The 69,390-nt window shown below is 52.1% G+C and overlaps 2 protein-coding genes across 7 annotated transcripts; one reads left to right on the plus strand and one right to left on the minus strand.

Annotated features, from left to right (window-relative positions):
• Positions 1-2,890: 2,890 nt before the first annotated feature.
• DDX39A (DExD-box helicase 39A) lies at positions 2,891-10,923 on the plus strand. Of its 2 annotated transcripts, none has more exons than XM_037145827.2 (11): positions 2,891-3,020; positions 6,954-7,165; positions 7,304-7,431; positions 8,036-8,128; positions 8,523-8,706; positions 9,385-9,503; positions 9,839-9,970; positions 10,064-10,173; positions 10,273-10,417; positions 10,544-10,691; positions 10,773-10,923. In XM_037145827.2, the coding sequence occupies exons 2-11, from the start codon at positions 6,958-6,960 to the stop codon at positions 10,787-10,789; spliced, it is 1,284 nt and encodes a 427-aa protein (XP_037001722.1). In that variant the 5' UTR covers positions 2,891-3,020; positions 6,954-6,957; the 3' UTR covers positions 10,790-10,923. The 2 variants fall into 2 exon arrangements, with proteins under 2 accessions (XP_037001722.1, XP_037001723.1); XM_037145828.2 differs by lacking the exon at positions 2,891-3,020 and adding an exon at positions 3,029-3,074.
• Positions 10,924-11,022: 99 nt separating this feature from the next.
• On the minus strand, positions 11,023-26,533 carry ADGRE5 (adhesion G protein-coupled receptor E5). Of its 5 annotated transcripts, XM_037145826.2 has the most exons (20): positions 26,410-26,533; positions 23,125-23,175; positions 22,804-22,938; positions 22,147-22,302; positions 18,906-19,037; positions 18,233-18,379; positions 17,515-17,661; positions 16,765-16,811; positions 16,602-16,679; positions 15,517-15,694; positions 15,328-15,435; positions 14,942-15,165; positions 13,967-14,146; positions 12,972-13,163; positions 12,559-12,785; positions 12,363-12,429; positions 12,144-12,235; positions 11,894-12,068; positions 11,694-11,792; positions 11,023-11,607 (listed from the first exon to the last, which is right to left on the minus strand). In XM_037145826.2, the coding sequence occupies exons 1-20, from the start codon at positions 26,447-26,449 to the stop codon at positions 11,578-11,580; spliced, it is 2,505 nt and encodes an 834-aa protein (XP_037001721.2). In that variant the 5' UTR covers positions 26,450-26,533; the 3' UTR covers positions 11,023-11,577. The 5 variants fall into 5 exon arrangements, with proteins under 5 accessions (XP_037001721.2, XP_037001717.2, XP_037001719.2 ...); XM_037145822.2 differs by lacking the exon at positions 18,906-19,037; XM_037145824.2 differs by lacking the exons at positions 18,233-18,379; positions 18,906-19,037.
• Between the last annotated feature and the right edge of the window lie 42,857 nt (positions 26,534-69,390).

The following is a 69,390-nucleotide window of genomic DNA, read 5'->3' on the forward strand; positions in this document are numbered from 1 at the left end:
GATTTCTTAGGACAAAGCTGAGCACTAGCACAGGACCTAAGGTAAGGAGAGTGAGGCAATTGCCTCAGATACAAAATTTAAGAGGGTGCCAGAAAACTCAAGATACACAATGCTTTAATGTGATAATTTTTTAAAAATTAATGTAAAAATCCAAATAAAGACAGGATCGGTAATCTTAATATTTTTCTTTTGCCTCAGGTATCACCATGGATTGGTATCATGAAGCATGGTTACTGATTCCTGTCTTTACTCAAAAGTTTGATATTTTGTTTATCGTAGATTTAAAACATTAGTTTTGAATTTAAAATAGTACATTCATATATTATTTATCTTAATGACTGGAAAAGATATCATTTATCTTGTTTTTGTTTAGTTTTTGGTGCCCCCTTAAATTTTGCATGCCTTACCCTCATCCTGGCCCTGCGGGGCACACAGCAGGTGCTGTAAGTGTTATGGTATAATTGCGAGAATTACATACAGTATCGACCTTACAATATGACTAACTGATGTCAGTCTCCCTCTGGATTGACCGATTTCCCTTCATTGGGCATTTGGGCTGAAACTATACCTCTACTGACATCAGCTTTATGTTGGTTGTCTAGAGCACAGACCCCAAGAAAGCCTACACTAACTGAAATTGAAATGCTAGAACTTTTTTGAAAAACGGTGGTAGAAAGATTAACTGTGTTAGGGGATTAGGGAGACTGGAATTCTAGAGCAGGCTTATCTCACCTCCTCAATCTCTTCCATATTCACAGATAAAAATATAACTGAGAAAAGATTATACCAAGTGTGGTATTATAATCTGTGACTATACTAAGTGTGAACAAGGACTGAGAGTGTTATATCCACCGGATGCGAGAATAATTTTCGAAGACCTTTCAGGGTTTTGATCTTATTTTATTGGCCGAGCTTAACCTGCACAGGGGCGAACTCTCGGGGTGTCCAGAGACATGGAGCCCAAAAGGGCTGCAGATGAGAGTCGCACCGAGTGCTTACAGCTAAGTCCTTATATAGGGACGAGCAAGCAAGCGTTGAACAGAAGCAGACGTGGCAGTTAGCTATTTGCTGACAGAGACCTCGAGCGGGAACAGGGTGGGGTTTCAAAATTCAAAACTAAACAGATTACAATCAGCCTGTTTTGCTGTGGTCAGGCTGTGTTCTCAATTTCCCAGGTCTCAACAAGAGCAACTGGAACTTTCACAGGGTGCTAGTGGGACTGTGAGGTGGAGCTACCACTTTGGAAAACTCAGAATCCACCTGAAACTAATATAAAATAATACTAAATGTAAACTGTACCAAGAAAAAAAACTCAACTCAGTAGGTACTAAAGTTACACACATGACCTAGGGCCCACCATTCTACTTCCAGGTATTTACCATGGAGAAGTCAACTGAAGTTCACAAGAATACCTGTACAAGCTTTATTCATAGTGGCCAAACACTGGAAGAAAGCCCAAATATCCAACAATAAGTGAATGGAAAGTTTATATTGGCTATATTGTGGCATAACCACATGGTGGAATATTATGCAGCAATAGAAAAGAATGAAGTATTGGTGTGTGCAGCAACATGGCCAAATCTCAAAACATCTTGTCAAACGACAACAAAAAAAAAACCAGACACAAAAGATAATGTATTGAATGATTCTGATAGGGGACTAAAGACTTAGAAAATTTAGGTTAAAGTAAAAAGTTATAAGCCTAGCAAGTAATGTATATGTTAAAGCTTTTGCTTCAGAAACTACAGGTAGATAAGGCCCATCCTGGCTCCTGGGAAAAGCTGACCTCCTGGGGCACTGCTAAAGATTACTGCCTGTGGACAACTGGAGGCATCTGGACCTTAGTGTTCCAGGGAGAGACAGAGGACCACCACCCCTGGGAACAGCTAACTGTTGCAGCTTCTATCACCTAAACTTCCCTGAATCTCAAAGCCCTCAAAGCACCTTGTTTATTACCTGTTATAAAAAATCTGGCCTAGAAAGAGAAGGCAAGATGGTCTATTAGGGAGGGTATAAACCCACCATCTTCTCAGATTGCTGGCCATCTGAATAAAGCACTCATAAAGATTCAATCACTGTCATTGCTTATTGGGTTTGGTAGTGACAGGCAGCCCAAACACCGGTGTCTTTCCTGGTTACAATTCTATTCATTTGAAATTCAAAAATGACAAAACTACAGTGATAGAAATCCACGTAGCAGTTGCCTAGCAATGAGGAGGGTAGGGTGGTAAGGGGAATGGCTGAGGAGAGAGGGGCACAACGGAACTTACTGAAAATGTGCCATATCTTCACTTGGCAAGTCACTTTGGTAACAATCTTTACTACCAACTTTACCTCAGTAATGTTATTGGGGGAAAACATCCTGATTATGGGTTTTGCGGGCTCAACTTGTATGTCCACTAGCACAGCGTCTGACTCGGGACACAACTCTCAGCAAACAGGAACTGTTACTATGACCATTTCTCTCACTCCCGGCTCTGAGGGGCCCCTTTCCCAATGGAGGAGCAAAATGTCCTCTCCACGCTGGAGTCATTCTAAGCTCCCAATCTTCCTTAGAGCTCCCCCACTGGAGGACCAGGAGGTCGTCGCAATTAATGCCCTAAATCCCGTGCGCCGCATAGAGACCCTATTTCACGTGTAACACAGTAGCTACAGCTGAATCATTCCTGATTCGCTTGCAGTGTCAAATATGGCGGCGCCCACCAAGTCGTAAACTCTGGTCACCTGACACTACGCAAACAGACGCCGACCCAACCCCAGGAGTCTATTTTTAGATTGACCAATGAACGCGAGGTAAGAGACACGCCCTCTTTCGTCTCTCCACCAATAGCCTTCCGAATCTTTCAGCAGACTCCAATCATCGTTTCCTCTTAGCTTGACTGAGAAGCCAGCAGCCCAGTGAGCAGACACTCAGTCAGACGGTGGAAGCCGGAAGCACTGTAGATCTAGTTGGGGCGCGGGACCGGTAACTGGGTTTGGTCGGCTCGTCTTGGAGCACGCGGAGGCGAGCGGGAAATCAGGTGAGCGGCAGGTCGGGTGCGCGGGGTCCCAGTGCGGGGACGTTGGGCCTGCAGGTGAGCGGGAGAGAGGAGACGCAGGGGGTTAAGGGGAGAAGGAATGGGGGGGGCGAGACATGGAGGGGCGGGGCGGTTGGGGCGCTTGAGCGCGCGGCTGTGACCGTTGGGCGCCGGGGAGCATACGCCGGGGCGGGACGGCAGTTGGCGCGCGGGACTCGGACTCTCTTCTGGGTTGTGCTGTCATGGCGCCCCACGGGGAGATCCAGACTTAGGGCGAGAACCTGCTTGTCCGAGGAGGTCTCGAGGCGTCTCGAGACTGTATGGGAAGGTGTTTGGAGGGCGACCCCGTATCTGGTGCCGCGATGGGAGAAGCTGGAGCTTCAAGACGTGACGGGCTTCTCCCAGCGGGAGGGACTCAACTCAGTTGTTGCTCTGCGTTAGGGGGAGTTCGTGGTTTCAGAGATTTAGAGCAAAAAACATGCTTTAGGGAGTAAACTTCGAGTGGATATTCTTCCTAGAATTTGAGGGTGAAGGGGAGTACACGTGCGTGTATGAGTTGTCACTTGTGGTATCAGCTTCCAAGTTAATCCGCTGCTGGGTCCTCAACAGTCTGTCACCCGCCCTGGGCGGGACAAATCTCGCCAAATTGTCTCCTGATGTAACTGGTTTTGAGGTTTAGATCCTGGCTAGCCACTTCTAGAAAATTTTGCTCCCCAAACTCTGTATGTTCCCAAATGTATCAAAACAAAACGACTTTTTTTGACTTTTAAATACCGTCTTTTGTTCAGCTAGGTTTGAAGCCTAGCGTATCATCGCTGGCTCTCATGCCCGCACATCACCCAGGGCGTTGTTCCCACCTTGTAGAGTGTTCCACTCTTTTTCCTACTTAACATGGCCCTTCCCTTGGTTAATCCTCTTTACCTTGGTGACTGGTTTTCCCTGATGCCTGTCTCATCCTCCATTGCTTTTCCTAGTAACTCGCTCTTGGGCAAATGAAGGGCAAGTACTGATTGAGTGATTCAAATCTAAAGCCTAATCAGAGATTCCCTAGTACAAACACCCTGGACCTGCCCATCTCCTTTACCTTTGTCTTCTGCCTCTCTGTCAGCCAGCCAGCCCTGTTCTTCGTTCCTAGAAAGGGTCTGGTGCTTTCGGGACTGACCCATTTCTTTCCCGTTCTGCCTGCTGTCTGGGAAATGACTCCTTCTTGTCTTGTTGGAATCCTCAGGGCTTGTATCAGATGACTTCTTTCAAGAAGCAGATAGTATATGCTCACTTTAGCTTCTAACCTGCCTTGAGGCCTTGATTTTAGTTTCATTTACTCACCATTACTGTTGAGTGCTTACCTGGTATATATATATATATACCAAGTCCTCTTTTAGGCTCTTGCCTGGTGGGCTGGCATGACTTGAGGGGTGCTTTTTAGATTGGAGCCAGCAGTAACTGCCTTTCTAGAGCAACATGCCTAAAGAAAGTGGATGACCTTTCTGGGCAGCAGGAGCAATGTGTGTAAAGGAGCTGAGGGTGTTGGAGGCTCAACAGTTAAGACCAGTGAGGGAGGGCAATGGGAGAAATGAGGTCTGACCTTAGAGGGGACCTTATAGGGCCTGGTAGGATGGTGAGAACTCTTGAGTTTTATTCTGAGCACAGTGGGAGCCTGTGGAGGGTTTTGAGCAAGACTGACACTCTCTTAACTTAGCTTCTATAAGTTCCTTCTGGTTGCTATGGGGAGAGTGGATGGAGGGTCATGGGGGATGGAAAACAGGGAGGCCAGTGAAGGGGCTGTTGGCATAATCCAGTCAAGAGATGATGGTACCCAGATTCCCATCACCTGGCAGTGAATGAACTGGTACTATGTTCTGTACAGTGGAATATTCAGCCATGAAAAGGAATGAAGTACTATTTATCCATGCTACAGCATGGATAAATTTGAAAACATGCTGTGTGAAAGAAGCCAGAAACAAAGGACCACATATTGTGTGATTCCGTTATATTAAATGTCCGATGTAAGCATATTCATAGAAAAGAAAGTAGATTAATGGTTCCCAATGGGTTTGGGAGGATATGATAATTAAAGAGTAGTTTGAGGTGGTGAGATGTTCTAAAACTGACTGTGATGATGATTGTATATATCTATGATTATGCTAAAAGCCATTGAATTGTACACTGTACAGGATGTAGTGTGTGAATATTTTAATGAACTTAAAAAAGAAGGGGCACCCTGGCTGGTGCGGTTCAGTGGATTGAGTGCAGGCCTGCAAACCAAAAGGTTACCAGTTCGATTCCCAGTCAGGACACATGCCTGGGTTGCAGGCCAGGCCCCCAGTTGGGGGCACGCAAGAGGCAACTGATTGATGTATTTCATACATTGGTGTTTTTTTCCCTTTATTTCTCCCTCCTTTCTCCTCTCTAAATAAATAAGTAAAATATTTTTTAAAAAGAAAAAGAAAGGGCCATGGCTACGTAGCTCAGTTGGTTAGAGCATCGTCTGCACACGCTGAAGTTGATGGTTTGAGCCTCAGTCGAGGCACATACAAAAATCAACCAATTGAATGCATAAACACGTGAAACAACAAATCGATGTTTCTGTCTCTCTCTGACCACCCTGCCCCCCACCCAGCCCCTCTCCCTCACCCTCTCTCTAAAATCAATAAATAAAAATTTAAAAGGAAAGAAAAGTAATTGATACCTGCAAGGTAGCAGGGGTGAGAACTTGCCAATCTCTTGTGGAATTTGTTAGCTGATGGACAGGACTGTGAGAAAGAAAATACAGAGCCATTGAAAGAATGGAATTGCCATTTCCAAGATGGGTGAGCAGGCCTATGGGAAGCAATGAAGGGTTTGCGCTGGGCATTTTGAACTGAATTTCCAAAAGGAAATATAAAAGAGGTGGCTGGAAATTTAGCCTGGAGTTGAGGGGAGTGCTGTTAGAGACACAAGTTTGATAGGACTCAGCACAGAGGTGGCTGAAGCCCTGGGACCAAATGAAGTAGCATAGAGCATGAGTGACAGGAGGGCCATAAGCTGGACCCAGGGCCCTCTGTGCCCAGCTCAGGAAGAGGGGCTCTTTCAGCCACTAGTTTGGAGGCTGGGTTGGGGCAGGAGTGACAAAGACAATATTGTCACATGTGGATCCCTGTAACACCTGTAGCACCTTTTGCACCCAGAAGGTGCTCCGTGTGTATCGGATTAAGTAGAGCCAGAAGGTGAGCTTTGTATTAATTCCATTTACCGTCTTGGCTTCGTTTTTATTGACCCACACCTATTGGGAGTCCTTTTCACGAGAGCACTTAATTCCCCAGTGCAGACCACAGAGAGTAAGGTAGGTGGTCTCAGGTGGTTTATTAGAACTGAAACCAGAATGGTGAGGAGGCATTTGTGTGAAAACCTGGAAGCAGTTCATTTTGGTGGCATCAGTGGGCTGTATAAACTTGGGGTAGGGGCTTGATGAATCTGAGCAACCAAACATGGCTGGGGGTGATTTGAAAGGGGTGGTATGGAATGAGGCAGGCAGGGACCAAGGAGATGGGTTGTGAGGGCTGTGGAGAGGAATTGGGATATCGCTCTGAAAGCAAGTGTGTGTACATGTGGGTGTAGCTGGCAGGGTGTAGGGAGAGCTGAGGGGACTTGGAGGAGAGCGGAAGAAATATGGCTACAACAGGCTGACGTTGGGAGGTGCTGCATGGAGGGAGCTGATGGGATGTGCTACTGGAGTTAATATGGGGGTGAGGGAAGGAAGGGCCACCAAATGATGTTCTGTTTCAGCTTTATCAACTGGGTGGCTTTCCAGGCCAGCCTCTAAGAATGACCTCAGTGCATAGCCCCTTTGGACCTGTGTCAGCAGCCTGTAGTCGCTCGGTAGCCTTCTCCCTTGCCTGGTGGGTTTTCTGCATCTCAGTTGCTTCTCTGAGCCCTTCTTCTCTCCTCTGTCCTCAGCATTATGGCAGAACAGGATGTGGAAAATGAGCTTCTGGATTACGAGGAAGATGAAGAGCCCCAGGCTCCTGCAGAAAGCACCCCAGCGCCCCCTAAGAAAGATGTTAAGGGATCATACGTTTCCATCCACAGCTCTGGCTTCCGGGACTTTCTGCTGAAGCCTGAGCTCCTGAGGGCCATAGTGGACTGTGGCTTTGAGCATCCATCTGAGGGTACGCTTCCCTGGTCCTCCCCACCACACCCCTCCTCTGACTGTCCTCACTGTGATTCCCTCAGCCGCCTGATGAGGGGCCCACACAGAGGGAGCATCTGGTTTCCAATCACTCAGGCTCTCTCTCTCTCTCTCTCAGTTCAGCACGAGTGTATTCCCCAAGCCATCTTGGGCATGGACGTCCTGTGCCAGGCCAAGTCTGGAATGGGCAAGACAGCGGTCTTTGTGTTGGCCACTCTGCAGCAAATTGAGCCCGTCAATGGACAGGTGGGTGGGCACCCTCCCTCCCAGGCCTAACCTGCCTGAGCTAGCAGACCCTAACAGCCCCTCTGTTAAAAATTTCTGTTCCTACATTCTGTTTGTGGCCCTTTAAAATGAAGTACAGTACTTACTTGTAACAAAATCCTCCCGCCTAGTTGTAACAAAATTTCTCTCCAAAATAATAAAGCAAGAGAAAAAACTGGAAAGTGCCCATCGATTTGCCATAGTTTTCGCTGTATATTTTCTAAACTGTCCCTATTTCTGAAGGGGGGTTATATTGCACACGGTTTTGTTACTGCTCTTGCTGCCGAGATACCATAGCTGTCTTCTCATGTTCTCATGTCATGAAAATTGTGTGCCACTCTCTTAGGGGATAATTGAGGTGAATACCAGTGTTATGTTCTTGTCCTGCTGGGGCAGCATCCTTGGGCTGCGTAGGGGTGCACGAGCTTTGGTTTTCTTAGGGTGTGTGGTGAAGGAGGGAGGTTGTATGGTTGCAGAAGGCCAGGTCAGTTGGGGCCTGTCACTGGCCAGAGAGCAGTAGCGTGGGCTCTGGTCAGGGAGGATTTAGGACACTTCCTTGGGTGAGTCTTTCCTGCCCACCCCACAGGTGACAGTCCTGGTCATGTGCCACACTCGGGAACTGGCCTTTCAGATCAGCAAGGAGTATGAGCGCTTCTCCAAGTACATGCCCAGTGTCAAGGTGAGCCTCCTTGGGTCAGGCTGGGCGTCATGTGGTTATCTGCAGCCTGGCTGGCCTCAGCTCTGGCCTCGGCTCTGGCCTCAGCTCTGGCCCAGCCAGCATTTACCAAACTTGGCTGCAGCAGCTGCCTTTGAGGTTTGCGGTGGTTTATACTCCTTAAAAGTCTGGTGAATTATGCATGGCCCCAGAGGCCTGTGCCAGTCTCCGCCCTGGGCTGCTTTTCATTGGAGCTGTGCCCAAGCTCTCAGGCCTCTCTAGGCTGGAGTATTGGGGCCTGCTGCATGCCCTCAGCCTGAGGTGGCAGGACCACCGGCTGAGTGGCTGTTATTATGGAGTGGAGTGAGAGGCATCAGCCCCTAGATGGGCAGAAGTGACTTCCTCTACACCTTCATAGGTGTCCGTGTTCTTTGGGGGCCTTTCTATCAAGAAGGACGAAGAGGTGTTGAAGAAGAACTGTCCCCACGTTGTGGTGGGGACTCCAGGACGCATCTTGGCACTTGTGCGGAACAGGAGCCTCAACTTGAGGAACGTGAAGCACTTTGTACTGGACGAGTGTGACAAGATGCTGGAGCAACTGGGTGAGTGTCCCTGACTGGGTTTGTGGGGGCTGCCAGAGACCCATCAGCTTCACCCTCCTCCCTCTTAGCCCCACAGACTCCAGGTGGGCTCTGACAGACAGACCAAGGACTTCCCCACATTGGGGTCGTGTGGGTGGCTGGCACACAGGTCTCCTGTAAATGATTTTAGGGCAAGTTCTTCTTGTTTTAGTCTGATGCGACCTGCTACTTCTGACTCCCAAGCTGAGTAGGACCACAGGGCCCGAATGAGCCCTCATACATGTCTGCCCTGGGCTTGCCATGGCCTCCTCTCCTGTTGGGTTAGTTCTAGGCCCCCTGCCTGCCCTCAGTGAGCCCTGACGGGGCAAGTCAGAGGTGGGGCTTGTGTCCTGGGAGGCAGCTGCAGCTCTCACCCCAGTGGCTGTCTCTGCTTCAGGCTCCCCTCCCTGAAGCGCGGCTCCAGGTGCGCTGGCACGGCTGCTTCGCTCTGGCAGCGTGTAAGTGGATTGCAGCTCCTCCTGGGCCTGCGCTCACCCTGAGTCCAACCCCACAGGCACTGGGGACTCGCCCCTCCCTCTACTCCTTGTGCACACCACCCCCATCTTGGTGCTAGGTTGGGAGGTGCTGGGACTGGTCTCGGGTGGGGGTTGAGGTCTGGCAGGAGCTCAGGCCCACCTGTTTCTTGTCTTCCCCACCCAGACATGCGGCGGGATGTGCAGGAGATTTTCCGCCTGACACCTCATGAGAAGCAGTGCATGATGTTCAGTGCCACCCTGAGCAAGGAGATCCGGCCCGTCTGCAGGAAGTTCATGCAAGATGTGAGTAGGACAGTGGCCAACACCGCAGTGCAGCAGCTTTGGCCCTTCTGGGTCATGGGGCCCAAGCTGACTCTGCTGCATGACACCCACAGCACAATGCTGAGAGGCTGTGGAGCCTGCCCTCCCTCCTCTGTCTTGTCATTTTGGGAACTGAGCTTGGTCCAGACCTGAGCCAGACCAGAGCTTAGATCCAGCTGTTGGGAGAGATGTGGTTACTGGGTGCAGCAGCCTCTCTGGGAAGCATCTCAGCATGGAGTCACTTCTGGAAGGTTCTGGGCAGACAGTGTGCCCAGAAGTAAAGCCTTGCCCACCCCTTCCTGCCCCACTCTCCTCAGCCTATGGAGGTGTTTGTGGACGATGAGACCAAGCTCACACTGCACGGACTGCAGCAATACTATGTCAAGCTCAAAGACAGTGAAAAGAACCGTAAACTCTTTGACTTGTTGGATGTGCTGGAGTTCAACCAGGTGACACTGCTCTTGCCTGTGGAGGGGCTCTGGGCCTTTGGGAGGACGGTGCATGGGGACTCTGGCCCTGACTCCGCTGCCTTCCTCTGGCAGGTGGTGATCTTCGTGAAGTCGGTGCAGCGCTGCATGGCCTTGGCCCAGCTGCTCGTGGAGCAGAACTTCCCAGCCATCGCCATCCACAGGGGCATGGCGCAGGAAGAGCGGTGAGTACGCGCTGCCATGAAGGCCCAAGGCAGGACCCTGGGAGGCAGTGCTACTCAGGAACCCGGTACCTGATGGCTGCCTCTTCCTCCTGTGCCCAGCCTGTCGCGCTATCAGCAGTTCAAGGACTTCCAGCGGCGGATCCTCGTGGCCACCAATCTCTTTGGCCGAGGAATGGACATTGAACGAGTCAACATCGTCTTCAACTATGACATGCCTGAGGACTCAGACACCTACCTCCACCGGGTGAGTGGCCCCACAGAGGTGTCACCTCCTTGATGATCCCTTTTGGGGTGGGAACCAGGCTCGGCTTGTCTTTAGATCTCCAGGTTGTGTTTTTGTGGCCTGACCTATGTTCTTATGTCCCTGCAGGTGGCCCGTGCAGGTCGCTTTGGCACCAAAGGCCTAGCTATCACTTTTGTGTCAGATGAGAATGATGCCAAAATCCTCAATGATGTTCAGGACAGGTTTGAAGTGAATGTGGCAGAGCTTCCTGAAGAAATTGACATCTCTACATACAGTAAGTGGCTTGGACAGGAGGGGTGGGCTGGGGTCCAGGGGCCTCTCCTTTCTTAGCGGCGGCCTCATGTGTGTCTTACAGTTGAGCAGAGCCGGTAACCACGTGCCCGACATCCTGGAGCCACCCTGCTTCCCACGTGCTGCTTCAAGTCCTCTTTCTAGGCCACAGCAGGCCTTTCTTTTTACTGTTTAAAAGCTGTAGATTTGTGTAAGAATAAATTTTTATTATGAAAGCCCGGCTTTCGCCCATCTGTTTCTTACTGGTCTCTGCATTTCACAGACACAGTGAGTCTGGCCAGGGAGCCCCCAGCCAGCCAGCAAAGCCACCTTCTGTATCAATGTGAGATTTAAGTGTCAACATTGAAAATTTATACAGATAATAAGAAACATTACACAATATCCACCACCTTCAAAACAGTGAGACCCTTCTGCCAAAGAGGCAGACTGGCCTCTGTACCGTGAGCCACCGGGCCAGTAATGCCCTTCTCCCATCCTTGACCTCAGTCTTAGCTTAATAGGAAAAGTTGAATCCCAGCACACTGGCCTCTTGATTTGTAGCAGACAGATGAGTGGGGGGCCAGGTGGGCACAGGAGCCTTGTCTGTCCAGGCATTGTGTACCAGGACAAGAGGCTGTCGCCGTGGTCCAGCCCCTGCCCGCCCGGAGTCCCAGCTGGGGTGCAGCAGAGGCAGCCACAAGCAGGCCCATCAGGTCCAATTTCACCCTGGCTGTGTGTTCCTAGGTTTGGTGCCAAAGAACAACTATCAGCTTCCCCTCTCCAAGGAGGGTGGAGGGAGCAGGGTGGTGGGAGAGGAGGGGATGGTCTTCAGCAGGTGGAAAAGCTGCTGAGGAGGCCACAGGAGCTGCCAGCCTGGCCAAAACCTGTGGTCACATGCCAGACTCGGATGTCCTGAGGACCTGGAGAGAGAGGAGCCCAGTGAGGACCAGGTCCAGCCCAAGGCTGCCTTCTGGCCCAGCACCTCTGCACCAGGGTTGGCCCTTACCTTAGTCTGGTTGTGGCTGGAGCTTGATGTGGACGTGGTGAAGTCTGAATACTTGTTCCCAGTGACCATGTAAGCCCACTTCCAGTACTCCTCCCTCACCTGCAGGGCCCAAGATGCCAGGTCAGGGGAGGAGCAGCCCCGAGAAGTAGGGGAAGGGAGAGGGTACCGGTCTCCCCTCCAAATGGGGACCCAAAGCTCACCTTCTTGTTTAGCAGGCAGTGCAGCAGGAAGAGGAAGAGGCCTTGAAAGCAGTTGAGGATGGTGAAGATGTAGGCCAGCACATGGCTATAGCCACCTTCTCTGAAGAGGAATAGGCCGGAGGCCCACGTGCAGCCCAGCACAAAGAGCTGTGCAATGGCTGTGATGGTCAGCACCCTGGGGGGAAGACGGCAGCTGCAGCAGGGGGCCAGCCCCAACATCCCACCTCTCCCTGTCAGCCCCTGCCCTCACCTGGCCTTCTTTAATTTATTCATGTCTGGGTTGATCTCAGAGAACTTCTGAGTGAGCTTCCAGATAGTTATCACAAAGATGACAGTATTGCACTGGGCGGGGAGCAGAGAGTTTATATTAGGGGTTGTCCTTAGAATTTGCAGGGAGAGCTGATCTGTTGGGCTCAGTGAGGGACCAGGTGGCTCAGGCTTTGAGGATGGAGTATGAGGGTATAGTTACCAAAATGATGAAGGCCACAGGTCCATTGAAGCTCCAGACGAAGCCGTGGTCACTTGTTAGCCAGCAGCTGGGCGAGAAGGGAGGAATCTGGTCAGGAGCCTGAGGGGAGTTGGGGGAGTGGAGCGCTGTGTGTGGTGCAGCCCCATGTCCCTGGATGATGCCTGACCCTCTTGTGGCCCCACCACTCCGCACTCACAAGTGATTGCGGCCATAGCCATTGTGATAGGCCGCTGCTGAGATGGCCACCACGAGCCCAGGAACACCGTAGCCAATCAGGTAGAGCCAGCGCTTGCTCAGGCCCTGGCCCTGGAACACACGCACCACAAGGAAATAGAGCTCCAGGCCCTCCAGGCTCATCCAGCAGAAGGCGGCCAGGAAGCAGTAGTGCAGCAGCCCGGCCACTAGGCGGCAGCTTGGCCCCACCTGCAGGGGCAGAGGGGGAACCCCCATGTCAGCAAAGGGCTAGGGCACCCACCACCAGGTGCTGGCACCCAGTCTCCCACTCTTACAGGGGATGGGGTTCAGGGAGTGGGAGAGCTCCCCTTACCCAAGGCCTTGCTGGCCTAGTGCCCTGGTGCGAGTGGGGCACTCCACGGGGCCTGGCCTCACCTCGCTGCCTTTGTTCTCGATGCCTGCTAGAAATATGGCGGAGCCCAGGAAGAGGCATATGCAGAGGTGCAGGTGCACTGTGGTGCGCGAGCCCTGGATGGGCCGCACTAGCAGGAAGGTGAGGATGCACAGCAGCAGGCAGACCAGCGACAGTGCCAGTCCCAGTTTGGTGATCAGGGTCAGCTTCGGGTCCTAGATGTCGAATGGGGTGGGCGGGGCTTGATCGGCACCGTGAAGGTCTTCCTTGTGGGCCCCACAGCCCAGACCCACCTGAGGCCTGACCGGCCTGCAGGACTCAAATTAGGCTGATCACCACCCCCACCTCTCTGCCTTCAACAACAGAGCAAGTCTGATGTATCTTTGTCATCCTAAATGCCACCACACACACACACACACACACACACACACACACACACATACACACACACGTGCAACAAGGTTCCCACTATGCACCCAGACTGTTCTCCCAAAAAGCTCCCCAGTAAAGTCCACATCTTTTTCCCCCGCACTGATGGGTCCCCTTCTCAGACGTCACCTGCTTCTCCCCTACCTTGCCACACTTATCAGCTCACAGACCCCAGTTTAGTATTTCCTGGGTCTTTGTCATGCACCACCAACCTTCCCTACTCTGCCTGGCCGATTCCAATTATCCACAGGGCCATATATTTATGGATCACCTGAGACCACATTCAGAAAGTTGTGTTTCAGCTTTTAGTGATATTTAACAACTAGACCCACTGGAGTGGGGTGGGTAGTTGGGGGCCCACTAGCTGAAGCAGGGGCTCCAGTGTCAGCTCAGACTGTTTAGTTGCCAGGTCATGGGGAGGTAGTCTGTGGGTCCCAGAGAGAACTGGGTGGGGAGGATGCAGCATGGGCCCACCTGGGCTGTGCAACCATCCAGAACCAGTTGGGCCATATCATCAAGAACCAGCTGCTTGTCTCAGCTGAGCTGGCCTTTTATCTGTGGGCTTTGAGGGCGGCCCTGGGCTGCTCACCTCCACATCATAGTGGGCCATGAGGATGGCAAAACTGCTCAGGTGGCTGCATCGGCAGGTGGTACTGCCGTTCCTGCTGCCCACCTTCCAGCAGCCTGTGGTGGCCCAGTACCCACCACTGTCGTTGTCACCCTTCCAGAAGGCACAGATTAGCTCCTGCCGTGACTGGGGCTCCTCCTCCTGTGGGCAGGTGGGGGTGGTCAGAGATGTTAGCTTAGAGCTCCCTCCTGGGTTCTGAGCTTGGGCTGGGTCTGAGAAAGGGTGTTTTGCATTGACAAGTATTTACTGAGCCCCTACTGTGTGTGCCAGCTAGGGGCGCAGCACAGAAAAGAGCAGACACAAGTCCCTGCCCTTGTGTAGCTGTTATGCTCATGGGGAGACAGGCAGTATATAGTAAACCTAATAAATAAGGAACTAGATAGTGTGGTAGAAGGTGGTGCTATTGGAAAAAAAAAGAAAAGGAAAAGGAGCAGGATGGAAAGAGGTAGGACATGATTGATTACAGGTTGTATTTTAAATAAGGAGGTCAGCCCTGGCTGGTGTGGCTCAGTGGACTGAGCACTAGGCTGTGAACCAAAGGGTCGCTGGTTGGATTCCCAGAGCACATGCCTGGGTTGTGGACCAGGTCCCCAGAAGGGGGTGTGAGAGAGGCAACCACACATTGATGTTTCTCGCCCTCTTTCTACCTCCTGTCCCTTCTCCCTAAAAATAAATAAAAAATCTTTTAAATAAGGAGGTCAGGAATAGCCTAAAAGAGAAGGTGGCTTTAGAACAAAGACTAGAAAAGGTAAAGGGCTGAGACATGTGAGAGAAAGCTGTCCCAGGCAGGCAGCACAGTAAGTACAAAGGCCCTGGGGTACATTTAGGAAGCAGCAGAATGGACAGAGGTGGGGAATGGAGATTGCGGAGGGGCCACCATGACACTGCCTATGGGGTGAAGAGTGGGACTGACCCCCCCCCTCCCCAAGTACTCACAGGGTATGAGAAAGAGAAGTTGACAGGGGAGCCTAGTTTCTCCGTGTTCTTGTTGCTCAGAAAGACCGTGTTGACAGCGGACAGGAGCCTGGGCTGGCCACCACCAACAGGACCTCCATGTGTGTTTTCCAGCTGGGCTTTCTTCTCGGGGTCCAGCTTCAGTGAAGCATTGGCCAGCAATTTCTGCATGTTGCGGCTGGAGAATAAGCCTGCCAGGGTGGGGCCTGAGGGGCAAACAGGCTGGATGTCTTCTCCTGCCCTCCTTCCTCCCCACTAAGAAGTATAAATGTGGCATTTCCAACTGTTACATGTTTGGAACCTCACCCCAGCCACACCCAGCTCTTTCTTCCCTCTCCCTGGTGCCCCCTCCATCTCCCTGCTGTTACCCGGCTCCCCGACTCCAACTGCCTCAGCCCAGTTCAGCTGCATCCGTGCATGGCTCTGGCCCAGGGTGACGGTTCCATTCCCTTGCTCCTGGATCACCAGAGACAGCTCTGAGGGGAGAGGGGCAGTGACTGGGGGCTCCAGTTGCTGGTTGAGGCCCAGGGCTGGGGTGGGGCAGGAAGAGGCCTCACCTGTGACTGAAGGGGAATGGTAGGTGTAGGAGGGTTTAGATATGGCTGTGGCCAGAGTCCTCAGGACTTCTTCCAGGTACAACAGCAGGTAGGTGGCCACACGGTGCCGGTCAGGCAGGGTCAGGGCCTCCAGGTCCCCAGGGACTTCCAGTAGCTCATCCAATGCCTTGATGACATTCTGGGGGTGAGGGGTGACAGCTGCTGGGTCACTGCACCACAGGAACCTCCCAAAGGACCTGATCTCACTCCCTCACAAGGGGACACACCAGAGAACCACCCAGGGTGACTGGGGGACAGGCACAAGGGGATCATGGAGACACAGCAGTAGCCAGAAGACAAGTAGGAGGGTGAGTGGATGCCTGTGAGCACCTGAAACAATGGCTCTTAACATTTACCAATCCCTGAGGTTCTGCGAGGGACTGTTGTCAGCCTGTGCCGTCCAGGACAGTTGCCATGAGCCACATGTGGTGCCATGTTGAAGTGGTAATATTTCTAATGTATTGGGTTAATGCAACCTTCACATTAATTTCACTTGTTTACTTATATTTTTTTAAATAAAGCTACTGGAAAATTCAAACTGACATACAGGGCTCATATATTTCTGCCAAGCTAAGTGCATATGCTAAAACATACCTCTAATGCTAACTGTGTGCCAAGCAGGCATCTCTGAGCCCTCTCTTAGTTCACTTAACCTTTCACAACCGCTGCATGAAGGAGGCTGAGCCCCACTCAGGGGGAATCACTTGCCTGAGGTCACAACAGAAAGGGCAGTGGGGTTGGAACCTTTGTGGCTCAGCTCCAGAGGCAAAATCCTCCCTTGCTCCATTCTGTAGCCATTAGATCCCTCTTGAGTGTGAGTGTGTGTGTGAGGGCTCTGCTCCAGCCACTGGGGGACCCAGGAACCAGGGTGTGTGTACATCTATCTGTGTTTGTGAGATGGGGATATCTATGGGGTGTGTATGCTGTGCACACAGACACACATGTTTCTCTGATTAGAGGCCCTTGTTTGGGCTGCCTCCACTCACCCGAAAGCATCCCCAGCCAGCCCCACACTGTCCTGGGGTCCCCCCAGGTCCAGCCCTTACCTTGATGGTGTCCTTGGCCGAAGCAGGCCTGAAGTCTCTGGCCAGATCCTGGACTTGTTTTGAAAAGTGGGAGAGACTCTGGAAGAGAAGAGAGGAGGGGTCAGAGAGCCTCACCTGTGGTGGGGGAGCAGCACGGGGAGCAGTCCCTGCTGGAGTCACTCACCTGGCTCTTGATTCCAGGGGGAGGGGTCCAGGTGGGGCAGGGGATCACTGCAGGGGACAGAACAGAGGCTCATTAGGTGAGAATGTCTGTGTGTATTGGAGGCAGGGTCTAGGGTCCGGCCAGGTTCCTTCACACTGGGGAGTCCTTTGTTTATTAGGGAATCTGGGTTTGGGCACCAAGCCCGGGAGGCAGTGGCACACGTATGAGCCCAGAGTGTTGATGCAGAAGGTGGAGCTGTCACACTGATGCTCCCCAGAGCTGCACTCGTCCACATCTGGGGACACCAAGAGGGGGTCAGGCCCTGCCCGTCCCAGCGGATCAGGCCCCTCTCCTCTTTGTACCCTGCCCCTTCCTCATGTAAGTGTCTTATACTTGCCCCCTTGGCCGGAGGTGATGACACCTGTTGACTGCAGGTCCCTGTGTGGCAGACCCAGGGACTATGGGAAGTGTGCAGAGGCCTGACACGTAGCAGGTGAGCCCCACACTGATGTGCAGGTGTGTGGTACTGAAATACCCTCATCCCAGTAAGTGATTAGCTGCTGCCTGGGTCCCCCAGGAGCCTTCGCCTGGATACCCCGGCTCCTCCCCTGGGCCCCTGGAGACCCTTTCCCATTTAGCCTCATAAGAACACTTTGCAGGCCAGGGCACGCCCAGCATTCATTCTGCTGGGTTCCTGTGTACACCACTGAGTGTGTGATCAAATGGTTTCACTCATGGCCTTCGGATGTGTATAGAATCTGAACCCCTGACCTTCACAGATGGTGTTGTTTGGGCCATTGGGGGACCCAGGAACTGGCTTCCAGCCGGGAGGGCAGCGGCACTTGTAGCTGCCCTGGGTGTTGATACAGTTGGTGGACTTGTGGCAGGGGTTTTGCCCCGAGGAACATTCATCCACATCTGAGGACAAAGCCAGAGCGTTAGGCCCTCCCTCTGCTCACTGCTGGCATCCTTCCTTCCTCTTCTCTCAAATTGCTTAGCAGTTCCCTCTGAGGACACCCCACAATGCCCCACTTACCAGCCACTTAGCCTATCAGAATACAAATGTGTGATGACGTGTTTCACTGTAAAAGCACCATAAGCTCAGAGTATCCCCACAAGGTGGACAGGGCAGGACTGTGTGTGTGCAACTGTCATCTGGGAGCTGTGTCCCCCCAGGGGCGGTGGGCTGGGCGGGCACCTGTGATGGACTCTGACTAGGGAGGCTGCGGCACCGACGTCTCTCCCCATGTGGATGCTGTGGGTTGGGGCACCAATGCCATCCAGAGCTGCATCCTGCACTTGTTAGCACAGAACCAGAGGCTCGGCCCTGCCCGGTCAGGCACCCTCCCATCACTGCCTGCACTGAGGTCACACTGTTGCTGAAAGTGCTGCCACCTCTTCTCTGCCAAAGCTTGTTATGGCAGCTTCCTTCAAGCTGCCTCAACAAAATAGGAGGATGTGGCACATTTATGAGATCTGAACTCCGAACCTTCACAAACGGTGTTGTTTGGGCCATTGGGGGACCCAGGAACTGGCTTCCAGCCAGGACGGCAGCAGCACTTGTAGCTGCCCCGAATGTTGAGGCAGTGGGTGGAGTTGTGGCAGGGGTTTTGCCCCGAGGAACATTCATTCACATCTGAGGACAAAGCCAGAGTGTCAGGCCCTCCCTCTGCTCATTGTACCCACTTCTCACTGTCCCACACTAAGGACCCCACATTTAATACACAGGCTACCACCTAGTGACCTTCAACTTCACCCTCTAAGCACCTTATGGTGGCCTCCCTGCAAGATGGACACAGCAGGGTCCATTGTCTCCAGTTTATAGGTGGCAAAACCAGGAGGGAAACTGAGTTTCTGGCTGGACTTCCTGACCAAAGGCTCCTGCCTGCTCTCTCCTGGGCCCCGGCCCATGTTCCCTTTCTGGGAACATGTGACACATGAAAGAGGGGGATGTCTAGGGGTGTTCACAAGGGCTGCTCAGAAAACCCCCTGGTCTCTGGCAGGACCTCTCAGGGAGGCGAATCCTTGGGCAGGCCCTTGGTAGGCCTGTGGCATTTCAGGAACCTCAGAATCTTCTCCCGCCTCCTCGGGCTGCGGGACCTGCCCCGGCTCCTTCCCCAGCTCCAGTCCAGCCTCATGGTGTCTTCCTGGGGCCTCTCTACCTCTGCACAGCTTCGGGTCCTCTGGGTTGGTCTTCAGCCCCAGTGGGTACCTGCAGGTGTAGCTACCCTGGGTGTTGACACAGATGTGGCGGCTTTTGCAGATTCCAAGGCCCAGCTGACATTCGTCCACGACTGCAGGGGAAGGAGAGCGTGGTGGACACCTGTAGCCATGGGCAGCCTTCTAGCATAGAAGCGTCTGGAAGCATCCCAAGTGTGTGGGTGACTTTTCTAATTCACACAGAGGTGTCCTATGGATAAACGTGGTGGCCTTATGCTTTGTTGTCCAGATGTGGCCAGAAGCAGCCCACACCCTCCCTGCCAGCTTTGACTCCTTCAGACTCCCAGGCAACTCCCAGCTGGGACAGGGACATCACCACCACGTATCCAGCCTGAGGACCTGGGCAAAGGCCAGGGCGGGCCTTCCCAGAACCGAGTGCAGGAGAAATGCTGCGTTCCCGGAGCAGGGCTCGTTTTGGCGGCCTCTGTCCTGACTCCCCCGGAGTGAGGGATATGGGCTGAGTTCTCCTTAGAATCCTGGTGGCTCTGGTGAGACAGCGGTCTGCCATCCAGGCTAATTCGGAGACTCCAGTCTGGGGAGATGGACCGAGAACCACCCCTTTTCCTGACAAGGCTTTTGGGCAGGAGCCCAGGAAATGAAAATGGTGCCAGAGGCCAGGGCCACCTGGACAGTGGGTGCCAGGCTGTGATGGACAGCAGGGCCCACATCCAGCCACACAGCCTTGGAGCAGTTAAGGTGCCTCTTCCGGTCCCCATGAAGGTAGCCCCTGGACTGGCAGGAAGTGGTGAGAATCCACATGTGAGCCCAGGCAGCGGTGGGCAAGGGCTGGGTGCCTGGAGTGGGGAGCAGGTGCTGATGGGTGAACAGTGGCAAGCGTTTCTGTCATGTGGCTCCTTGATCTCTCACCAGCGACACAGACCTGTGGGCTTTTCCAAGGGCCTCAGCCTCCATCTTCCGTCCCTCAGTGAGTGGGCCTCCATGGCTCCTGGGTTGACCTCCTCAGTAGAGGATTAAACCTGGGGCAATGGTCTCCAATGACGCCCTCTCTTATCTTCTGGTCCAGATGGGAGCCTCTTCATTCACTCAACTCTCTAAGTCTGGGGCAGGGTTGGGGAGATCAGTGTCACCCTGCTTACCCCCAACATGTCATTCTACTGGTCCCAGCCATCCAAGCTGCTCACAGTCCCGTGAGCTGAAATTACTGGGGAGGATCAGGGCGGAGGCTTCCTTGAGGAAATGGATGGAGGCTGAGTGGCTGAGAATTGGGGTCGGGATGCCAAGAGGCAGCTTCTCCAGGCGGGGTTGTTGGCCAGAGGCAGGGCCAGTTGGGGAAGGTGGGCCTGAATCTCTGTTCTCCCAATTTTCCTGATGGGGCCCCCAGGTCCATCATGGCCCTGGGGCTCTGAGAGGACCTCCAGTGTCAGGTCGTATCCTGGCAGTTGCTGGAGATGGTGCAGCAGACAGATGTTGCTCTGGAACGTGCTGCGCTGTGAGCTCCTGAGGTGTCCTGAATGCCAGCACCATCATGGTTTTATGCAAATAAGATGTCAGGTGAGTGGGGAAGACATTCCAAACTTCTGGAAATGGCCTCTGCAGAGGGTTCTGAGCCCCAGGGTTCACAGAGGCTGGGAGACCAGGTAGGTGCCTGGAATGGCCCGTTGATGCCTGGAGAAAGTGGGGAGAGCAGCCAAGGAAGTGGCCTGGGTCCTGCTCAAAGCAGGCCTCATGGGCCACGACACATGAGTAGACAGGCCCTCAGGTAGGCAAAGGATGGAATGCCGAGGCGGGAAGACGGCCCAGCTGAGCCCGTCACAAAGCTAGGCCTTCAGACGGCAGGTCCCGATCCAAACCAGCAGGCTTCTCTCTCCTTGAGGTCCCACTAGCTCTTGTCTAGCCGTGTCTCCACGCAGCAGCTCCAGGCCTTGCTCTCAGTCCTGGCTTCTTTCTCACACAGCAGCACATCTCCTCACTCCCTACAACCACCACCTGTTGCCGCAGGACTTGCCTCAGTCCAGGCACACTGAGCACAATCCACAGCCACCATGGGCAGTTGTACAGGGTGTCACTGCACAAGGGTGTCCAGCCAAGCAGGCAAATGGGGGCTAATGATCAGCTTACTTTCCAATCCCCAAACACTGTATTCACCTGGAGATGAGGAAACTTTTTCTAATTTCCTCTGCCCTCTGGCCAGGCCACATATTTGGGGCATAACATCCACCCACAGAGGCCCCTGTGGACCAGCAGTGTGGTGGATACAGCTCTCCCACTGGGCTCCAGGCAGGTGTGGGTGCAGGTGCCCCCTTCCCTCCCACCAGGAGGCTCTGCCACCTCCCTCTGCACGCAGGGGCAGGAGGGAGGGGATTGGAACTGTGGTTTCAGGCTCATCTCCTCGCAGCCAGGTGGGCCCATGAACCCTGCTCAGAGTCCTCCAGGATCCTCGGCTCAGCCTCCTCCTCCCCTCTCTGTATTCTGCACTAACTCCCTCTCTCTGGGCAAGTCCTGGCTTCTGCCTGACCACTACTGGCTCCATCTGCCCCTGCAGACGCCTGAAGCCCCTTCCCTGCCGGCCTGCTCCTCTCAGAAAGGGGGCAAAGCCAGGTGATGGAGGGCTGGCTGCTCCTGGGGAGGGGATGCACTAGGCCAGCTGTTCTCCGAGCAGCCACCCTGGGGCACGGGCTCCGGGGTGTCATCCGTCCTGGAGGGGGCGTGTTAGATCACAGTGACGGTGTCCAAGCCCCCACAGCCACCACGCGTTGTGCTCTGTGATCCCCTCCTTTCCCAGCAGTTCTGAGGCAGCACCCTTGTCAATCCCTTCTACAGGTGGGTAAACTGAGGCACGGAGAGGTGAAGACCGTGTCCAAGGTCATAATGTTAACAAAAGGCACAGCCACTTTTGTTTTTATCTGTAAAAGACCCGCACTTTTTTTTTTTTAACACAAAATCACCATAATATCACATCTCACACACTGCCAGTGATTTCTGAATAAGTGTCCTGGCCAACATCACAGACATAGCTGTCAGGTAGCAACACCAGGATTTGGGTCCTTGTCTCTCGTGTCTCCCTACCTCTGTGCTGGTGGGATGGGCACAGGCACACTTGTCCCCACTCTCACCTGGGCACTGCACCCACGACCAGGGACCTGCCCTTTGTCTGCTGCAGGAATGGCTCTGGTGACCACAGACCTTATGAACGGGGAAGTGGAGGACATGGGGTCTTCTTACCTCGACACGTGTTCTGACTCTCATGACTGAAATTCATTGCTCCAGAAACAAGCCTGTATCCCGGGTTGCACGCACAGTAGTAGCTCCCCTCTGTGTTCCGGCAACTTGCTAGTTTTCCACAGAACACTGACAAGGGTGGTCCACACTCGTTGGAGTCTAAAACAAAATGGGACAAAGGGTCACCTCCCAAATGCATGAGTGCCCTCATGGCAGGAAGCCTCATCTCCTATGTAGCACAGGAGATGCTTAGTTAGTGTCTTTTGGGAAAGACTTAGACTCTCAGGCAACACTGCTGCAGCTGGGCCGTGGCTGGAGCAAGCCATTCCTGAAGCACACACAATCAGCTCTGCTTTTCTCAGCTCTCTGCCTGTCACCCTGGATTTGGATACAGGAGGAAATGCTGAAGTGGTGGATGTGGGGAAGATCTGCATCTTCCTCCCCAGGCCTGGAAGGATAAACTGAGGAACAGATTCCAGACTCATAGAAACCTAGCTCCTCTCTCTCTGGGAAGCCACATTTATTCACTTCCCATTTTTCACCTTTGTATCTTTTTCTTCCTCTTTTTTCTGTCCTTGATGACAGTCCAAGGACAAAGGCTGAGGCCCCCAACCACCACTCACGTCTCCACCGGGCCCTCCACCCCGCAAGTCTCCATACCCTCACAGGTCTCTGAGGCGTCGGTGATGATGTCCTCAGATGAAGAGATGAATCCCGGAAGGCAGCTACAGGCAGTGCCATTGACACATGTGGAGTGTGGAGGGCACCAGGGAGCGCAGGCCGTGGAGGCAGAGGCTGTGGGGATGGAGACCACGGTCACAAGATGAGGCTGAGACAGGGGCTGGGGACGAGTGTTGGGGAGGGGCAACCCTGAGCTTTCCCCCCGCCCCCCCGCAACAGGCCTTTCTCCTGCCTGGGCTGAGAGGTGCAGGTGAGGGCTGGGACCCTGGCTGTGGACTGAGTTACTCCCAGCAGACTCACCCCTGGCGTTCCGGGGTCCATCTTCCGACAGAAGCAGCAAGATACACAGCGCTGGAACAGAGAGATGAGGGTCAGGGAATCACAGAACAGGGAAGGGTTGACAGAGGCCTGGGGATGACACAGCTGACAGATGTGTCACCCGCTCAGGCTTGGGCTCTGTCCACTACCCAAGAAGAGACGTGGCAGGTGGTCCCTGCTGACCTCCAATGCCCATCACCTGAGGGTGGGTTTCAGGAACTGAAGAATGGGGAGGGGCCCGAGCCCGGCAGGGGTCTTGGCTTCTGCTGGCCTGTGGGCAGCAGTTCAGGAAACAGACTGGAGCCAGGTGGCCTTGGTTCTAATTCCAGACCTTGGTCAGGCGCCTCAGCTTCCCCTTCTGTAGAATGGGGATGAAGAGGGGCCCATCTCCTAGACCAGTGTGGGAGTTAAGCACACAAGTGCTGCCTTTGTGTCGTGTTTGCTGTCTTCATCTCTTTATGTAAAAAGGAAGGGGTGGGACCAGGGCTTCTCTCTGATTCCCCCAAATCTAAGGCGCTCCAGCCCCCCCCACGCTCTCTCAGGGACACAGGTGCAAATGCGCAACACCCACATCTGGCAGCCCGATGGCCAGCTTGGGACCCAGTGGAGACACTTCGCCTCCTGCTCCCTGTGCACAGGACGGTGCTGTGGGCTCATGTTGGGGGTGGCGCTGTACGGGCCCCCAGCCCTGCCGTTCCTGCCACTCAGGGGCACCCCCTCCCACGGCCTCAAGTCAGCAGGGGCTCTAGAGATGGGGACCTCCTTATCATTCACCAGAGAGACAGACAAGGAGACAGAGATGGAGAGAAAACAGAGACAGAGACAGGGACAGAGAAGGAGCTAGAGACACAGAGAAGGGAACAAAGAAGACAGGTGAAGAGAAAATTAAGGGATGAGAGACAAACAGAGAGGCAGAAGTTAAGAAGACTGGCCCTGGCTGGTGTGGCTCAGTGGACTGAGTGCCGGCCTGCGAAGGGTCACCGGTTCAATCCCCAGTCAGGGCACATGTCTGGGATGTGGGCCAGGTTCCCAGCAGGAGGGGACATGCTAGAGACAACCATACCATGATGTTTCTCTCCCTCTCATTCTCTCTCCTTTCCCTTGTCCCTAAAAATAAATAAATCACATCTTAACAAATAAATAAAGAAGACAGTGATAGGGAGAGACAGCGGGGAAACCGGGAACTCCTGGGAAGGGAGAGACGCAGAGGACAGAGAGCTTGAGGGTGAGGCAGAGTAACGGAAACAGAAAAGAGGAAGGGAGGGAGGGAGGGAGGGAGGGAGGGAAGAGGGGCCCCGGGCAGCAGGTGGGGTGTGGAAGGACTTGAGGGCGCCGTCCAGTCCCCACTGGTCTGGACATGCGGGGAGGCAGGTGAGGCCTGATAATCCAGAGAGGGGGGACGGCGGGTGGAGGGGCAGGGGGCAGGGGGAAGAGCAGGCACGAATCACTTCCTGGGCCAAATGAGGGTCGCCCTTGGAGGAGCTCCCAGGGAAATTTTGGGGTGGGTCATGGTGAGCATAGTTTGAGGAGCTGTGCAGGGTACAGACTGGAGCGTTCAGCCCCAGCGTCCAAACCTAATTACCCTGCAGGCCAGCAGAGGGCAAAGACCCCTCTCCCCGAGGCCCTCCCAGCTGGGTAAACTGAGGCTGGAGTTCCTCTCTTTCTCCTCTCTGGCCACAGGGTTTGGGGAGGTATCCCCTTGGCCAGGACCGGTTCCTCTTTGTAGGACAGACCACAGAAAAGCCTTCCCTGGCAGGGCAGGACCTGGGCTGACCCGTCCCCAGCAGCGACATTCATGCTCACAGCTGCCCGAGGAGACAGAGGTCCTGTTTGTATTCATGCGACAGAGGGACGAACTGGGGCTTAGAGCCCAGGAAAGCCTTACAGAGAATCTGGTGAACAGGGGGCTGGGGAAGGTGGAAGTGAGGGGTCAACTTCCCAGACCCTGCAGGGAGTGGCTTCTTTGTGCGCCATCAGGCAGAGCCAGTCTTTCCACCCCCACCACGGAGGCTGCTGGGCCAGACCTTCTCCGTCTGGGGCCTTGGAAGTCACCCAAACGGGAGGCTGGAGAGTAGCTGCTGGTCGTCTGCTCACAGTCCCATCTGGTTTGCATTTCCCCAGCTGCGCCCTGCATGGCCAGACTCCCTCCTGCTTAGGGACACTGTGGCCATCATTCTCTAGCTGCTCCTCCTGCTAAGAACGCCCCCAGCCCATTCCCCCAGATGCGCCAGCGAAATCACTATCACCATCACAATGAAAATAATAACAATAAATAACCCCTACTTAATTTTTACTGAGAACCAGGGCTCCCTCAACCCTTAACACTGCCCCATAAAGTGGAGACCAGACTTGCCCTGCCCCATTTTACAGATGTGGAAAGTAAGGATCAGAGCTCTGGGACTTGGCCCCTGACACACCTGCCCCCAAATCACCTAACTGGACGCATGCCACAGGTGAATTATATGCTCTACATATCTCACCTCGATAAAGCCAGAAAAAAAGCTCGTGCCTGTCACCCTGGGAAAGCACAGGGAGCCCTGTCCCTGTGGCCGGGGGAAGCTCTGGCACCCCAAATGTCATTTCTTAACTGTCTTTGTTGCCTGGTTGCCCAGGCAACGAGCTGCCCTGATAACCGTTAGAGCCACCCTGGGTGGGGCGGGAAGGGAGTCCTGGGGAAGTCACAGCCAAACTCAAGTCCAAACCCACAGTGGTAATAATCCCTTCAACCCACGGCTGAGACCCAGCTGAGTCGGAGCAAGACTGCAGGGTCTCTGGGCTTCCCCTGCCACTGTGACAATGGGGGATGTGTTGGGGACACCCCAGAGTAGAGGGGTCCCTGTCCTTAGTTCCCCAGAGCCCCTCTAAGCCATCTGTTAAGAGTGACTTCCTAAGGGGGTCACAGCACTCATTTTCGTCCCCCTCCTTCCCCCTGCTTCAATTTCCCCTCTTAAGGAGCAGCTTCCAACGTGGATCCAGAAGGGAGCTTGGAGATCCCTCTGGGTGTGGGAGGACAGGCTCTTAGAGCACCCAGGGGGTCCCTGCCTGGGCGTGGGGGGCCTGGGCGTGGGGGGCCCGGGCACTGCCAGCCGCTCTCCCACCGCACCCTCCTAACCATGTGTCTTTCTCCAAGTCAGGCCCCAGAGCTGCAGGCTGTTCCTCCTATCTCACCACAAGGCGGCGGTGGGGGTGGGGGTGGGGAGGGAGGAGCGGGGGAGATGGGAAGCACAGGCACCAGAGGGGTGCTGCCAGGGACCCCCAAACTCTCACCACGTAAGACGAGAAAGACGCTGAATCGGGGACCTCCCATGGTCTGAGCTGCCGGCAGGGGAAGCAGAGGCTGGGGCGGGGCAGGGCCGTTCGTGTCCCCAGGCAGGGCAGCTGTGCAGCATCGTGTGGCCTCCGGGCCTTTATAGTGTGGGGTGGGGCATGGGGGGGGGCCACTGCCCTGGGTCCCTCCCCGGAACTGGTGGGGCAGCTGGGAGCCAACAGGAAAGTGCAGTAAAAACACAGACCCAGGGGCACAGCCTGTACACGCACTCACTCACACTTACACTCACACTCACACACACACACACACACACACAGTGGTGTAACCTGCTCTCAGATCCTTTGCAGCGGTTCCACCGTTTGAGCTTCCGACACTCACCCCTGTCCGGGCTCCTCGGCACTTGTCCCGGGGGAGAGGGAGGGCAGGGAGGGCAGTCTTGCCCAGGGGACTCTTTCCCCTGGGGAGGGGCCACATCAGAAACAGCTAGGGCTCCCCTCTCCGGGAGCCCTCTGTGCTCCAGGCCTGACTCCAGGTGCTATTTCAACTCACTGACTGCAAAACACCAATGAGGCAGGTGCAGCTCGGATTCCCCTTCACAGGGGGAGGAGCTGGGGCACAGCTAACAGGTAGCTCAGCAGAGACCAGGGCAGGAGGCCTAGTCCCCAGGGTCCAGGAAGAAGTCTCCCAGGTGCTGATGTGAATTGAACACCTTAGTGACCCTGAGGTGTATCCAGCTAGCACCTGTGGTCTTAGGTTCCCTGTGGTATTAGTTATTTTTAAGTTTATGGGGTCTCAGGGTGACAAAAAGGGCTTTCCAGTTACGACATCAATACATAGTTTCCTTTTGAAATGAACTTATTCAAGGATGCATGAGGGTAGACAATTCAAGAAAATATTAAGTCTGTCATAGTTTGAAAGAGGAAGATCGTGGTCATGGAAAAATAAAGTCACCGATGGCTGCAGGCGGGGGTTGGGGGTCGGGAGTCGGGCGTGGGAGGGGTAGGCACCATCCCAGGGATGGTGGGGCAGCCCCAAGCCTAGAATTAACCTCTTCCTACTCAGGGCATGGGAAGGGGGTCCCATCAGGTGCCCGAGGGCCTGGGGGAGGGACGGGGACAATGGAGGAGGCTGGGACCAGATCAGATCCAGAGTACATTTTGGCGCCTTTAAAAAAAAAGATTTTATTTATTTTTAGACAGAGGGGAAGGGAGGGAGAAAGAGAGAAACAGCAAGGTGTGGTTGCCTCTCGAGTGCCTCCTACTGGGGACCCTTTGGTGCACAGGCGGCACTCAATCCACTGAACCACATCAGCAAGGGACACTTTGGCTTTTTTACCAAAAAGCTGGAAACCCCAGGGCTGGACGTCCTGCCCCAAAGGCCAAGGTCTGAAAGACGGTTCCCGGGGAAGCTGAGGGGTGAGAGTTCCAGCCTGGGGCGGCGGGAGGCCCGCCCTAGGCCTCAGGGCATTGTCCACACACCCTGCACCAGGGATCATCCATTGTTTGCCTCTTTGCCCTGGGAGGGGCCCGGAGCCATTGGAGCAGGTCTAACCTGTCGGGGGATTCAGCCCTCCTGGCTGACGAATGGGATTAGAATGCCTGCCCACTGGCCTACTGCGGTGATGCAGGAGGGAAGGCTTTGTTTGAGATGTTTGCTGCGAGCTCAGGGGAGGCACAAAGAGGAACAGCCCCACCTCCACCTCTGTGAGCCGGCCTGTCTGCAAGCCCTATGGCCCTGACTTCAGCCAGACCCCAAGTCCTCTCACTGCTCCTCGCTGGCCGCCACCATGGTATAGTCCCATCATTTCCCACCTTGGCGCCCTCGATCCTGTCCCCGACGCTCTGTTCCCCGCACAGTGACCGAAGGGTGCTAGGGACTACCTCAGTCAGGGCACATCCCTCCTCTACTAAGATCCCTCCATGGCTCCCGCCTCACTCAGGGTAAGCCTCCAACAGTGCAGAAGACCCTGCCCTCAGCGCCCTCCTGCCCTCAGTCCCTGGGATGCCGTTTTCCTTGCGGTAAACACCAGGCACATCCGACCTCAGCACTCCGGCCCCAGATAACCTCCTGGTTCCCTGCCTGCTGTTCTCCACGTTTTTTGCTCAAACATTCCCTGACATACCTTCCACCTCCAATACAGCCCCTAACCCTCCCCTGTCCTCAGCAACCCCAATTGCTCCCCACTTTCCCGTTCTCTGTGGCACCCCATCTGACCCCCAGCAGGGAATTTACCTGCTTCCCTCTTTCCTGCCTGCTGCTCACCCTGAAGACTGCCAGCCCAGTGGGCAGGACTTTGGTCCCTTTGTGTCTCTGCACCTTGTGGGGTTCCACAGGTAGCAGTACTGCCCCAGCTGCTGCCCCCACTCTAGAGAACCCCCTTCAGGCGTCCTGGTCTGGCCCCAGCCAGAGCTCTGACATCACCCCTCCTCCTTCCTTGAACTTCCCTGAAGCCCCAGCCCCACTGACTATATGGCAGCACCCCCCCCCCCACCGTGGGCAACTTGTGGCCTCTGTTGCCCGTGGTATGAGGCAGGGACAAGGGTCTCCATTTGTCAGATGGAGGCGGGGCAGGGGAGGGGGTGTGGGGCCACTGGCCTGAGGTTCCTCAGCTAGAAAGTGGCTGGGCCAGGAGTATTCAACCAATAATAAGTGATCTATTATGTTACATTAATACTTTTACTCTTATAGCTGGGACAGGAACAAATCTCCAGAGTGGGTAACTGTCGGCATCCAGCACCTACTCTGTGCCTGGCCCTCTTCGAAGCACTCCACACGCGCCCTCTTCCCAGCAGCCCGAGGAGGCAGGTGCTATGATTTGCACTAGACAGACAGGGCAACCGGGGCTCGAAGTGATGAGATGGCGGGCACAGTCACAGGGCACCCCCGTCTCACATCAGAGGTCCAGGGCACCCCCGTCTCTTCCAGTTCTGGACCGTGTCGTCTTGGGTGGGTGAGCTAACCTCTCTGGGTCTCAGTTTCTCCGTCTGCCGGAACCTGGGCAAGGGCAAGTGAGGGTCATAAGGCAGTGAACAAACTGCAGGGACTCGGAATGGATACGAGGCTGTGGCCGTTGTCAGGACGACTGCCTCCTCCGTGATGCCCTCTGCCGTGGGGAAGAGGAGGGAACCCCAAAGTCGTGTCCCCCCTTTCTTGTACCACTCGCCCATGCCCAGCACTCTCAGGAGCTCCACCTGAGGTGAGGGTCAGACGGGGTCTCTGGACAGAGGGGGGCATAACAGGAAGCCCCCTGACTGGGAGACAATGGCAGAGGAAGGGGCCGGGCCAGCCCCCACTCGGATGAGCCCAGCTGCTGGCTCCAGGAGGACGGCACAGCTATTGTGAGGCCAGACAGCTGTCCCACAGCAGGAAGCCCCAGAGAGTGAGGAAAGGGGGCGGGAGGCTGCTGGTCTGCCCTGACCCCAGACCCAGGGGCAGGCGGGACAATGGACCCTTTGTCTCTTCCTGCAGGCTGGACACCTGGGTTCCCCCCAGGCCATCTTTCGAAGTCTACTTGACCAGGTATTCCTGGTCAGACCCTGCCCAGTCCCAGCTGGCATCCTCCGGACCCTTGACCCCCACCCAGCCCGGCCCAGGGAGTTGGGAGGCAGCGCTGAGCCGGGCCATATTTATAGTTCTCTGGCACTGCTGAGTGAACTGCTAAATATAGTAGCCAAGCTATTTGGGGCCTTGGCCTGGGGCAGAGTGGGGGTGCGGGCACCGTATGTGTGCCTCCCTGGCATGGGTCCCCGGGAACTGCCTGGGCCTCTGAGTTTCTGGCGCCGTGGGGACCTGGGGGCAGAAAGCAGTAGGTCTGCTTGAATGGGGTTACAGCAAGACCTGGTGGCAGGGCCCAAAGTGATGAGAGGGGAAGCAAGGGACTTCCCCTTAGAGCAGTGATGCCTTAGAGCAGCGATTTTTAAAACTTTTTTTTTCCCCTGCCGCCCTCAACCTTTTTCATCTCATGGTACACATAAACTAATTATTGAAATTCTGCAGCACACCAAAAAAAATTTTTTTTTGCTGATTTGACAAAAAAAATAGGTATAATCTTGATGATTCTTTTACACCAAACCACTATTTTTGTGTTGGCTGTTGTCACTTTTTTTATTTGACATCTAAGGGAAAAGACGTCAATGCCCCTGACTAAATGATCAGGTATCACGTGTTGTAACAGCTCTTGCAGCTCGCTGGTTGAAATCACGGGCTCAGAAGGACATGGTTTTGAGGGGCCAAGGAGAAGGGTGAGTTTATGGGTGGGGGTCCTAGCACCCACTTCCTTTGCCTCCTTCACCCCAGGCCCTGTTGCGGTAGGAAAGTGGGGCCGAGCCATCACCCCTGAGTGTTCTGTGCTTCTAGGAAATGAAGGCCTTCAGGAAGCTGCAGGGACACCCCCAAACCCCAAACAAACCCCAGCTCCTAGCAACTCACTTCCCCTTCTCCATCACTGCTGAATTCACTGTGGGCTGTGACATGGGCTGGGGGTGGGGTGGGGCTATAAATAGCTGGTTTATAAGCAGCTGCCAACACTGCTGAGCAGGGCTCCCCAAGGCAGAACGGAGAAGGCTCCTAACTGAGCAGCTGGACCTCAGATGGTTCCTAGCTTCACCCCCTCCCAGCGATCACCAAGACTTGGGGAACTAGGGTGAAGTGAAGGGTGCATTGTTTAAAGGGGGCAATGCCGATGATCTCTAAGGCAACCCAGGAACTCAGTGGCCATTAAGACTTTAATGGAAACTTAATGCTTCCTCAGCCACTGGATCAAGTGGATTAAAATATTACACAACTGTGAAAAAGACCACCAGGAGCATGCACTGAGATGGCTGGGTCCTAGCAACATACTCCTTTCTTGACTTTAAAAACTGAGTGACATGCAGCTCTGGCTGGTGTGGCTCAGTGGATTAAGCACTAAACTGAGAAGCAAAGGGTCACTGGTTCAATTCCCAGTCAGGGCACATACCTGGGTTTCGGGCCAGGTCCCCAGCTCGGGGGCTGGGGGCGGGCGGGTTGTGTGAGGGGCAAACACATATCGATGTTTCTCTCCCTCTTTTTCCCTCCCTTCCCCCCTCTCTAAAAATAAATAGATAAAATCTAAGAAAAAAAAAAACCTGAGTGAAGTGCAAACATCTTAATTTGCTTGACAGATTTTGTGGCAGAATCTTATTTTTTCAGCTTTATTGAAGTATAATTGACAAATAAGATTAAAATATATTTAAAACATACGACCTAATGATTTGGTTGCAGTAGAATCTTGAGCAAAAAAGAAGTCCCCAGAGCCCCATACAAAAGCCACCTTTGTCATAAACCTTAGACACGGAGAAAACAAGATAAGGTGTCAGCTACGAATGTGTAAGAAGACAAACCAAAAATGAGTGACGAAATAAGAAACAGAATGCAGGGTAGTGGAGGGAGAGAGCAAGGTCATGTCCAGGTTCTTGGTGAGGGGGCTGGTGTGGGGGTTCCTTATAAGATTAAAAGTAAACAAATAAAGTAAACTAAAGATGGTCATGGGTAGACCAACAGTCACAAGAATTGCATTTAATTGATTCTGTGAACCTGAGACCCTGTAAAACTTTTTTTGGAACTTTTAAAATGTTTTCAGTCTCCAGTGAGAAGTGGTTAGAGGAAACACAGGAAAGAGAGATGGAAAGAACTGCCCAGGGTGGGGGGGTTCGGAGTGGGGAGGCCCGGCCGGTTCCAGGTTGGTTTCAGCTGGGGAAGGGGGTCTGGGGAGAGGCGGTGGTGGGCAGTGGAGGAACTGACAGTGGCCAACAGGAAGCTGTGCACTACGGAGCTGGGAACATTCAGTGCTACTTCTGCCTCTTTCTCAAAGCTCACAGTCTCTTCCCCATTCTGCAAGGGCTCTGGGAGTGGCTGGCTGGGGGCTGACCCAGCCCAGTGAGGATGGGCTCCAGCCTCCTGGGGACCCTGCAAGGGGGTCCCAGAATGTGGGGCAGGTGAGGAAGGAAGGAGACTTAGGCTAAGTGTCCAGGTCAACCTCTCCCCCTGCCTCAGTTTCCCTAGCTGGGCCCCCTTGTCACTTTCAAGGGTTGTAGGCAATGGTGCTGATAGTTATGAGCAGTCTCAGAAAGAAGTGGTGTATTCTGGGATCCTGGGGCTTCAGTAAGAATAAACCTGCCCAGCACTGTGCCAGGTTGGGGGCTCCCTTCACCAGCTGCGGGAAACCATTTGGCGCTTCCTCATAAGGTTACACGGAGTTCCCCTGTGACCTAGCAATTTCAATCCTAGGTAGATACCCACAAGAACTGAAAACATGGACTCCAACAAATACTTGTACACCCCTGTGCATTGAAGTGTGCTTCTCCGTCGTCAAAGGTGGAAACAGACCAGTGTCCGTTGACGGATGAACGGATGAACAAAATGTGGTCCGCCCACACGGTGGGAGAATGTCCCGCCAAAATAACGAGGCTCCGATAGAGACGGTGGCCACCCAGCGCTGTGAATGTGCTGAATGCCCCTGGATGGTTCACTCTTCTCTCTTTTTTAAAGATTTTACTCATTTATTTTTTTAGAGAGAGAGGAAGGGAGGGAGAAAGAGAGGGAGAGAAACATCAGTGTGTGGTTGTCCCTCACAGGCCCCCAGCTGGGGACCTGGCCTGCAACCCAGGCATGGGCCCTGACTGGGAATCGAACCAGCAACTCTTTGGTTCATAGGCCCATGCTCAATCCACTGATCTACACCAGCCAGGGCAATGGTTCACTTTTAAATGGTAGATTTCATGTCATTGTGAATCTCACCCCCATTTTTAAAAACCCTGAGTGGGAGATGGCACTGCGTCCCAGCCTTACCCTGGGCATCTCTGATGTTACAACCTCTCCTTTGTGGCGCACGGGTGGCCCCTTAGTCTTCCTTTCCACTGACTCAGATGACGTAAGCATTACCCTCCTCCTTTTCAGATCTGACAGTCACATATTCACTCAGCAAACACTGCGCGCCAGGTGCTGTTTTAGGCGCTTAGGCACTGGCGGCCCAGGTGTGAACAAGCCAGAGCAAAACCTCTGACCCTTGGCGCAGACATTCCTACGTGGGAGACCATGACGTAATACATGAGGATGTTGTGGAGAACGTCAGCAATGAGGAATTAAACAGGTTAATGAAGGGGGAGGGGGATGCCGGTGGGGGAGGGTTGCCAATCTAAATGGATTGGTCAGGGAAGAGCTCACTGAGAAAGTGAAGGAAAACCTGAAGGAAGTGGGGAAGGAAGAGCTATGAAGATCTCTGGGGAAGAATGTTCCAGGCAGAGGGGAAAACCTGTGCAAAGGCCCTGAGGCTGGACGGTGCCTGGTGTGGTAGAGCACTGAGGCCTGTGCGGCTGAAGCTGAGTGAGCCAAGGGGTGAGAAGTGGGAGATAAGGCTGGAGAGATAATGAGGTGACATTGCCTGCAGTAAGCAATGAAATCAGAGGTAAATTCAAAATATTTAATACTCAGACAAGAGTGGAGGTTGACCAGTTGGACTGGAGTTGTCAGCCCTGCTGACAGGTTCTCTCTCCTGCACCTTTGTTTCCATTTCCGATGGTCTCCACTGAATGTCGGGGGGACTGGGACCCTCCACAAAAGCTCCCTCTACCCCAGGGACAGCACAGACTTCCCCACACCACACCTGAGCCGGGAAGGACTGTGGGTCATTTTACTTTGGGGAGGTAGGCTGGAGTAGGGTGGGATCACTCAGGGGGGTCCTGCTGCTCTCTACCATGCTGGGGTGGGAGCGTGGACACGGGGCGACTTCCTGCATCCAGCCCCCATCAGCACTCACCTGGACCAGTGCAATCACGGCCAGTCCTCTACTTCCACCCTCCCTGCCCACAGCTGCCAGAGGGCGCCTATGAACCCCCAAGTCAGGGGCCATCTCTCCTCTGCTCATCTCTCCATGGCTCTCTGCTCCTTCAGTGCAGAAGCCCAAGTCCTCTCGCATAGCCTGACTGCTCTGCCCTGTCCCCTCCCTGCCCTCATCATCTTCTGCTGTCCTCGCACACTCTGCTCCAGCCGCATAGGCCTCCTCACTGTTCCTCAACTCCTCGGACATGTGTCCACGTTTGCATGGACTGTCGTTCTGCCTGCTCCGCCCCGCCTCTCCCAGACATCCACACATTGCCCCCCTCCCTTCCTTCGGGTCTTTGTTCAAATGTCACCTCTTCACCGAGACCTTCTATGACCCCCTGCTTAAAACTGCAAACAGCCCCAGACTCCTTTTTCAAAGCACTGACCAACTCTGAAGTCACTTGTTTCCACTGTTCACTGTCTGTCTCCTCCGGCACACCTGCGGCAGTCACCGCTGTGTCCCCGGCACCTTCGAGAGCGCCTCACACAGCTGGTGCTCAAAGGAGGCTGCAAAATGGATGTCAGAGTCAGAGTTCATTGCAGCTATATCTTTGACACCTTTAAACACTTCGGTAATCTCTTTTCATTTTATTTTATTTTCGTTTTCCTTTTTTATTTTTGAAATCCTCACCTGAGGACATTTTTTTCATTGCTTTTTAAAGAGAGAGTAAGGGAGAGAGAGAAGCATCAGTTGGTTGTCTCCTGTATGTTCCTGGACTGGGAATCATACGTGGTCAGACTGGGGATCATACTTGCCTGGACTGGGGATCGAACCCACAACCTAGGTACGTGCTCTGGCTGGGAATCAAACTCACAACCGTTCGACTACAGGATGACACTCCTAGTCACTGAGCCACACCAGCCAGGATCTCTCTCTCTAACAAAAAGAGCAGTCTCGTTGATCCACGGCTGGAGTAGGGGTGAGGCTTTAGCTCTCGGAGCCCTGGGAGTGCAGGCAAAGCTCTGCAGGTGAGTGACCCCTACATTGTGCTCCCAGGTGCCTCATCTCCTCACCTAGTCCCAGCTCCGAGCCTTCAGCAGGCAGTAGCATTAACCACATTTAATATGACCTCCACCTGCCCCCATCGATGTTGTCGGTTTTTTTGGTTTTTTTTTGTTTTTGCTTTCCGCTTATGGGAATGGCCCTGGCTTCCTTTTGTGAGAATGGAATAAGGATCCTTTCAAAATAAAGTCATTTAAGAATAAGAAAAAAAATGGGGAAACAAGTTGATCGAAGGAGCAATCTGTGGTTCGTGGAGAGAGGAACGAATGATGCTTAGGAGCTGCCGGTGACCTCCATGCTGCAGGAGGCAAGGACAGCGAGGCGTGCTGGGCTTCTGTGTGCAGATGTGACAATGCCTCTGCCGAATGTCCTGGAGGTGATGCCACCAGGAGCTGCGGAGGGGAGAGGGTGCCTCTGGGCAAACGGCATCAGTTTTTCTGAGTATCCCAAGGAGGGACTTTTTCTGAGATCATTTCCTGTTTGCACCCTCATATCTGGGGCTCTCCGGGTCGCTGGGGCTTTTTGTGGCCCCCGGTGTGGGTCTCGATGCTGAGTGAGAAAGTTCAGTGGCAATGCCTTCATGCATGAGCCGCTACCATGCCTACCTCTTGCTCCCAGTTTCTGTGTGACACAGGAAGCTAGTCCCGAGGACCACTACCTGTCCATGAGGCCAGGTGTCCCTGGCAGTGGCCATACCCTGAGCTTTCCTTGAAAGAGTCATTAAGATCCCTAGACAAATGGCCAAAAACACGTGAAAAGATGCTCAATACCACTAATCATCAGGGAAATGCAAATCCAAACCACAACAAAATATCACCTCACTTTTATTAGGATGGCTATTACAAACAAACAGAAAATGACAAGTGTGGGCAAGGGTGTGGGAAAATGGGAACTGCCGTGCACTGTTCGTGGGAATGTAAAATGCTGCAGCCGCTGTAGACACTGTATGCCAGGCAGTTCCTTAAAGAATTAAACATAGAATTAGCACGTGACCCAGCCATCCCTCTGCTGGGTAAACGCCCCACAGAATGGAAAGCAGGGCCTCAAAGAGATACTTGTACACGGCAGCATTACTCACAATAGCTAAGAAGTGGAAGTAACCCAATTTTCCATTGACAGATGAAGGGATAAACAAAATGTGGTGTAATATGTACAATGAAATATTATGAAGCCTTAAAAAGAAAGGAAGTTCTGACACATGCTACAATGTGGACAGCCCTTGAGGACATCATGCTCAATGAAAGCAGCCAGTCACAAGAAGACAATTGCTGCGTGATTTCACTCACATGACATATCTAAAGGACCCCAATTCATAGAAACAGAAAGTAAAGCGGTGGTTGCCAGGTGTGGGAGGAGGCAGAGGGGCAGCTAGTGTTTCACGGGTACGGAGTTTCAGTTTTGCAATATGAAAAAGTTCTGGGGGTTGGTTGCACAACAAAGCGAATGTACTTAACACTCTGAAACCGCACACTTAAAAACAGTGAAGCCGATAAATTTTGTTTTTTACCACTTGAAAAATTTTTTTAAAGGAAGGAAGTTCTGACTCATTCGACAACATGGATGACCCCTGAGGACATTATCCTGAGTGAAATAAGCCAGTCACAAAAGGGCAAAGGCTGTAGGACTCCACTTCTATGGGTCCCTAGAGGAGGCAAACTGGTAGGGACAGGAAGTAGGTGGTGGGTGCCAGGCACTGGGGGAGGGGTGTGAGAAGCTTAATGGGGACAGAGTTCCAGTTTGGCAAATGAGAAAGTTCTGGAGATGGGTGATGCTGATGGTTGCGTATGAATTTCCGTAATGCACCTGAATTGTCCACTTAAAAAATGGTTAAGATGGTAAGTTTTATGTTACATGTATTTCACCACATTAAAAAAAAAAAAAACAGGCCAGAGGCTAAGAGGGGCCACACACTGCTTCCCTTTCCTTGTCTCCCAGTTCCCAGGTGAGAAGGAAGATCTCTGATGTTTTAAACCCCTGAGACTTGGGGTTTGCTTGTTACTAGAGCAGAACTGAGCCCGCCCTGACTCAGATGTGGCAGCTGACACCCGCGTCCTCTCCTGCGGGTGCTGACACCCTCCAACGGGAACCCCAGGGCTGGAAGCAGGGCAACAAGGGAGGCACTTGCCTCAGGAGCAAAACTGAAGGGGGCGCCAAAGAACTCAATAGTCAAGAGGATTATTACTCAAATGCATGTGTTTTAAAAATTCGAAAATTCAAAACATTGATGATGACTGGAAAAGCAAAATCTTAAATGAAGGCAGGATCTGTCCAAGCAAGGGGCCGAGACAGAGTGGAAAGGAGGCAGAGGGTACAATCAGTCTTTGTGCCCCGCGCGCCTCGCTCCAGACCCAGCCCCGTGACCCCTCTGCCTGGGGGCTTTTTACGGCTCATGTGGCCACAGCCAGAACTGATAGGGAGTTAACAGTCCTGGAATAACCCTCCATCACTTTTGAGGGGCCAGTACCCCAGCACCTTCCGTCCTCAAGTGTGTGTCCCACAGTGTCTCTGAGGTCCCCGGGGGGACTGAGCCCCACGTGCTCGCTGCAGAAATGCGCTCATTCAAACTCTCTGTATTTGCCGCCTACACCTCCCTATCTCACTTCCCTTCTTCTCTACTCATGCTTTCTAAGGTCCCCTTCTGAAGTACCTGCACCCAGTGCTTGTCTCGGGCTCCGCAGCTGGGGGAAGCCAGCCCAAGGCAGATGTCTGTTACAATTTTATTGCAACATGGCAAACACTGTAACTTCTGATTCAACTCCTCATCTTGGACCAAATCTGCGGCATTTGTGATTTATTGCTGTGCAACAAATTGCCCCAGATGTAATGGCTTAAAATAACAGCAAACAGTTACGATCTCACAGTTTTTGTCCATCAGGAATTAGGTATGGCTTCACTGGGTTCTTCGCTTCAGAGTCTCTCACAGGCCACAGAATCATCTGAGGGCTTGATGAGGAAAGGGGCCACCCGCAAGCTCACTCCCGAGTGGTTGGCAGGATTCAGTTCTTCACTGGCTGTTGAAGAGACAACCAGGCAGCTGGCTTCACCAGAGAGGGAGAGAGGCAGAGAGAGCGAACCATGGGAGCACGATGGAAATCTCATCCTTCCTTAACCTACTGAGGAAAGCGACATCCCATCACCTTTGTCTCATTCTATTGTTAGAAGCGAGTCATGAGGCCTCGCCCACACTCCACAAGAGGGGATGACACACAGATGCCGGAGGGGGGTCATGGGGACCATCTTGGAGTCTGTCCTCTCTTTCTCCCCTTCTTAGTGTATGGTTTCCACCACTAGTTCAGGCCCCAAGTGAGGGTGTCATCCTGTTCATGAGGCATTCTAACCTCGTTCCAAATGGCTCTTCTGATCTCTCCCTCTTCCTTTATCCTGTGCTGGCCTCCCTTCCCTTCTTGGAAGCTCAGTCCCACCTCAAGGACTTTGCACCTGCTGTTCCATCTGCCTGGACCTCTCTTCCCCCAGATGTCTGCATGGCTCTTCCTTCAGGGTCTTTCCCAGGCTGCTGATCGGGTGTCAGCTGGGGCTGCAGTCTCATCTGAAGCCTGGATCAGGTAAGCACTCACTTCCTCCAGCTTTAGCTCTAACCTGAACTCCTTAAATATTCCTTAAATACTCCTTAAATACTCCTGTACATTCCTGGCGTACTATTCAGTCCTGCACAGTAAAGAGCTGGCTCAGTGGGCCTGGGGTGCTTCCATCCTGCACCTCCCGAAGGAAGGCCTGTCTGCAGGATGCCCTTGCCTTGCTCCCGGGAGGTAATTTTTAAGGCCCTGGGGCGCCCTGCCTGAGAAGGATACGCGTCTGTTCACTCAGACCTGAGACCACACCGGAGAGCTGAGCCGTGCTCACAGTGTGATTCGTGGTGGAGGCCTTGGGCCACTACGCACTAACAGCTCGACCTCTGCAGGGGCTGACGTCAGCCACCTGAGTGGCAAGCCAGTCCCACGTGACTGACTCAGTAAAAAGCCTGGATGCCAAGTGTCAGGTGAGTGTCCCTGGTTGAAAATATTCGGTGCATGTTGTCGTGCATCGATGCTGGAAGAGTTAAGAGTTGGAACTTCCCGGGGAGAGGACACCTGGAAGCTGGTGGCTGTTATCACCTCAGTCCCACCCCGTGTGCCTTTGCTGATTTTCACGGGTGTCCCTTCCTTGTAATAACTTGTGACCCCGTAGTACAACAGCACTTCTAGGTTACACGAGTCCGCGTGAATCATTCACCCCCCACCAAGCCCGCATCCCCCAGCCACCCTCTTCTGGGATCTCAGCGCCCTCGTCACCGAAGGAAGGGCACGCTCTTGCTCATTTGCTATTTCCTGTCTCTCTCTGGCTGAAGGGAAGGCCAGAACCTTGTCTGTGGCTCTCACGAGAGGCAGGCAACCACAGAGGTCAGGCGGCAGGTCCCACCTCTGCCGCTCCCCGGCCGCGTGGCCCGGGCGGGCAGTGTCACCTGTCTGTGCGCCAGGCTCCCTGTCTGTGAAACGGGAACATGAACATGAGTTTCCCTTCCTTTCTTTTTAAAAAAATATTTTATTTATTTATTTTTAGGAGAGGGAAAGGGAGGGAGACGGAGAGGGAGAGAACCATCGATGTGAGAGAGAGAAACATTGATCAGTTGCCTCTCATACTCTCCCACAACCAGGCACCTACCCCACCGCCCAGGCACGTACCCTGACTGGGAATCGAACCAGTGGTCTTTCGGTTTGCAGGACATCCAGCCCACCAAGCCACAGCAGTTAGGGCGCAAGTTCCTCTTCCATGGACCAGTGGGAAATGGGTAGGCTGGTTTATTAATGCCCAAAAAGGCCTCTGTAAGTATCAGCTTCTAAGTGTTGGTCACTCTGTCTCCCCAGGAGCTAGACAGAGCAGCGGTCAGTGCCCAGTTAAGAACAACTGAGTTAAGAAGACCCCTCTGAGGCCTTTGGCAGGGAGAGGCAGGAGGGAACCAGAGATGCACAGAGAGTGGAGAGGAGACCCGAAGAAGAGGCAGGGAGGGTTGGCCACCCACCCGCCCTGCGGCTCTGGCCACGCACATGCCCTGCCAGGGCTGTTTGGGACCTGCCCTGGAAGCCAGGCCTGTGGTAGCCACTGGGGGGAGGTCCCAGGGAATGACAGAGCTGGGTAGAGAGGCAGCGTGCGGGGAAAACCAAGTCCCACGGTCAGGGCTCCTAGGAGGAAATGTGTGGGAGGCCAGAGGGGAAGAGGCGGTCAGGGCAGCTGGAGCCGGGGCTGCGGGAGGCGACCGCGGGCCCCAGAGAAGGCTGCGCCGGGCCGCTGTGGGTCGCCCTGGCCTGGGAGGATGCCTCCCTTCTGCTGGAGGCCCAGGAGATGCTGCAGGGTTTCTGAACACAGCCCTCCCCAACCCCCGAGGGTGGAATGTGCCCCCTCCCCACTCGCTGCTTCTAGATTCTTCCACATAAGGCTTTCAGGGGTGCTCATGCCATATGAGTTCAGGTCAAAAGAATCAGAAGCACATGGTCTGAGTCCCTGGGGAGGAGGAGTTTTGGAAATGAGACTAAAAGGAAGAAATCAGAGCCAGAGGGGGAGTGCTGGGATGTGGACTTGAGAGGCAGCAGGAGGCGGCGCCTGGCTGCGAGCTGGCTCTGCCCTGGATGTATCCGCACCGCCAGAGCTCAACCCAGGGCCAGGCCTTGGCCGGGCACAGGCCACTGTGGACCCTTGTGCAACCTGGGCCCTGCCCTCTGCCTCTCTGGGCCTAATGGCCCAGGCGCTCAGGTCAAAATTCTTGGAGTCGTCCAGTCTCTCTGTCCCTCGCCACTCCCCCACCCTGACATCAGCAAACCCTGAGGGCTCTACTTTCAAAATCTATCCAGCACCCCCCACTCTTCACCTCCCCATTAACTCCCACTTGGACCAGTGCGGCCCCCTCTGCCCTGATCTTTCAGTCCCCACTCGCCCCCAGAGCTGCTCCCCCAGCGGTGGCCAGAGGGCAACCTCTGCTCAAGAACCCTTGGTGGCTCCCCCTTCACCCAAAGCAAAAGTCAAAGTCTTCCCCGTTGCTACCAGTGAAATGACGAGGACTCAGTTTTTTTTTTTTTAAATTTTTAAAAGATCTTATTTATTTATCTTTAGAGGAGAAGGGAAGGAGAGAGGGAGAGAAACATCAATGTGTGGTTGCCTCCCTCATGTGTCCCCTCCTGGGGACCTGGCCTGCAACCCAGGCATGTGCCCTGACTGGGAATCGAACCCGAGACCCTTTGCTTCGCAGGCCCACGCTCAATCCACTGACCTACACCAGCCAGGGTGAGAACTTGATTCTTGTCTTCTTGAAGGAAATAGTTCAGTCAAGAGACAAATCGCAGCAAAGCAAGAATTTATCGGCCGAGGCAGAAGCACACTCAGGACGAAACAAGGAAGGGCTTAGCACAGAAGCATCAGGAGAGCTCCCTGGGGTCCTGGGAGACGGGTTCAGGCGGTTTCCCGAGGATGAGCTTCCGCTGCCCCCTGCTCCCCTGTTGGCAAGTCTTGTGGGGACCCTTAGAGTCAGGAGAGGTACGCCTGTGGGGAGCAAGAGGGGGTCGGGCAAAGCAGCACAGAACCCCTGAGTATCTGCACAAAATCAGACCCTAAGTCTGATTTTGTATGTGGCTTCTTTTACTCGGTATAATATTTCTGAGGTTCATCCACTTGCTGCATGTATCCGTAGTTTGTTCTTTTTCATTGGTGAGTAATATTCCTCTCCCCTCCCTATCTTCACCGCCTCCCACTGTCCCCTTACTGTTTCCTCTAGCCCCACTGGCTTCCTACGGTTCCTGGCACACTCCCACCCCCAGGCCTTTACACCGGTGGTTCGCTCTGCCTGGTAACTGCCTCCCCTGGATCTCCACAGGGCTCTCTCCTCGCCTCCCCCAGGTCTTTCCTCAAATGTCACCTCCTTAGAGAGCCTTTCCTCTTTCCCTGACCCCCCACCTAAAGCTGCACTCTCCTGCGCCTACTTTATTTATTGGCACACATCACCTTCTGACACGGTAGATTTTTGTTCTTGATCATTCCTCCCCAGGGAAATCAGCCCCCTGATTTCCTTGTCAGCAGCCCCAGGAGGGCAGGGCTTGTTGTCTGTCTGGTACCCTGCCGCATCCCCAGTTCAGAACACGGTCTGGCCCTGCAGGTACTTGTTGATTTAACTGACTGGTGACAGCCCCACCTGTGGATTATTGGGGTGAGTTTTTATAGCTTTATGAGGTGTAATTTACTTACCATGTAATTTACCTGCTGCATGCAGTACGATTAGATGATGTCTAGTGAATTTACTGAGTTGTGTAACCGTGACCACAATCCAGTGTTCAAGAACACTGTCGTCACCCCAGAAGTTCCCTCGTGCTTTCCCCCCTTTAGCTCTCCCTGCTTTTTGTCTCTATAGCTTCGCCCTTTCGAGAAACTTCATATGAAGTGGCATCATACAAGATATAGATTTTGTATGTGGCTTCTTTTACTCCAGTATAATATTTCTGAGGTTCATCCACTTGCTGCATGTATCAGTAGTTTGTTCTTTTTCGTTGGTGAGTAATATTCCATTGAATGAAAGGGCCATGTTTTGTTCATCCATTCATCTGCTGGTGGATATCTGGGTCGCTGCCACCTTTTGGTGATTGTGTAAATGATGCTCCTGAGAACACTCCTGTACCAGCTTTGTGTGGACATATGCTTTCACTTCTGGATCATATGGTAAATGGATGCTTAATTTAAAAAAAAGCCAGATTGTTTTCCAAAGTGACTGTACCATTTTATATCACCACCATGAGTGGTTGAGGTTTCAGTGCCTCCATCCTCACTAACACTGGGAGTTGTCAGTCTTTTTTAAATATATATTTTATTGATTATGCTATTACGGTCATCCCGTTTTTTTCCCCTTTATTCCCCTCCATCCTGCACCCTCCCTCCCACCAGCATTTCCCCCACTTAGTTCATGTCCATGGGTCATACGTGTAAGTTCTTTGGCTTCTTCATTTCCCATACTCTTCTTAAATGCCCCCTGTCTATTTTGTACCTACCATTCATGCTTCCTATTCCCTGTACCTTTTCCCTCCTTCTCCCCCTTTCCCTTCCCCAATGATAACCCTCATTAGATCTCCATTTCTGTGATTCTGTTTCTGTTCTAGTTGTTTGCTTAGTTTTGGGAGTCTTTTTTTAGGTTCAGTTGTTGATAGTTGTAAGTTTATTGTCATTTTACTATTCATATTTTTATTATCTTCTTTTTCTTAAATAAGTCCTTTTAACATTTCATATAATAAGGGCTTAGTGATGATGAACTCCTTTAATTTGACCTTATCTGGGAAGCACTTTATCTGGGAAGCACTTTATCCGCCCTTCCATTCCAGATGACAGTTTTGCTGGATAGAGTAATCTTGGATGTAGGTCCTTGCCTTTCATGACTTGGAATACTTCTTTCCAGCCTCTTCTTGCCTGCAAGGTTTCTTTTGAGAAATCAGCTAGTAGTCTTATGGGAACTCCTTTGTAGGTGACTCCTTTTCTCTTGCTGCTTTTAAGATTCTCTCCTTATCTTTAATGCTGGCTAATATAATTATGATGTGCCTTGGTGTGTGTTTGCTTGGGTCCAACTTCTTTAGGACTCTCTGAGCTTCCTGGACTTCCTGGAAGTCTATTTCCTTTGCCAGATCTCTTCATTATATTTTCAAATAAGTTTACAATTTCTTGCTGCTCCTCTTCTCCTCCTGGTACTCCTATGATTTGGATATTGGAATGTTTAAAGTTGTCCCAGAAGTTCCTAAGCTTCTCTTCTCATTTTCTTGAATTCTTGTTTCTTCATTCTGACCTGGTTGAATGTTTATTTCTTCCTTTTGCTTCAGACCTTTGATTTGAGTCCCATTTTCCTTCCTGTCACTGTTGGTTCCTGCACATTTTTCTTTATTTCACTTTGCATAGCCTTCGCTTCTTCCTCCATTTTGTGACCATACTTAAGCATTTCTGCGAGCATCCTGATTTTCAGTGTTTTGAACTCTGCATCTGATAGGTTGGCTATCTCTTCATCGCTTAGCTCTATTTTTGGAGCTTTGATCTGTTCTTTCACCTGGACTATATATATATTTTTTGTCTCCTGAACCTATTACATAGTAAGGGGCCGAGCTTTCAGTACGCCCCAGGGCAGGGCAATCCAGGTCCCTGCCTCTTGGCGTTGTACATGGGGAGGGGTCCGAGAGGGAACAATGCCACTTGCTTGACTCTCAGCCAGCTTTCAGTAATTTCCCCCGCTATCCACAAGCCAATCAGGCCCTTCTGGTGTTGATTCCTGGGTGGGTGGCTTGTGTACATTCTAGGACCCTATGTATCTCTCCAATGAACTCTCCTGTGAGGCTGGGAGTTTCTCCTGCTGCCACAAACCCCACAGAAGTTTACAACCGGAGGTTTTGAGGCTTTATTTCCCCCATGCTGGAATCCTGGGTTGCACTGTCTATCTTGCTCCCCAGTTGCTCCTCCCAGTTTATCCACATGCAAATGTGGGGCTGCCCTGCCCTCCAGCTGACGCCCAGCTGCCCATCTCTGCTCCTCCTACCAGCCTGGACGAATGTTTCTTCTTCAACTCCTTAGTTGTCAGACGTCCATACGGTTAGATTTTCTGGCAGTTGTGACTGTTTTTTCTTTTTAAACTTGTTGTCCTTCTTTTGGTTGTGTGAGGAAGCACAGTGCGTCTACCTGTGCCTCTATCTTGGCTGCAAGTCCATCTTTTTCATCGTAGCTCCTCTAATAGGTGTGTGCAGTGGTATCTCATTGTGCTTTTAATTTGCATTTCTCTAATGACTAGTGCTGTTAAAAATGCTTTCCTATCCTTACTAGCCTCTTTGCTAAAGTATCTATTCAAACCCTTTGCTCATTTTTAAGTTGGCTTTTTGGTTCATTATTAAGGGTTTTAAGAGAACATATTTTTCATTTGCTTGTGGCTGGTATATATAAATGGTATTTGGTTTTATTTTATTTTTTAAAAGATTTTACTTATTTATTTTCAGAGAGAAGGGAAGGTAAAAGAGAGGACGAGAAACATTGATTGGTTGCCCCTCACACACCTCCAACTGGGGACCTGGCCCACAACCCAGGCTCGTGCCTTGACTGGGAATCGAACAGGTGACGTTTTGGTTTGCAGGCTGGCACTCAATCCACTGAGCCACACCAGCCAGTGTTGTTTTTTTATATTGACCTTACCTCTGAAACCAGAAAAGCCGGCATTCATGCTGCCTGTCACCTAATAAGCAGAGACGGATTGAATTATGGGTGCTTTATTTAGATGGCCAGCGATAGTGGCTTGTACCATAACAAACTGTCTTAAATTCCACTTTAAACTGACCAGTTTTATAAAGAGAAGCAGTATAGGAAGCAGTATAGGGGTTTCAAATTCAGGAAAAAAGTTTATCAGATAAAAGCCTAGCATCCTTTTGTCAGTTGCCTGGTGATTCTTCATTTGTGTCCTGGGCTGTCTCACCCTGGGGCACAGTGGCTCAGATACCACTGGATGGCTCACAGTGCTCCTGGGACACAGGTGGAACTGCTTGTGGCCTCCTCGAGTCAGGGCGGGTCCTCCCTTCAGTTCCTGAAACAACAGCTTTTTACATAAATTGATTACTAAGCTTACTAGCTATCACCTGGAGCAAAACATTTTCCAAACTTTGGGTCCCCCATCACATCCTGGGATCTTGCTAAATTTGTTTAATTCTATTAGTTTATTAGTAGATTTTTATTAGATCTGCTAGTTATATGATTGTGACATTCATGAATAGCAATGGTTTTCTTTTTTGCATTTTAATTTTAAACTTTCTACTTCCTTCGCTTCCTTTGTCTCGGCTGTCCTGGCTGGTCCCCTGGTGCAGGACTGTGCAAGGTGGGCCTCAGCCATCCTTTCCTTGTTCTGATCTCAGTGGGGAAATCTTTCATCATTTCCCAGTTAAGTTTGATATTTGCCCTGGGGTTTTTGGTACCTACCTTATATAGGTTTAGGGTTTAGAAGTTCCCCTCTACTTTACTTAGAGTTTTAAACATGAATGGATGTTGCATCTTATTGAATTTTGGGAGCTCTTTATATACTGCAGATACAAGTCCTTTATCGGATATATGATTTGCACATATTTCTCCCTGGCCTATGGCTTGTCTATTTGTTTTGCTGATGTCTTTCGAAGAGCATGAGTTTTCACTTTGATAGTGCTTTGGTGACAAATCTAAGAAATCCTCACCTAAGTCAAGGTCACAGAGATTTCCTCCTATGTTTTCTCCTAGGAATTTTATAGTTTGAGGTTTTACATTTAGATCTACAAACCATTTAGAGTTACTCTTTCTGTGGGATGTGCAATGAAGTCTAAGTTTTGGGGGTTTTTTTGTTTGTTTTTTTGCATGTGTCTCTCCTATTCTTAGGAAAATGTGGAGGTGGGAGGTGTTGCTCTTTCCTGTACAGTGGGCACATGCACCCCTGGCTGTAATTATCCCACCATGGCCAGGACAGGGCTGCGGGAGAGAAAGCTGTAGGAGCCTGGCCAAACAGGACGTTGCCCAACCCTCAGGGCTGAAATCCAACTGCAAGAATCCTTATCAGCACTTCCATCAACAGCTCTGGCTGCAGGGCCCCAACCACCCCGGTCCTACCCCTTCCTATGGCTTGAGTTTGGGCAGGAATCTTGATACCCAAACAGAGCGAATGCCAGCGAGGCCCGAACTGACCCTTGTGCCTTCTTGGAGGGGGTAGCCTCTGCCTCTGCAGCCCTCCTCTCCTGGATCTGGGGTCTGGGTGACCCAGCTTCCCACCTCTGCTCCATCCCCTAGCTAGACTGAGCCTCCGTAAGTCCCCAGCCACATCTGTTCCCACCAACTTAGTGCAGAGAGCAAACATTCCCACCAGCCCTGCTCAAGTATATCATGGCTTAGGGCAGGGCTTGTCTTACTGCCCTAAGACAGGGCAGTTCCTTGTCTCCTGGGGAGGGGCAACCCCACGTGGCCTATGCTCCCAGCCCCTTACCCCACCTGCCCCTCTCCCCATGGATGGTGGGAAAAAGCAACAAACCAAACCACAGAGGGAGGGGATGGCAGTTGGCAGACATGCTGAGACCACGGGTTATAGAGACCCAGCCCCAGCCTGTGGTTGAGGACTAGCTCCACCTGACGCCAAATCTAGTTGTTTATACATAAAATGTCTCTCTATACATATGCTCTGTTAGTCTGACCATCAGTCTGCCCATCAGGTGGTCAGTCTGACCACCTATTCTTCTTGTGAACACCTGAGTCAGGTCAGTTCCCATCTCTTCTCTGCTCAGAAGCCTCTGTGACTCCCACCTCACCCAGGGTAAATCCAAAGTCCTCCCCAAGGCTCACAAGGCCCTATACGATTCGCCCCGTCACTTCCACCTTACCTCCAACTCTGCTCTTCACCCACCCTCTCCAGCCACTCCAGCCTCCTCAATGCTCCCCAAACACACCAGCCTCGGGCCAGCACCAGAGCCTTGGCACTGAGCGTTGCCTCTGCCTGGGATGCCCTTGCCCACATATTTTCATTCCTTCTGCTTCAAGTCTTCACTCAGAGATCACTCTTATTTAAAATCTCGGCACCCTTCCCCCAGCCACCGCTGTTCTTCTTTCTGCTTTAATTTTCTATATAGCACATGCCACCTTCTAATATCATTGTAATTCCCATCTCTACCTGAGGGTCAGCCCCACAAAAGCAGAGGCTTTTTTTTTTTTCAATGTGTGGTTGCTTCTGGCGCACCCCTTGCTGGGAACTGGCCCCTGCTGGGAACTGGCCTGCAACCCACGAATGTGCCCTGACTGGGAATAGAACCGCGATAAGCAGAGGCTTTTTGTCTTGTTTACTACTGTATTCCCAGAACCTAGAACACAGCCAGGCACACAGTAGGTGCTTAATAAACGTGTGATGAACGAATCATCTCCCTTCTTTTCCACTCTTTGTCCACTAGGTGTCTGGCTCCACCTCTAGAACTAGGAGGGATCACATGACCTAGGCCTGGCCAGTAGGCACAGTCCATCTTTTCTGGCCGCAGTGATTGGTTCCTAAATGACATGTGACCCCAGTCTGTCCAATGAGAGGAAGCCTCAACATTTTTGCTAGGGCGGTTGGCAAAGTGGCTTTCTTGTTTTTCCCTGGACTTTCCGATAAAACACAAGCCAGGGATTGCTAAGGTCATTTTATCCCGTGGGAAGTGGCTGCCTGAGAAACTCCCCACAGGAAAGTTTAGTTGAGGGGGGAATGTTACTTTGAGCCCCTGGATCCAGCTATGCCTAAAGTCAACATTCCTTAGGCTTTTCAGTTACATGAAACAATAAATTCTTGTTTCTCTTTTATAGTCAGTTAGGGTTTGGATTTTCACTTGCAACTAAAATAGTCCTCACCAATTCTTTCTTCCTTCCTTCTTTCCCCCCCTCCCTTTCTCACTCTTCCTTCTCTTCTCCCTTCCTTTCTCTCTCTCTCACACCCCCTCCCTCCCCCTTTCCTCCTCCCTTCCCTCCTTCTTTCCTTCTAAAGCTAATTTAATCCTTATGCCCTCATCCTGGCCTGAACCACCATCCCCCGACACACAGCCAAATCAAAATTGTACTTTTTACCTTCCTGCCAAACAGCCCTCCACCCACCACTCCCTCCCTGCCTCCCCAGGCCTGCCCCTCCCCCATGCTGGGACTCTGCCAAATAGGAGTGTGAATCCCAACTCCACCACTAGAGGGCTGTCTGCCTTCCACAGGTGACTGCACCTCTGGGGCCCCAGTTTCTCCAACTGTAAAACCAGAGGTGTTGTCCTGACCCCTGTTCCCAGGTCTGTCTCCTCTCCATCCTCTTCTGACAGTCAACGCCTGAGCTCACTCTTGCCAGCCCTGCCTGTTCTCTGTTACCAAGCTCTGCTCAGAATCCCCCAGTCCATCCTGTGACCTACAGAAGGTCTCACCACATCCTGACCTCTGAGGACACTGCAGTCAGGGCCCAAGACACTCAGAGGACTTGTTGACATCACCTCCGTTTTACAGATGAGGAAAACTGAGCCCCAGGTCACTCAGCCAGGATTTGAACAAGGCTGCATTTTCTCAGAGGGATAAATGCAGGATAGGCCGAGAGTTCCCAGGGAGGGAGCGGATCCTGGGGAGACAGAGTAGTCAGGGAGAGCTTTGTGGAGGGGATGACATTTTAGGGCCAGAGCTTCCCAGACACAGCACCACTGGGGGGAAGTAAGCCAGGCAGGGGAAGTGCAAGGGCTAAGGGCCAGAGGTGGGAACCATGATGATGTTCTTAGGGTTCAACAAAGGGGTTGAGAGAAAAGCAGTGGGGAGGTGAGGACCTAATATTGGCATTGCTATGAGGCCAGGCAGAGGGCGCTGGGAGGAGCAGGGTGGCTGGAGGGGCTGAGTGAGCTCCCGCTGAGGACCATTACTTTGGTACCCATCAGGGCCTCCACTGCCACAATAGCTGATCTTGGTGTGTTTTATTTCACTCACTCTCAGTGCCTCGTTCATTTCAGCTATGGCCTCACTTAACAAATGAGGAAAATGAGACCCCAAACAGGACCTCCCCCCACCCCCCGCAGGTTGAAATCATCAGCTTTCCTGGCCTTGCCAACAAACCCAGCCCACCCCAACCCCATCTTAGGAGCTCTGGGTGCAACTTGGGGTCACTCAGGATCCTTAAAACTAGCCCTCAGCCACCTCTTCCATTAAGTCTTCCGAGCTTTCTCTGGTCAGAGACCTCCCTCCTCTGATTCAGCCCTTGCCTGTGTCAGGCCCAGAAAGTGGGGTATTTGCAGGCAGACTGTTGGTTTGGGGTCTTTCTGACTCTGTCCAGCCCACCACACTCCTCTATGCAGGGAAACTGAGAAGATGGGGAAGGGGAGCTTTTGGGAGGGAAAATATTTTGGTTCTCAGAAGGCTGAAGAATTGCCTAATTCCCAGCCGATTAGTAGTAATTAACCCTTCGCGAGGCAGTAATTAAGTCTGTGCCTCTAAAACCATAATTAGAAGCTCCAGGAGGCCCCATCCCCTCCCCAAGAGCCAGACAGTCCCCAAAGCTGAGGCAGCGGGGACTGGGGACAGCTCTGCTCCCTTCGCAGAGCCAAGGAGACCCACAGTGTCCCTCAGGGCCCCCCAGACCCCGAAGGCAGGGACCTGCGAACAGCATTCCCAGAACTGGAGCACATCTCTGAACAGTTCCTTCTGCGGTTGTCCAACCACACAAGACTTCACTCTTGGCAACAGTGAGGGCAGGGGAATTGGGCTGGGCTGGGGCTGGGACATGGGGCTCGGACAACCCTTGAGGGCTTTTCTATCTGGCCAAGGGGAGCTGAAGCAGAGACCCCAGGTTCAACTGAGGGTGAGGACACAGGGACACAAGGCTGGCCACGGGAGGATTGGGCGGTCTTCTGGGGGCTCATAGAGGACAGGGGAGGTAGGATGCCCTCTGGTGGGAGAACTCACCACACTGGCCGTGTGGTTCCTGGGCCCCGGCCAGGCGGGGGAGCTTTGCCCACAGAGCCGACCCCTGCCCCAGTGCTCACCGAGTGCCACACAGGCTCCTTGCTTTGCCCATCCCAACAGTCTAACCTCAGGCCTCCCCCTAGGAGCTGTCTCAGGACAACTCTGGTCCCCCCAGCCCTAGGCCAATCACCACCCAGTTCCTCCCCACTGCACATACCCCTTGGTGATGTAATTGCTGTCAATATCACCACAGGCAAAGGCTGGGGAGAAGGACGTGGGAAAAGTGGGCTCCTGGGCTGGTGTGGTGTGTGGGGAGGGCGTGGTAGGAAGGTATATGTGTGGAGCTGGGTAGTGCTGAGGGCTTTCTGATCAGAGTGATGTTTACTCTTCTCCCCTCAGGAGTGTGGGGTTGGATTTGTCTCCAAAAGGAGTCTTGACGTCCCACCCCACCTCTCCCTTCCATCTCTCAGCTCTGGCAGCCTGACCTCCTTTCTTATTGCCCAACGCTCCAAGCTCGTTTCTGCCCATGGACCCTCCTGGACCTCCATGGCCCTCTCTGGATGTGGCTGGGGCCATCACATCTCCCTCAAGCCTCGGTGCATGCATTGTGTCTTGGAGAACCCTTCCCACTCACTTTATCCAGAGCGGCTGCCCTTCCTGTTACATCCCTCTGTTTATTTTCTCCTTTTAACTCTTATCTCCACCAGCAGTGGCCTCCAGGGTTGTTGTCCCCTTCCTCTTCTGTCTCCTCCCAGATGGTAAACTCCAGAAGGGCGGGGAAGTATACCTGTTCTGATCCTTTCGTGTGGTCTGAACTCAGAACAGAGCCCGGTACCCAGTAGGCGTTCAATGTTTGTTGATGGTGGTGGTGGTGAGTAAATGGACGACAAGCTTAGCAAGAAAAGAGCGGCTGGGAAAAAGGGGACGTGGAGGAGAACTTCGTAGGTGTGGGCTGTATTGTATACTAATGGGTGTCCCGCGAGGCCCGAGGAGAGGTAACCGCCCTCAGCGACCCACTTTCTCAGGATTCCCACGCTCCTCCCCCAAGTGGCCTACAGGTGGCGCTCGTTCCCCGCGCTGCAGCAGCGGGAAGCAGAGGTGGGAAAATCCAAGTGTTGGGTGATTGGAGAAGGCACCTCCAGATGTATGCCCCTCCCCTGTCTGCTTCCGGGGGTCAGACCCGATTTGGACGCCAGACCTCGAGACCCTGCCTGGATCCCAAACCCTGAGGTCTCAGAGGCACGGGGATGGAAGCCGAAGGTTGAGGGGAGCTGTGGACTCCGCCCTTCTTCCCCACACAAGCTCCTGCTCCCCACAAAACTATTTAAGCAGGGAGGGGGGGGCTGTTCCTGGAAGAGGGTTAAGTGGGGAGGAGGAGCGTTTACTTTGTGCATGTCCTGCCTTTAGAGCTAGGCAGAGCGCAGGGTACTTTTTGGGCCCTCCGTGCATCCTTGTGGAATAGTGACTGGGTGAATCCCCGTTTTACAGACGGGAAAAACTGAGGCTCAGGGAGGTTGCATGGTGTGTTCAGGTTCACAGAGGCTGGGGTTGGAGACTTAGGTGTCTCCAACTCCAGGGTCAGCCGGTTTAAAAAACATCTAAAGCCCTGGCTGGGTAGCTCAGTTGGTTAGAGCATCCTCCCGCTACGCCAAGGTTGTGGGGTCCATCTCTGGTCGGGGCACGTACAAGAAGCAACCAATGAAGGCGTAAATAAGTGGAGAAACAAATTGTGCTCCTTCTATTTCTCTCTCCCTAAAAAATCAAAATAGATAAGAAAACATTTAAAGATGGATCTCTTAGCTACCCACCGTGATGAATCCCTCTGGAAAGCTCTCTTCCCTTGACCCTCCTCGCTTCAGCCCCTAGGCGGCAGGTGTGCCCTTCCAACCTGCTTCCTCTTCATTCACACGCTTACTTGGGGCCAGTGCTGTCTGGATTTCTTGCTAGTTCACAGGGCATACACTTTCCCTCTCCAGGCCTCAGTTTCTCATCTGTAAAGTGGACTTAGTAGTCATTAAACCATTCCTCCAAGCAGTTGTAAGGATTGGATGAGTTATACCCACAAAAGCCCTACGAGCAGAGACTGGCACACACAAGTGGCACTCAGACGGGCGGGTCCCCCTGGCAGTCTACACAATCCGGTGGGAAACACACCAGGCTTGAATGTTTCTGCTTACTTCCCTAGAACGAGGGCCTGGTGCATGTGTATCTGTGGTCTGAGGCCCCCCGGGATCCTGCAGTGTGTCTGTTTGATGTGCTGCACTCAACTGTTTCCACATGGGGTCCGTGAGTGTGCCAGGGTGTACTGGCAGCTGGCTCCCATACACCAGGGTCCTCGACCTCCGCACTCTTCACACTGGTGCGGTATCATTCTTTGCTGTGGGGGCTGTTCTGTGCGCTGTGGGTGTCAAGCAGCATCTCTGGCCTCCACACAGTAGATTCTAGTAACAACCCTCCCCCACCCCCAGCAACTGTGACAACCCAAATGTTTGCCGATTTTGCCCAATGTTCCTGTGCACACTTGTGACCTTCTGCTCTGGGTGGCCTGGTTGGGCTTCCTCCAGCAGCTGACCCAGGCACAAGGATCTCAGGGTACTTGATTTATTTGGGAGATGCGGTGGTCTCAATGTGTGGAACTTTGCTCTGGCTGGTGTGTCTCAGTGGACTGAGCATTGGCCTGTGAACTGAAAGGTCACTGGTTTGATTCCTGGTCAGGGAACATGCCTGGGTTGCGGGTTCAGTCCCTGGTCAGGGCACGTATGAGAGGCAACCACAGGATGTTTCTCTCTCAGAGTGATGTTTCTCTCCCTCTCTTTTTCCCTCCCTTCCCCTCTTTCTAAAAATAAATAAATAAAATCTTTAAAAATAACAGAATGTGTGAAGCTCCTTTGTCCCTTCTACCGTTTGAGGACATAGCAAGAAGGTAGTCATCTATGAACTTGGAAGTGGGCCCTAACAACTCTACCCAGATCTTGACTTCTAGCCTCCCAGATCTATCAGAAATAAATGTCTTTGGCTGGTGTGGCTCACTGGCTGAGTGTCAGTCTGTGAACCAAAGGGTTGTTGGTTCGATTCCCAGTCAGGGCACATGCCTGGGTTGTGGGCCAGGTCCCCAGTCGGGGGCATGTGAAAGGCAATCACACATTAATGTTTCTCTCCCTATCTTTCTCCCTTCCTTCCCCTTTGCCTAAAATTAAATAAATAAAATCTTTTGTTCATAAGCCACTCAGTCTGTGGTATTTTCGTTACAGTAGCCGAAGCTGCCTAAGACAGGAGATATCCTCAGAGACTTGGGGAGGGGGAGAAGGAAGGGAGGCAGGCTGAGCCCTTCTGGGACCCTCTGGGATACCATGTGAGCCCCGCGCTGCCCAGAGAGGAAGCCAGAGTATTTATCCACCAAGTTCCTTCTGCCTTGGGCCAAGTGCTACCCCTGGGGCATTCATTCCTGAACTTGTGACTCTTGGCTTCGTGCACTGCCAAGGGCCTAGATGTCTGGCACTGTAGCCTCTGTGCCAAAGGAGGGGTGGGGTGGGGGTGTGGCTGTTCCTGGGGTGTCATCTGAACAGGACGGCAGGAGCCCACCCCGATTTCTGCAGCCGGCTGTGTGTGCATTTAGTGTGCCAGTGTGTGTTTATCTGCCACGCATGTGTTTGCGTCTGTATTTATCTGCGCGAGTGTGCTGTCTTTGTTTTCCCTTCTGCTCCATCTCCAAGAATGCGGGGGAAACTTCTGTTTTTAATCAGGGGCCAGGGAACTGTCTCATCACCACAGTAGCAATGGCGTTATTAATTAGGCTGATTGGAAATGATCTTTCTGAGACTTCCATGACACTGGACCAAAAGGACCTTGTCCTGGGACCCCCACAGAGCAGCAGGAACGTGCCCTGTCCACTCCCAGGGTGCCAAGGAGGGAAACTGAGGCACACAGCTGCAGAAGGGCCCTCAGTTGGCAGCCAGAAAAAGGGAGTTAACATCTATTGGAAAATAAGTATGCGTTAAGCATTTTATACACATAACTGCTTGATGAATCCCCTTACACATAGAACAACAACATTTTCACCCCCATGTACAGATGAGGAAACTGAGGCTCAGGTTGGGACCCGGAGCTTGTGTGAGGCTGGAGGTTCTCAGGTCTCCACGGCTCGATTCCTCGTTTCTTCAAATGGCAGCCAGTTCTGAAGCTGTCCAGGGCTACGTGGTCCTTCTCTGTGCCTCAGTTTCCTCTTCTGGTCATCATGAGGCACTTCCTGTTAGCCAGCCCAAGACAGGCTGAATAACCCATAGTGCCTGGCAGGGTGCCAGCTCTCTCAGACTTTCCTTCTTTTGTTGCTCCAGGCCCAGGCGCCTGGCTGGCTCTGTGAACACAGATATTAATTAGTGTTAATTAATAACCCCTGCGGGGTGGGGGTGTTGCCTGTGGATCCCTGAGCTCTGAAAGACCAAGAGGCTGACTTGGGTCTCTGGCGTGTGGCGGCTGGAGCCTGCGGACGGGCAAGGGCATCGCCAAGAGCAGGGCCCCTGGACGGTACCACCTGGGAGGCCTCAACTGGTCAGGGTCACTGCCAGACCCAAGCCCGAGACCCGGGCCCTGTGGCTTCCTGTGGCTTCAGAACCTCATCCGGGCTGGAGGGAACCCTGTCCCTGTCATCTGGGAGATGGAGCCTGTGATCCCTGGACAACCCGTGTGTTGGGCTCAGATCCCCATCTGGCACCTACCAGGTGATCCGAGGTATGTTACCCGCTCCTTCCTTGCCTTGGTTTCTTCATCTGTGACAGGAGGGTCATTTCCTCCTTGCAGGTTGTTGGAAAATATAGACAACCTTACACTGTCACCATGGATGTCAACGACCAGTAGCCATGGTTGTGACAAAAGGCCCCTGAGGCCAGCTCTGCTGCCTACCAGCTTCACGACCTGAAAATAGGCATCCAGTGTAGCTGGGGATCAGTTTTCTCAGCTGTACAATGGTACCAGCACAGTATGAATTTCACGGGGTTGTTGTAAAGATTAAATAAAATAAGCCCCTAAAATGATTAGGACAGAGCTGGGCATGTTATAAGTGCACAGTACAAAGTGCACTTATACTGGAGGAGAGTAACCTCTGTGTTTGGGCTAAAGCTTAGAGGTGTGGGGGTCCACAGGAGAACATCTCATCCTAACAGGAGTGCCCCGAGAGTTTATCTCAAATGTGGGCTGGAGCTGCCCAGTGACGCTGCAGTCTGGTCGAAATGGTGCCTCTGTGCCAGGGAGATCTGCGGAAGCTTTCTTAACTCATCCCACAGGCACCAGGTACTGAAGCAACTCAGTTGGGGATCTGGTTTCCCAAACCCCAGACACTGAGGGGCTGGGAGATTTGGAACGCAGTTGATCTGGGGTCTCCACTGTGGGCAGCTGGGGCTCGGTGCTGCTGGGGAATAGTGAGACAGAGTAGAACACCCATCAGAGTTTTCCTTTCCCACCCAGGGGCGCGGGAGCTGGGGTGCTTATCTGGCACCCTCTCATCCCCCGCACCGCCCCACAGCAGTCCCTGGGCAAGGGCTGCTCCAGCAGCGGGTTTGCACTGAAGCACTTTCCACCCTGGGGCTGGTTCCAGCAGCCAGGGGCTGGTTGCTGGAGGCCGTGGGGTCACAGTGCACAGGAGTGTCATGTGGTGGGCATGTGGTGGGCTCTGACATTCTGGGGGAGACAATAAAGAGAATAAATAAATCCCAGGGCATGCTTGAAGGGGCACCTAGTGGAGAAAAACACGATTGGAACAGGGTAGAGGTGAAGCGATGATGCTGTGGGCGAAGATTCCTAACACCGAGCTCAGCACCCAGTAGGCAACTAATAAATGTTGTGTGTGTCTCTCCAATCCATGAAGAGACAGCCAGAGAGAGGGAAGCCCGTGTGAAATAGATGCCTGAGCAGGGTGGAAGGGAGGGAGGGAGAGGCTGGTAATGATGTGAAAAGTAATCGGCCCTTCTCTCTGGGAGGTGGTGAAACTCTAATTAGAATGAAAATGTGGTTTAATGAGGATGAAAACGGTAATTGTGCCAGGCAGCTCAGTCCCCACGTGCCACTTTCCCAGGGGGCCCCTTCTGGGTCTCCAAAGGTCTGCAAGAGGAAAATGGGTGAGGAGGACTTGGGGCTGAGGAAGGGTATTGTCAGGCCTCAGTTTCCTGACAGAGGGTCCTCCCAGAGGTGCAGAGCCTCACTGGGCTCCGGGGCTGGTTCCAGGAGCCCAGGGCACTGCTTTCCCACCATACCTCATCCCCAATTATAATACAGCAAACAGTTCGGTCGAAATACTGATGTTATTCGTTGAGCGTCTACTATGTGCCAGGTACTGTTCCAACAGTGTGATTGTTAAAATCATCTCCACATTACACATGGCAAAACTGAGGCACAGGAAGCCATGGGCCCTGTGCCATAGGAATATATTGAACAGTGGGTAAGAAAGGTAGGCTCAAGTAGCCAGGGGCCTCCTTCTTTCCTTAACCAGGTGGGTACTGGGGGCACCAAGGAGTTGACAGCTATCACGCCGGCTATCAAGGCCAGGGGATCCCTCCTGCCTGCCTCCTCCTCGCACAATTTCTCTGGCTGTGGTCCACCCATACTTCCTTCTCTCCCACTTCTGGTCCACTAGAGGAGGTGGGCATGGGTGGATGGAAGAGGGGTGGGCTTTTAGGTACAGATTAATGGGGCTTTGTGGAGAAATGGGTGTGGCTGACAGGTCTTGGGTTACGCTGCAGCTGCGTTTACCAACCCCTCCGAGCCCCGGAAGCAGCAGCAGCTGAGCCACTGCACTGGGTGCAGAACTGGGACATGAAGTTGGGGCTCCTGGCTCCCAGGTCTGAGCTTCCTTGCCAGGGAAAGCTAAAGGGTGCTGAAATATTAGTCAGGATAAGACTGAAGTCCATAAAATCTCAGTGTCTCACCCTGACTGGTGTAGCTCAGTGGATTGAGCTCAGGCCTGTGAACCACACATTGCGGTTCGATCCCCAGTCAGGGCACATGCCTGGGTTACAGGCCAGTTCCCAGCAGGGGACTCACAAGAGGCAACCATACATTGATGTTTCTCTCCCTCTCTCCTTCCCTTCCCCTCTAAAGATAAATAAATAAAATATTAAAAATAAAAAAATAAAATCTCAGTGTCTCCACTTTTGCTTCTGGGAGCACCACAAATAAAATTCAGCCTACAGTGAAGACTCATCAAAACAGAAACATTCACTGAGGCCCGTGGGCAATAAAAGCAAACTTGCCTGGTCTTTCAAAGTGGTTCCAGATAGAGAAAGATTAGACTGCCAAATATACGGCACACAAAACATCAAGAGTCTTTTTTAAAAAATATTTTATTTATTTATTTTTTAGAGGGGGAAGGGAAAGAGAAGGAGAGGGAGAGAAACATCCATGTGTGGTTGCCTCCTGCGTGCTCCCACGGGGACCCGGCCTGCAACCCAGGCATCTGCCCTGACTGGGAATCAAACCAACTACATTTTGATTCGCAGGCTAGCACTCAACCACTGAGCCACAGCAGTCAGGACACATTAAGAGTCTTAATATACAAAGAGCACTTACAAATCAATAAGAAAAAGATATACCAAGCGTGACATTGGCACAGGGAATGAATAGGAGGTTTACAAAAGAATGGTAAAAAGTCAACAACACTCTGCAGAATGCTCAGTCTGGCTGTTCATTGGCTAAAGAATCACTTTTACTGTCCAGCATATCACTAGCATGTATGAAGTTTTGGGGATGCACAGGCACACTCATGCACTCTCACAAGACTGTAAGCTGACACGACCTTCCTGGAGGGGAGTCTAGATATTTGTGTTAAACATGTAAGCATGTGCGGCTGTGACCCAGCAGATTCATCTTCAGAAATATGCAAAGATCTATGAAGATTCAGGATGGTTAAGAGCCCCACAGTCAGGCAGCTGGAGTTCAAACCCCGGCTCTGCCACCTGCCAGCTGCGTCACCACAGGCACGTGTCTTGAGGTGAGGGAGCCCCCGTCCTCTCCCCCATGCGATGGGCGCGTCGTGAGGACTCTGGGAGTGTGAGGGAATGTGTGTGAGGTGTGTGGTCTCTTGTCAAGCACATAAGAGGCGCTATTATCATCATTACGAAACCCTTAAGGAAAACCTAGGGAGTTGACACAGTAAAAAATGAAACTGATAAAACCTACACTCACTGACACTGTGGGACCTCTATGATGTATTAATTAAAAACAGACAAAGAGATTTCAAACATCCCATATAGGCACGTATGTCAAGCATTTTGATCAAGAATCAAATAACTAATTTCCGACACTGCAGTGCGGCCTACCCAGATTTAGAGTGGAAACAAGAGTTTCATGAAGGGATAGTTACCCTTTCTCTGTGCGCTGGGCTCTGATGTCTTCTGTTTGTTTTGTTCCATTTTGAAGAGCAGAGCATTCTCACGAGCACAACATAGTTTTCTCTCCAAAGTTCTGGTTGATGTCACCTGGACCCCTAAGAATGGACACATCTAGACAGTGACTGAGGAAAGGGTGGGGGCAGGGAAAGCAATGCTCTTACCCACTGGCCTGGCTGCGCCCCTGTGGTGGATTGTGGTGCATGTGTGAGCTCATGTGTGCCTGTGTGCACCTGTGTGTGCATGTGTGTGCACGCCTGTGTGTATGTGCCAGGGCTGGGGCAAGGGTGAGGTGAGTGAACAAAACTAAAGGGGTGTTATCAGCATAAATTCAGTTACCAAGGTACATATTTAATGCAATATTTAAAAAAATCAAGGTATAAAAATCTACATGAACAAAAACCCAAATTTTTACTTTTACTTTTTAAATTTTATTTATTTATTTTTAGAGAGAGGGGAGGGAGAGAGAACAAGAGGGAGAGAAACATCCATGTGTGGTTGCCACCTATTCACCCCCCACCAGGGACCTGGCCAGAAATCCAGGCACGTGCCCTGCCTGGGAATTGAATTGGAGAACCTCTGGTCCGCAGGCTGGCACTCAATCCACTCAGCCACTGCAGCCAGGGCCCAAAGTACCAAATTTTTAAGTCCAGCCAGAATCTGACCCTGATTTGCAAGACTGTGTCTCACTCACCTCACCCCAATCTTGGTCCTGTGCACCTGAGTGCATTTCACCTGTGGCTTCATGCACATGTGCACATGCCCTTGGGCATCCATGGGTGTGAGAATGCGTGTGTGCATGCTTCTGTGCACTGGTGTGTGTGAAGTGTGAGTTGTGTATTCACGAGTGCAAACACGTGTTCATTTGCCTGCAGTTTGTGTGTATGTGTGTGCACGCCTGTGTGGGGGTACATGCCCGTGTATGTGTGTATGCCCGTGTATGTGTATGCATGCCTGAGTGTACAAGGAAACATCCAGAAAGACACCCTCAGTGTGTTGACCAAACTTCCTTCCAGGAGGCGAGGATTCAGGTATTTCCTTTTCTCTCTGTATGTGCCCCGATTTTCCGCCCCTGGTATGTGTCATCTTATGACCAGAATAAAAACAAGATAGCCATTTTTACTATTCAAAGAAGGTCATTGGGCAGTGGTGCCTCCCAGCGAAGCCCCCCGGGAAGAGTGGCAGAGATCCCTGAATTTACTGACCACCAAGATTTGCTGCCATTCACTGAGCATTTCACCATGGGCCAGGGACTGTGGCTGAATGTTTTCAATGTGTCCTGTCTGTGTTCTTGATACACAGCTGTGTCCGTGGCAGCTTGCGTCCCATAGCTGATGCACAGAGCATGGCCTATGTTGGGGGTTGAATTATGCCCCCCAAAAACATCACCAAGTCCTAACCCCTGGAACATGTCAATGTGGCATTAATCGGAAATAGGTGTTTGCAGATGTAATTAAGAATCTCAAGATAAGAGCATCCTGGATTATACAGGTGGGCCACGATCCACAGACAAGTGTCCTGAAAAGAGACAGAAGAGAAGATACAAGAAGATGCCATATGACGATGAAGGCAGAGACTGGGGTGGTGCAGCCACAAGCTAAGGAACACCAGGGAGCCCCGGAGGCAGGAAGAGGCAGGAAGGACCCTCCCCCAGAGCCTTGGGAGGAAACACAGCCCTGCCGACACCTGGATTTCAGACTTCCCGCCTCCAGAGCTGTGAGAGTCAGTCCTGTTGTTCAAAGGCCCCCGGTTTTTGGTCATTTGTTATAGCAGCCACAAAAGACAAATAAATCTACTCTCCCACATTTCAGCATAAATGTTGCCAAATGTGCAGAAAAATGGAGAGAATTTTTTAATGAATACCCACTCATACCCCTACCACTTGGAGTGTACCATTGACATTTGGCTCTGTCTGTTTTTATCTATCTTTTTAACCATCCATCCACCCTCCTCATTAATTTTTTAAAAATTAAGACCTCTTCAGAGCAGTTTTAGGTTCACAGCAAAGTTGGGTGGAAGGTACAGAGATTGCCCACATACCTCCTGCCCCCTGACCTGCAAGCCCCTCTATCACCAACATCGGTGCTAGAGTGGGGCGTTTGCTGTGATTGGTGAGCCTGCACTGGTACATCGTCGCACCCCCCCCCAAGTCCACGGTCTATACTACAGCTCATTCTAGTGTGGTGCGTTCCACGGGTTTGGGCACGCACAGAGCCACACGTATCCAACAGCGTAGTCTCAAACAGAGTATTTTCGCTGCCCTAACTCTGTTCTGGGCTCTACTTATCCCTCATTTTCCCCAGCCCCTGATCGTTTTACTGTCTCCCTAGTTTTGCCTTTTCCAGAACGTCATCTAGTTGGAATCATACCGTGTGTAGTCTTTTCAGATTGGCCTCTTTCACGTAGTAGCATGCATTTAAGTTTCCTCCATGTCTCTTCATGGAATAATAGCTCATTTCTTTTTAGCGCTGAATAGTACTCCATTGTCTGGATGTATCACAGCTTATTCATTCACCTACTAAAGGAACAACCACCTCATTTTTTCATGTATTTCAAAGCAAGACCCTGTCTCCTCCCCTTTTATTTAAACACAGTGGCCAAAGAGATCTTTTAACAGTCAAATCATGTTCCTGCTCTACTCAAAACCTTTCTGGGGTCCCCATCTCACTCAGGCGAAACCCACATGCTATACTGCACCCTTGCACCCCTTTATCCCTCTCACTGGTCCCCCATCATCCTCCTGACCACAGTCACTATTGGCCGTGTGTTCCTGCTGAGCACTTGGAAATGACCCGTCCAAACTGAGATATGCTCCAAGCAAAAACATACTGGATGTTGAAGACTCAGTACTGATAAAAAGGATGTAAAAATATCTTGTTATCATTTTTATATTGATTACCTGTTCAAAGGATAATATTTTGGCAATATAAGGTTAAATAAAATATATGGTCACAATTAATTACATGTATTCCTTTTCTATCTTTTTTTAATGCCGCTACTAGAAATTTTTTAATTACATATATGCCCATATTTGTGGCTTCACCGTATTTTTGTGATGGGTGCTGGTCTAGGATGTTCACTTTAAGTGAATGGAGGTCTTAGTCACTCAATAAATGTTTGTTGAATGAATGAATGAATGAATGAACCAAAGAACAAATGAATGAACAAATGAGCCCAAACTTGAATGGCACCAAAGAGGTAACTCTAAGTCAAAGACTTATTTGCCCCCGGAGCGGGAAGACCTCAGCTACCGCCTTTCCGGAGCCATCTGGGCTCAGGCTCCTGCTGAGCGGGGAAGAGACAGGCCCCTCCCCGCCTCCCCGCCCCCCCCCCCCGCGCCCCTGCCCATCACAGTGCAGATCGCGACCCCCTGGCTGGTTGCTCCCTCCAGCCCCTGGGACAAGATGAAGTCCGGGGACAGTGAAGGAGTAAGGTGCAGGGAAGGGAACCAGAGCCAGGAATGGGGCTGTGAGCAGGCTCCAGCCGGCCTGGTCCCCTCCCGGGGCTGGGCTGGCGGGAAGGGGCCGGGCTGCTGGGCAGGCGGGACGGAGTCGGGGTGTCTGCTATCGACCAGCCTGGGCGGCGGCAGAAAAGCTTTCAGACCCTCCAGTGCATCCCGGCGGGGCGCAGAGGTCAGGGCTTCCCCTTCCCTTAAATGGGGGAGGCCACGGGGCCCCAATCCTGCCCACCAGCAAGGCCTGCAGGCTCTGAACTGGAAGGGAGTGGGGAATCCCTGTGCTTCTCAACCCATTGTCACCAGGCGCGGGGGTTGAACCACTTCCTCTGGAGCCTGATGGGGGTCATTTGCCTCCAGTGATGTCCATGCCCATGTGCATTACAGCCCATCAGAAGGGGGAACGCGTTCACCCAGAAGGCCCCAGGCACCTCCCATCCCTTTCATCCCCCACCCCCAACTACTATTATTACTCTGATTTCTGTCACCATGGGAGACTTTCATACAAATAGTCACAAAGGCGCCCTTGTGATTCCATTGGTCTGGTTTCTGCTCCGCATCCAGCTTCTGAGATTTATTCACGGGTCCTTATATCAGCAGTTCGGCATTTTTTTTTTTTTTTATCGCTGAGCAGTAAGTATTCCATGGTGTGAATGGTCCTCAGTGTATTCGTCCAGTCTCCTGTTGCGAGACATTTGGGCTGTGTCCAGTTTTTTGGCGATAACAAATAAGGCTGCCACGAACATTTTCCAACGGATCTTTGTGCCAACATTTTTTTCATTTCTCTTGGGTAAATACCTACACATGGAATTGTTGTGCTGTATAATAAATATATAACTTCAAAACAAACAAACAAACCCTGGCGAACTGTTTTCTGCACACCAGCACGGGATGAGAGTTCCAGTTCCTCCGCATCTCACCAACACCCGGCATTGCCAGCCTCCGACACTCAGCACTGGCCGTGGTGATGGCTGGCAGCCTGGACCGTTGAGGTCACCTCCGCTGTGAACTCCTGCCTCCCCCGCAGTTCTTTCTCCCCTCAGAAACCAGGTACATGGTTTGTCTTTTGTTTTTTTTTTTCTTATAGAAAATGTCCACACATGTGGGAGAGTAGAAAGAAGAATGTGAAAAGCCTACACGGTACCATCACCTGACTTCAACGATAACTGATACTTTTCCCGTCTTGTTTCAGTTCTCACCTCCCCAGTTTTTTAATGGACTGTTTCAAGGCAAGCCAGGCACCATTTTACTTCCATAAGTGTCATAGGAATCTTCTGAAAATGTAAGTCAGGCAACATCATGCCTGCCTTGCAATCAGCCAAGGGTTTCTGCTGCTTTTAGGAGAAGATTTCTTCCCATGGTCCTCAGGACTGGCCACAGGCCCCGCTGCCTTCATATTCTACTGCTCCCTTTTCTTCAGTCCCTGCTCCAGGCACGTTGTTCTGACCACATGCCAAGCTTGTTCCTGCCTCAGGACCTTTGCACATGCTGTTTCCGCTGTCTGAAATGTTCTTTCCCCAGATAGCTGCAGGGTTGCAGCAGCAGGCAGCATCTAGACAGCCTCTAATGGTCCCTGCCTCTTGATTTTCATGCCCTGTATATTTTCCTCCCTTTGAGTGTGGGCTGGACCACTCACTTCTAACTAATAGGACATGTCAAAAGTGATGGGATGTCACTTCCAAGATTAGGTTACAATACTGTGACTTCTGCCCTGCTGAGCTCTCCATCTTGCTAGCACTCCCTCCTATCCTCCTGCTTGCTCACTCTAAAGAAGCCAGTGGCCGTGATGTAAGCTATCCTGTGGAGAGGTCTGTGTGGCAAAGAACTAAGAATAGTCTTCAGCCAACAGTCAGCAAGGAGCTGAATTCTGCTGACAGTCTTGTGTGTGAACTTGAAAGTAACTCCTGTGCAGTTGAGCCTTGGGATGACTGCAGCCCCAGTGGATGCTGTAAGCGCAGCCTCGTGAGACACCCTGAGCTAGAGGACCCAGATTCCTGACCATAGACATCATGAGGTCATCCATGTTGCTGTACTAAGCTGCTAGATTTCGGAGCAATTTGTTATGCAGCAGTAGCACACTAACACAGCTCTCTCACCTCCTTCACCTCTTTGCTCAAAAGTCACCTTCTCTGTGAGGACTTCCCTGGCCACCTACTTAAAATTATGCCCCCATCATCAGCCATCCCCATTCTCTTTCCCAGCTTTATTTTCCTTGTAAAACTTATCATCTATTATATTCAACTAACTCATTGTCTGCCTCTCCCCCCTGGAACATGGGCTCTGACAGGGCAGGAGCCTCAGGCTGTTTTTGTTTATGGCTGGATCCTCAGTTTTAGAAAAATGTGAGGCACATAGTAGGCCTCACTGGATTCAAAGATACATATGCCATTGACCCCGCAATCCCACATCTGGGTGTATACCCAAAAAATTAAAAGCAGGGTCTCAAAGAGATGCTTATACACCCGTATTTGCAGCAACATCATTCACAATAGCTAAATGTGGAAGCAACACGGTGCCTATCGACCAATGAAAGAGCAAACCACACGTAGTACATTCAGGCAATGGAATACTATTCAGCCTTAAAAAGGAAGGAAATTCAGCAATCTGTGACAACATGAATGAATCTTGAGGACATTATCCTAAGTGAAATAAGCCAGTCACAAAATAAGTGATTTCACTGATTTGAGGTCCCTAGAGGAGTCAAATTCACAGAGACAGGAAGTAGACGGTGGTTGTCAGGGGCCGGGGAGGGGCACGGGAGTTAGTGTTCAGTGGGGACAGTTTCAGATTTACCAGCTAAAAATCGTTCTGGGGACAGGAGATGGTGAAGGTTGCACAACACATGAATGTATGTGATACCACTGACCTGGACACTTAAAAAGGGTTAAGATGGCAAGTGTTACGGTATGTGCACTTTAACACGCACTTTCTATGTGGTCCAGTGCCCCAGGGGCAGGAGCTTGGTTGCCAGCTTCAGGTTTGCAGTCATGGGTTGGGGTCCTGAGTGTCCGCCCCTCTGTTGAGCTGAACTGTGTGCATACCATTCCTACCTACCCCTCCTTCATCCGATCTGCTTGCTTTTCATATCTCCCAGCATCTTAGGAATTTATCAGAGAGGGAAAATAGCTTTCCTGCCCAAAAATGGAACTAGAAAGCACTCATTTATGTCTACTGAGCATGAACTTGGAGAGGTGGAGAACGTGGCTTGGGTTCTCTTGTCACTTCTGCAGCTGCCTCTGGCCAACTTGATGGGCAGGGGTCTGCAAACCCATGCTAGGAGGGGTCGTCAGTCCTGGGGACACTGTCCTGGGAGAATCACACCTTGGAGGGGCCTCTCTCAGACATTTTTCCATCCCCCATCCATAAGCAGGCCCCACTCCGGCCCTCTCACCCTTTATCCACAGGCAAATGGAGGGGCCCAGCCAGTGTTTATGAAGGGTCTGTGTGCCCTTCCATCACTGATGAACTCACAGCCTGGCTATTGCTGAATGTTCTTCCACTTACCCTTTTATGGACTGAGTTGTATTCCTGCAAAATTCGTTTTTTAAAGGTTTTATTTATTTACTTTTGGAGAGGGGAGGGGAGGAAGAAAGAGGTAGAGAAACATCCATGTGTGGTTGTCTACCAAGTGCCCCCTACTGGGGACCTGGCCCGCAATGCACGCATGTGCCCTGACTGGGAATCAAAAGAGTGACCCTTTGGTTCACAGGCTGCTGCTCCATCCACTGAGCCACATCAGCCAGGGCGCAAAATTATTTTGAAGCCCTGACCCCCATTGTGATGCTATGTGAAGTCTTGGGAGATAATCAAGGTTAAATGAGGTTATAGGATGGGACCCTGATCCCATAGACCTGATGTTCTTATAAGAAGAAGAGCCCTGGCCAGGCGCTCAGTTGGTTACAGCATTATCCTGATATGCCAGGGTTGGGGGTTCGATTCCTCGGCAGGACACATACAAGAATCCACCAATGAATACGTAAATAAGTGGAACAACAAATCAATGTTTCTGTCTCTCTCCCTTCTCTCTCTCTCTCAAATCAATTTTAAAAACAAGGAAGAAAAAGAGAAGAGACACCAGAGATATCTCTCTCCATGCACACGCAGAGAAAAGGCCATGTGAGGACACAGAGAGAAGGCAGCCAGCCGTCTGTGAGTCAGGAATTCAATCTGCCAGCACCTTGATCTTGGACTTCCAGCCTCTAGAACTATGAGAAATAAGTGTCTGTTGTTCATCAGTTATTCAGTGCCTATTCTGTGATGGTGGCTGAGTTCAGTAAGATGGAGAAGTAACAGCTCCTCGCTCCTGGCAGCCCTGGGCTACACCGCCACTCCTGCTGATTTATTTAATGCAGGCTGCACAGGCGTTCGGGCCTCTTCCATTGCCTGCTTTGGGTGCATCACCTGCCTCCCATCGCTGGTCTCAACCTTAGGCGCAGGCTGGGATGACCTGGTGACCTGGGGAGTTTTCACCATGCTGACCTCTGACCCCATCTCCAGGGAGACTGAGGTAATTGGGTGTGGCTGGCTTTGGGGATCAGCGTCTCCCAGGCAATTCCCAGGTGCAGACGGGGTGAAGAACCACTGACCCGGGGCAGTGTTTCTCAGCGGGGCAATTCTGCAGCGCCCCCCCACCCCAAACCAGAGGCACTGGGCAATGCCTGGAGACATTTTTGGTTGTCACAGCTTGGGGCCTGGGTGCTGCCAGCATCTGGTGAGAGGAAGCCAATGGTGCTGCTAAACACCCTACAATGCACAGGGCTGGACCCTGCCATGAAGAATGACTCAGCCTCAAGTGCAAGTACAGTAAGTCCTCACTTAACATCATCAATAGATTCTTGGAACTTAGGAAAAACAACAGATAACAAAACCAATTTTGCCACAGACGAATTGGTATAAACAAGAGTTCAGTTCCTGTGGCATCTCATCGATGCTATTCGAGGCCCTAGTGTATTACCCAAGTAAAGAAGCCGGGCTGTGCAGGTCCCCCAACCAAGAGTTCCTCCACAAAGGCCCACAACACTGTGTGGGGGGAGGGGGCTACTCTGTGCGCATGTGCAGAGGGGACAACTGAGGCTCAGAGAAGTGACTTGGCCGTGCTCACACCTCTCTTTAACACGCGAAGCAGTTGAAGGACCCCAAAGTACTGGGGAGAAGAATCAAGAGAGTGGTGGTAAAGCCCACTGTTAAGCAAGCAGATCCAGCAGCCAGTGTCTTGCTCTCTGGCTCTGTGTCTTGAGGCAAGTGCTTCACCTCCCACATTCATGAAATGGGATAAGGCAGTAATGACACCTGCCTGGGCGGCCACGGCAGGGGGCTCACAGAGTGCTGGCTGATGAGGGGGGCAGGGTCTGCAGGAAGGTGGGATGGGATCCACTCAGAACTGGTGGGAAAAACTCAGTTATTATCTGGCGAAAGAGCATAGCAGGCAGAGGGAACAGCAAGTACAACAGCCCTGGGATGGGAGGAGAGCAGGAAGCTTGCTCCACCTTCTTTCTTCCCCTCCCTTTAACCTGAGCCAAAATTGGAAAAGCCAGCTGCAGGCCAGGAGATGAGACCCGGTAGTGCACTTGAGCCAGATCAAACTGGCCCACAAGAACCAATTGTGCTTCTCTCTTCCGAGCTCCGGGCTCAGCAACAGCCCTTTCACAGCCTGACATCGCCACGGTGGGAGAATTTACACCATGGAGATTGGCAAACGCTAGCAGTCAGGTCTCCTCGCCCCAGCTGATTCACCAGCCCACTGAGGCTTACACCCATCTGGACAGCCCCTCACTCTCCACCTTAGTCCGTTTGTGCTGCTATGGCAAAATGTCATAACCCGGGGACTTCCAGCCTCCAGGACTCTGAGAAATAAATGTCTGTTCTTTATTAGCTATTCAATGTATGATTTTCTGTAACATCATAGACTTCTCACAGTTCTGGAGGCTGGAAGGCCAAGATCAGGAGGCAACCAGATTCAGTGTCTGGTGAGAGCTGACTTCCTGGTTTGTAAGTGGCCATCTTCTCCCTGTGTCCTCACATGGTGGAAGGGACAGGGAGCTTTCTGGGGTCCCTTTTATAAGGGCACTAATGGCATTCGTGAGGGCACCATCCTCATGACCTAATCACATTCCAAAGGCCCCACTTCCTAATACCATCAACTTGGGGGTAGGATTTCAACATGTGAATTGGGGGCAGCACAAACATTCAGTCTGTAGCACCCCTTCACTCCCTCAGTGACATCACCTTCACAGCTTAAAATTGACCAAGGTAGGGGAATTGTCACACATTACAAAGCTCAGCTGGTTTACACCATTGCGTACACTTTGAGGATGGCCCCGCTGCCTGGCATCTTCCTGCCCACCTTTCAGGACAGACAAACACCTTGCCCTCAGGTGGGGCGAGGCAGGAGGCCAGTCTGGGAGGGAGGCAGATGAGGAACAAACATCACGACAAAGGGTGACAGCAGTGTAGAGAGGAAGTGAGGGATGGGGGGGGACTGCCATTTGAGACTGGGGTGGAGAAAACCGCTTCCTGCTCTTTGTGCAGGCCTGAGTATCTGCCTGCTACCCACCCCGCCCCCCTCAGCTACTGGTCTTTGCAAGCCTGGGAAGTTTTCTCTCACCCCTTCCCTCTCCTCCCACCCCCCTGCGTCCTTAAGCTGCCCCGGGTCTGTCTTGCTCCCTGAAATTTTCATCACACAGAAATTTCTCAGCTCCAGCTCATTTCTGCCCATTGAACTCATCTTTCATTTGAAATTGGCGTCGTTGCCTGCTCTGGGAAGCCACTTTGCTCTTCCCAGCAAATGGATGCACATGGGAAGTGACTCGGAGGTCATCCAGTTTTTTTGGTAACTCATGGTCACCAGCTCACTCTGTCCACACCCACCCCAACCTCA

Source organism: Artibeus jamaicensis, unplaced genomic scaffold (assembly GCF_021234435.1).
Source record: "Artibeus jamaicensis isolate MK-2021 breed Jamaican fruit bat unplaced genomic scaffold, CSHL_Jam_final contig_3290, whole genome shotgun sequence".
NCBI classification, from domain to species: Eukaryota; Metazoa; Chordata; class Mammalia; order Chiroptera; family Phyllostomidae; genus Artibeus; species Artibeus jamaicensis.

Excerpts from the sequence above, each read along its gene's own strand:
- ADGRE5 (XM_037145826.2), bottom strand. The coding sequence starts at position 26,449 with ATGGGAGGTCCCCGATTCAGCGTCTTTCTCGTCTTACGTG. Across the intron at positions 15,166-15,327 it reads AGTTGGAGTCGGGGAGCCGG|GCCCCACCCTGGCAGGCTTA; the intron begins GTAACAGCAGGG and ends TTTGCCCCTCAG. Across the intron at positions 12,069-12,143 it reads AATAAATTAAAGAAGGCCAG|GGTGCTGACCATCACAGCCA; the intron begins GTGAGGGCAGGG and ends TCTTCCCCCCAG.
- DDX39A (XM_037145827.2), top strand. The coding sequence starts at position 6,958 with ATGGCAGAACAGGATGTGGAAAATGAGCTTCTGGATTACGAGGAAGAT. Across the intron at positions 7,432-8,035 it reads TTGAGCCCGTCAATGGACAG|GTGACAGTCCTGGTCATGTG; the intron begins GTGGGTGGGCAC and ends CCCACCCCACAG. Across the intron at positions 8,707-9,384 it reads CAAGATGCTGGAGCAACTGG|ACATGCGGCGGGATGTGCAG; the intron begins GTGAGTGTCCCT and ends TTCCCCACCCAG.